Raw genomic sequence first — 72,089 nt, 5'->3', positions numbered from 1 at the left:
CGTCGAACCTCGGATAATCGTGAAAAATGGATTAATGCTCGTTATTAGAGGTCAGATCGAATAAGTTAACTCTGAAATGACCTCGGACGCGTGATAGAAAAACCGGGAGAAAAGAAAGCGGGTCCCATGCACGACCTCCCGAACGGCTCAAATTGAAGTGTATCATACACGGTTTTTCGGGATTAAAGGGTCCGGAACAAAATTCTCCGGAAATCATATAGAAAGTTCCTCGGGTAAGATAAAGCGGCCACCCAAAATTTGAGTAGCAACGGAAGACATTTGGAGGTGCCGGTATGCCATAAACCAAGATTCGTCGAACCTCGGATAATCGTGAAAAATGGATTAATGCTCGTTTAATGCTCGTTATTAGAGGCTGAATCGATTAGGTTAACTCCTGAAATGTTCTCGGACGCGTGATAGAAAAACCGGGTGAAAAAGAAATTGGGTCCGGTAGGACCTCCCGAACGGCTCAAATTGAAGTGTATAATACACGGTTTTTCGGGATTCCAGGGTCCCGGAACAAAATTCTCCGGATATCACATAGAAAGTTCCTCGGGTCAGATAAAGTGGCCACGCAAAATTTGAGTCGCAACGGAAGACATTTGGGGGTGCCGGTATGCCATAAACCAGCATTCGTCGAACCTCGGATAATCGTGAAAAATTGATTAATGCTTGTTATTAGAGGCCGAATCGAATAAGTTAACTCCTGAAATGACCTTGGACGCGTGATAGAAAAACCGGAGAAAAAGAAACGGGTCCGATCGACCTCCCAAACGGCTCAAATTGAAGTGTATAATACACGGTTTTTCGGGATTCGTGGTCCCGGAACAAAGTTCTCCGGAAATCACATAGAAAGTTCCTCGGGTCAAATAAAGCGGCCAAGCAAAATTTGAGTAGCAACGGAAGACATTTGAGGGTGTCGGTATGCCATAAACCAGCATTCGTCGAACCTCGGATAATCGTGAAAAATGGATTAATGTTTGTTTAATGCACGTTATTAGAGGCTGAATCGAATAGATTAACTCCTGAAATGACCTCGGACGCGTGATGGAAAAACAGAGAGAAAAAGAAACAGGGTCCGGTACGACCTCCCGAACGGCTCAAATTGAAGTGTATAATACACGGGTTTTCGGGATTCCAGGGTCCCGGAACAAAATTCTCCGGAAATCACATAGAAAGTTCCTCGGGTCAGATAAAGTGGCCACGCCAAATTTGAAACGCAACGGAAGACATTTGGGGGTGCCGGTATGCCATAAACCAGCATTCGTCGAACCTCGGATAATCGTGAAAAATGGATTAATGTTTGTTTAATGCACGTTATTAGAGGCTGAATCGAATAGGTTAACTCCTGAAATGACCTCGAACGCGTGATGGAAAAACTGAGAGAAAAAGAAACAGGGGCCCGTACGACTTCCCGAACGGCTCAAATTGAAGTGTATAATACACGGTTTTTCGGGATTCCAGGGTCCCGGAACAAAATTCTCCGGAAATCACATTGAAAGTTCCTCGGGTAAGATAAAGCGGCCACCCAAAATTTGAGTAGCAACGGAAGACATTTGGAGGTGCCGGTATGCCTTAAACCAGCATTCGTCGAACCTCGGATAATCATGAAAAATGGATTAATGCTCGTTATTAGAGGCTGAATCGATTAGGTTAACTCCTGAAATGACCTCGGACACGTGATAGAAAAACCGGGACAAAAAGAAATTGGGTCCGGTACGACCTCCCGAACGGCTCAAAGTGAATTGTATAATACACGGTTTATCGGGATTCCAGTGTCCTGGAACAAAGTTCTCCGGAAATCACATAGAAAGTTCCTCGGGTCAGATAAATTGGCCACGCAAAATTTGAGTAGCAACGGAAGACATTTGGGGGAGCCGGTATGCCATAAACCAGCATTCGTCGAACCTCGGATCATCGTGAAAAATGGATAAATGTTTGTTTAATGCACGTTATTAGAGGCTGAATCGAATAGGTTAACTCCTGAAATGACCTCGGACGCGTGCTGGAAAAACCGAGAGAAAACGAAACAGGGTCCGGTACGAAATCCCGAACGGCTCAAATTGAAGTGTATAATACACGGTTTTTCGGGATTCCAGGGTCCCGGAACAAAATTCTCCGGAAATCACATAGAACGTTACTCGGGTAAGATAAAGCGGCCACCCAAAATTTGAGTGGCAACGGTAGACATTTGGAGGTGCCGGTATGCCTTAAACCAGCATTCGTCAAACCTCGGATAATCGTGAAAAATGGATTAATGCTCGTTTAATGCTCGTTATTAGAGGTTGAATCGATTAGGTTAACTCCTGAAATAACCTCGGACACGTGATAGAAAAACCGGGAGAAAAAGAAACTGGGTCCAGTACGACCTCCCGAACGGCTCAAATTGAAGTGTATAATACACGGTTTTTCGGGATTCCAGGGTCCCGGAACAAAATTCTCCGAAAATCACATCGAAAGTTTATCGGGTCAGATAAAGCAGCCACGCAAAATTTGAGTAGCAACGGAAGACATTTGGGGGAGCCGGTATGCCATAAACCAGCATTCGTCGAACATCGGATAATCGTGAAAAATGGATAAATGTTTGTTTAATGCACGTTATTAGAGGCTGAATCGAATAGGTTAACTCCTGAAATGACCTCGGACGCGTGCTGGAAAAACCGAGAGAAAACGAAACAGGGTCCGGTACGAACTCCCGAACGGCTCAAATTGAAGTGTATAATACACGGTTTTTCGGGATTCCAGGGTCCCGGAACAAAATTCTCCGAAAATCACATAGAAAGTTCCTCGGGTCAGATAAAGTGGCCACGCAAAATTTGAGTAGCAACGGAAGACATTTGGGGGAGTCGGTATGCCATAAACCAGCATTCGTCGAACCTCGGATAATCGTGAAAAATGGATAAATGTTTGTTTAATGCACGTTATTAGAGGCTGAATCGAATAGGTTAACTCCTGAAATGACCTCGGACGCGTCTTTGGAAAACCGAGAGAAAACGAAACAGGGTCCGGTACGAAATCCCGAACGGCTCAAATTGAAGTGTATAATACACGGTTTTTCGGGATTCCAGGGCCCCGGAACAAAATTCTCCGGAAATCACATAGAACGTTACTCGGGTAAGATAAAGCGGCCACCCAAAATTTGAGTGGCAACGGTAGACATTTGGAGGTGCCGGTATGCCTTAAACCAGCATTCGTCAAACCTCGGATAATCGTGAAAAATGGATTAATGCTCGTTTAATGCTCGTTATTAGAGGTTGAATCGATTAGGTTAACTCCTGAAATAACCTCGGACACGTGATAGAAAAACCGGGAGAAAAAGAAACTGGGTCCAGTACGACCTCCCGAACGGCTCAAATTGAAGTGTATAATACACGGTTTTTCGGGATTCGTGGTCCGGAACAAAATTCTCCGAAAATCACATCGAAAGTTTATCGGGTCAGATAAAGCAGCCTCGCAAAATTTGAGTAGCAACGGAAGACATTTGGGGGAGCCGGTATGCCATAAACCAAAGATTCGTCGAACCTCGGATAACCGTGAAAAATGGATAAATGTTTGTTTAATGCACGTTATTAGAGGCTCAATCGAATAGGTTAACTCCTGAAATGACCTCGGACGCGTCTTTGGAAAAACCGAGAGAAAACGAAACAGGTCCGTCACGAACTCCCGAACGGCTCAAATTGAAGTGTATAATACACGGTTTTTCGGGATTCCAGGGTCCCGGAACAAAATTCTCCGAAAATCACATAGAAAGTTCCTCGGGTCGATAAAGCGGCCACGCAAAATTTGAGTCGCAATGAAGACATTTGGGGTGCGGTATGCCATAAACCAAAGATTCGTCGAACCTCGGATAATCGTGAAAAATGGATTAATGCTCGTTATTAGAGGTCAGATCGAATAAGTTAACTCTGAAATGACCTCGGACGCGTGATAGAAAAACCGGGAGAAAAAGAAACTGGGTCCGGTATGACCTCCCGAACGGCTCAAATTGAAGTGTATCATACACGGTTTTTCGGGATTCCGGGGTCCCGGAACAAAATTCTCCGGAAATCATATAGAAAGTTCCTCGGGTAAGATAAAGCGGCCACCCAAAATTTGAGTAGCAACGGAAGACATTTGGAGGTGCCGGTATGCCATAAACCAGCATTCGTCGAACCTCGGATAATCGTGAAAAATAGATTAATGCTTGTTATTAGAGGTTGAATCGAATAAGTTAACTCCTGAAATGACCACGGACGCGTGATAAAAAAACCGGGAGAAAAAGAAACTGGGTCCGGTACGACCTCCCGAACGGCTCAAATTGAAGTGTATAATACATGGTTTTTCGGGATTCGTGGTCCGGAACAAAATTCTCTGGAAATCACATAGAAAGTTCCTCGGGTAAGATAAAGCGGCCACCCAAAATTTGAGTAGCAACGGAAGACATTTGGGGGTGACGGTATGCCATAAACCAGCATTCGTCGAACCTCGGATAATCGTGAAAAATAGATTAATGCTCGTTATTAGAGGCTGAATCGATTAGGTTAACTCCTGAAATGACTTCGGACGCGTGATAGAAAAACCGGGAGAAAAAGAAATTGGGTCCGGTACGACCTCCCGAACGGCTCAAATTGAAGTGTATAATACACGGTTTTTTGGGATTCCAGGGTCCCGAACAAAGTTCCCCGGAAATCACATAGAAAGTTCCTCGGGTCAAATAAAGCGGCCACGCAAAATTTGAGTAGCAACGGAAGACATTTGGGGGTGCCGGTATGCCATAAACCAGCATTCGTCGAACCTCGGATAATCGTGAAAAATGGATTAATGTTTGTTTAATGCACGTTATTAGAGGCTGAATCGAATAGGTTAACTCCTGAAATGACCTCGGACCCGTGATGGAAAAACCGAGAGAAAAAGAAACAGGTTCCGGTACGACCTCCCGAACGGCTCAAATTGAAGTGTATAATACATGGGTTTTCGGAATTGCAGTGTCCCGGAACAAAATTCTCCGGAAATCCCATAGAAAGTTCCTCGGGTCAGATAAAGCGGCTACGCAAAATTTGAGTAGAACCGGAAGACATTTGGGGGTGCCGGTATGCCATAAACCAGCATTCGTCGAATCACGGATAATCGTGAAAAATAGATTAATGTTTGTTTAATGCACGTTATTAGAGGCTGAATCGAATAGATTAACTCCTAAAATGACCTCGGACGCGTGATGGAAAAACCGGGAGAAAAAGAAACAGGGTCCGGTACGACCTCCCAAACGGCTCAAATTGAAGTGTATAATACACGGTTTATCGGGATTCCAGGGTCCCGGAACAAAACTTTCCGGAAATCACATAGAAAGTTCCTCAGGTCAGATAAAGCGGCCATGCAAAACTTGAGTAGCAACGGAAGACATTTGGGGGTGCCGGTATGCCATAAACCAGCATACGTCGAACCTCGGATAATCGTGAAAAATGAATTAATGCTCGTTATTAGAGGTCGAATCGAATAGGTTAACTCCTGAAATGACCTCGGACGCGTGATAGAAAAACCGGGAGAAAAAAAAACTGGGTCCGGTGCCTCAAATTGAAGTGTATAATATACGGTTTTTCGGGATTCTAGGGTCCCGAAAAAAAAAATTTCGGAAATCACATAGAAAGTTCCTCCGGTTAGATAAAGCGGCCACGCAAAATTTGAGTAGAAACGTAAGACATTTGGGGTGCTGTATGCCATAAACCAAAGATTCGTCGAACCTCGGGTAATCTTGAAAAATGGATTAATGCTCGTTTAATGCTTGTTATTAGAGGTCGAATCGAATAGGTTAACTCCCTAAATGACCTCGGACGCGTAATAGAAAAACCGGGAGAAAAAGAAACTGGGTCTGGTACGACCTCCCGAACGGCTCAAATTAAAGTGTATAATACACGGTTTTTCGGGATTCCAGGGTCCTGGAACAAAATTCTCCGGAAATCACATAGAAAGTTTATTGGGTCAGATAAAGCGGCCACGCAAAATTTGAGTAGAAACGGAAGACATTTGGGGGTGCCGGTATGCAATAAACCAGCATTCGTCGAACCTCGGATAGTCGTGAAAAAAGGATTAATGTTTGTTTAATGCTCGTTATTAGAGGCTGAATCGAATAGGTTAATTCTTGAAATGACCTCGGACGCGTGATAGAAAAACCGGGAGAAAGAGAAACAGGGTCCGGTACGACCTACCGAACGACTCAAATTGAATTGTATAATACACGGTTTTTCGGGATTCCAGGATCCCGGAACTAAGTTCTCCAGAAATCACATAGAATGTTCGTCGGGTCAGATAAAGCAGTCATGCAAAATTTGAGTAGCAACGGAAGACATTTGGGGGTGCTGGTATGCCATAAACCAGCATTCGTCGAACCTCGGATAATCGTGAAAATGGATTAATGCTCTTTATTAGAGGTCGAATCGAATAGGTTAACTCCTGAAATGACCTTGGACGCGTGAGAGAAAAACCGGGAGAAAAAGAAACTGGGTCCGGTACGACCTCCCAAACGGCTCAAATTTAATTATATAATACACGATTTTTCGGGATTCCAGGATCCCGGAACAAAATTCTACGGAAATCACATAGAAAGTTCCTCGGGTCAGATAAAGCGGCCACGCAAAATTTGAGTAGAAACGGAAGACATTTGGGGGTGCCGGTATGCCATAAACCAGCATTCGTCGAACCTCGGATAATCGTGAAAAATGGATTAATGCTCGTTTAATGCTCGGTATTAGAGGTCGAATCGAATAGGTTAACTCCTGAAATGACCTCGGACGCGTGATAGAAAAACCGTGAGAAAAAGAAACTGGGTCCGGTACGACCTCCCGAACGGCACAAACTGAAGTGTATAATACACGGTTTTTCGGGATTCCAGGGTCCCGGAACAAAATTCTCCGGAAATCACATAGAAAGTTCCTCGTGTCAGATAAAGTGGCCACGCAAAATTTGAGTCGCAACAGAAGACATTTGGGGGTGCCGGTATGCCATAAACCAACATTCGTCGAACCTCGGATAATCGTGAAAAATGGATTATTGCTCGTTATTAGAGGCCGAATCGAATAAGTTAACTCCTTAAATGACCTCGGACGCGTGATAGAAAAACCGGGAGAAAAAGAAACTGGGTCCAGTACGACCTCCCGAACGGCTCAAATTGAAGTGTATCATACACGGTTTTTCGGGATTCCGGGGTCCCGGAACAAAATTCTCCGGAAATCACATAGAAAGTTCCTCGGGTAAGATAAAGCGGCCACTCAAAATTTGAGTAGCAACGGAAGGCATTTGGAGGTGTCGGTATGCCATAAACCAGCATTCGTCGAACCTCGGATAATCGTAACCAATGGATTAATGCTCGTTTAATGCTCGTTATTTGAGGCTGAATCGATTAGGTGAACTCCTGAAATGACCTCGGACGCGTGATAGAAAAACCAGGAGAAAAAGAAATTGGGTCCGGTACGACCTCCCGAACGGCTCAAATTGAAGTGTATAATACACGGTTTTTCGGGATTCCAGGGTCCCGAAACAAAATTCTCTGGAAATCGCATAAAAAGTTCCTCGGGTTAGATAAAGCGGCCACGCAAAATTTGAGTAGCAACGGAAGACATGTGGGGGTGTCGTGTATGCCATAAACCAGCATTCGTCGAACCTTGGATAATCCTGAAAGATGGATTGATGCTCGTTTAATGCTCGTTATTAGAGGCTGAATCGAATAGGTTAACTCCTGAAATGATCTTGGACGCGTGATAGAAAAACCGGGAGAAAAGGAAACTGGGTCCGGTACGACCTCTCGAACGACTCAAATTGAAATGTATATAATACACGGTTTTTGGGGATTCCAGGGTCCCGGAACAAAATTCTCCGAAAATCACATAGAAAGTTTCTCGGGTCAGATAAAGTGGCCACGCAAAATTTGAGTCGCAACGGAAGACATTTGGGGGTGCCGGTATGCCATAAACCAGCATTCGTCGAACCTCGGATAATCGTGAAAAATGGATTAATGCTTGTTATTAGAGGCTGAATCGAATAAGTTAACTCCTGAAATGACCTCGGACGCGTGATAGAAAAACCGGGAGAAAAAGAAACTGGGTCCGGTACGACCTCCCGAACGGCTCAAATTGAAGTGTATAATACATGGTTTTTCGGGATTCCAGGGTCCCGAAACAAAGTCTCCGGAAATCACATAGAAAGTTCCTCGGGTCAGATAAAGCGGCCACGCAAAATTTGAGTAGCAACGGAAGACATTTGGGGGTGGCGGTATGCCATAAACCAACATTCGTCGAACCTCGGATAATCGTGAAAAATGGATTAATGTTTGTTTAATGCACGTTATTAGAGGCTGAATCGAATAGGTTAACTCCTGAAATGACCTCGAACGCGTGATGGAAAAACTGAGAGAAAAAGAAACAGGGTCCGGTACGACTTCCCGAACGGCTCAAATTGAAGTGTATAATACACGGTTTTTCGGGATTCCAGGGTCCCGGAACAAAATTCTCCGGAAATCACATTGAAAGTTCCTCGGGTAAGATAAAGCGGCCACCCAAAATTTGAGTAGCAACGGAAGACATTTGGAGGTGCCGGTATGCCTTAAACCAGCATTCGTCGAACCTCGGATAATCATGAAAAATGGATTAATGCTCGTTTAATGCTCGTTATTAGAGGCTGAATCGATTAGGTTAACTCCTGAAATGACCTCGGACGCGTGATAGAAAAACCGGGACAAAAAGAAATTGGGTCCGGTACGACCTCCCGAACGGCTCAAAGTGAATTGTATAATACACGGTTTATCGGGATTCCAGGGTCCTGGAACAAAGTTCTCCGGAAATCACATAGAAAGTTCCTTGGGTCAGATAAAGCGGCCACGCAAAATTTGAGTAGCAACGGAAGACATTTGGGGGTGCTGGTATGCCATAAACCAACATTCGTCGAACCTCGGATAATCGTGAAAAATGGATTAATGCTCGTTTAATGCTCGATATTAGAGGCTGAATCGAATAGATTAACTCCTGAAATGACCTCGGACGCGTGATGGAAAAACCGAGAGAAAAAGAAACTGGGTTTGGTACGACTTCCCGAACGGCTCAAATTGAAGTGTATAATACACGGTTTTTCTGGATTCCAGGGTCCCGGAACAAAATTCTCCGGAAATCACATAGAACGTTACTCGGGTAAGATAAAGCGGCCACCCAAAATTTGAGTGGCAACGGTAGACATTTTGAGGTGCCGGTATGCCTTAAACCAGCATTCGTCAAACCTCGGATAATCGTGAAAAATGGATTAATGCTCGTTTAATGCTCGTTATTAGAGGCTGAATCGATTAGGTTAACTCCTGAAATAACCTCGGACACGTGATAGAAAAACCGGGAGAAAAAGAAACTGGGTCCAGTACGACCTCCCGAACGGCTCAAATTGAAGTGTATAATACACGGTTTTTCGGGATTCCAGGGTCCCGGAACAAAATTCTCCGAAAATCACATCGAAAGTTTATCGGGTCAGATAAAGCAGCCACGCAAAATTTGAGTAGCAACGGAAGACATTTGGGGGAGCCGGTATGCCATAAACCAGCATTCGTCGAACCTCGGATAATCGTGAAAAATGGATAAATGTTTGTTTAATGCACGTTATTAGAGGCTGAATCGAATAGGTTAACTCCTGAAATGACCTCGGACGCGTGCTGGAAAAACCGAGAGAAAACGAAACAGGGTCCGGTACGAACTTCCGAACGGCTCAAATTGAAGTGTATAATACACGGTTTTTCGGGATTCCAGGGTCCCGGAACAAAATTCTCCGAAAATCACATAGAAAGTTCCTCGGGTCAGATAAAGTGGTCACGCAAAATTTGAGTCGCAATGAAGACATTTGGGGTGCCGTATGCCATAAACCAAAGATTCGTCGAACCTCGGATAATCGTGAAAAATGGATTAATGCTCGTTATTAGAGGTCAGATCGAATAAGTTAACTCTGAAATGACCTCGGACGCGTGATAGAAAAACCGGAGAAAAAGAAACTGGGTCCGGTACGAACTCCCGAACGGCTCAAATTGAAGTGTATAATACACGGTTTTTCGGGATTCCAGGGTCCCGGAATAAAATTCTCCGAAAATCACATAGAAATTTCCTCGGGTAAGATAAAGCGGCCACTCAAAATTTGAGTAGCAACGGAAGGCATTTGGAGGTGTCGGTATGCCATAAACCAGCATTCGTCGAACCTCGGATAATCGTAACCAATGGATTAATGCTCGTTTAATGCTCGTTATTTGAGGCTGAATCGATTAGGTGAACTCCTGAAATGACCTCGGACGCGTGATAGAAAAACCAGGAGAAAAATAAATTGGGTCCGGTACGACCTCCCGAACGGCTCAAATTGAAGTGTATAATACACGGTTTTTCGGGATTCCAGGGTCCCGAAACAAAATTCTCTGGAAATCGCATAAAAAGTTCCTCGGGTTAGATAAAGCGGCCACGCAAAATTTGAGTAGCAACGGAAGACATGTGGGGGTGTCGTGTATGCCATAAACCAGCATTCGTCGAACCTTGGATAATCCTGAAAGATGGATTGATGCTCGTTTAATGCTCGTTATTAGAGGCTGAATCGAATAGGTTAACTCCTGAATTGATCTTGGACGCGTGATAGAAAAACCGGGAGAAAAGGAAACTGGGTCCGGTACGACCTCTCGAACGACTCAAATTGAAATGTATATAATACACGGTTTTTGGGGATTCCAGGGTCCCGGAACAAAATTCTCCGGAAATCACATAGAAAGTTTCTCGGGTCAGATAAAGTGGCCACGCAAAATTTGAGTCGCAACGGAAGACATTTGGGGGTGCCGGTATGCCATAAACCAGCATTCGTCGAACCTCGGATAATCGTGAAAAATGGATTAATGCTCGTTATTAGAGGCTGTATCGAATAAGTTAACTCCTGAAATGACCTCGGACGCGTGATAGAAAAATCGGGAGAAAAAGAAAGCGGGTCCGTACGAACTCCCGAACGGCTCAAATTGAAGTGTATAATACACGGTTTTTCGGGATTCCAGGGTCCCGGAACAAAATTCTCCGAAAATCACATAGAAAGTTCCTCGGGTCAGATAAAGTGGCCACGCAAAATTTGAGTCGCAATGAGAAGACATTTGGGGGTGCCGGTATGCCATAAACCAAAGATTCGTCGAACCTCGGATAATCGTGAAAAATGGATTAATGCTCGTTATTAGAGGCTGTATCGAATAAGTTAACTCCTGAAATGACCTCGGACGCGTGATAGAAAAATCGGGAGAAAAAGAAACTGGGTCCGGTACGAACTCCCGAACGGCTCAAATTGAAGTGTATAATACACGGTTTTTCGGGATTCCAGGGTCCCGAAACAAAGTCTCCGGAAATCACATAGAAAGTTCCTCGGGTCAGATAAAGCGGCCACGCAAAATTTGAGTAGCAACGGAAGACATTTGGGGGTGGCGGTATGCCATAAACCAACATTCGTCGAACCTCGGATAATCGTGAAAAATGGATTAATGTTTGTTTAATGCACGTTATTAGAGGCTGAATCGAATAGGTTAACTCCTGAAATGACCTCGAACGCGTGATGGAAAAACTGAGAGAAAAAGAAACAGGGTCCGGTACGACTTCCCGAACGGCTCAAATTGAAGTGTATAATACACGGTTTTTCGGGATTCCAGGGTCCCGGAACAAAATTCTCCGGAAATCACATTGAAAGTTCCTCGGGTAAGATAAAGCGGCCACCCAAAATTTGAGTAGCAACGGAAGACATTTGGAGGTGCCGGTATGCCTTAAACCAGCATTCGTCGAACCTCGGATAATCATGAAAAATGGATTAATGCTCGTTTAATGCTCGTTATTAGAGGCTGAATCGATTAGGTTAACTTCTGAAATGACCTCGGACGCGTGATAGAAAAACCGGGACAAAAAGAAATTGGGTCCCAGACGACCTCCCGAACGGCTCAAAGTGAATGTATAATACACGGTTTATCGGGATTCCAGGGTCCTGGAACAAAGTTCTCCGGAAATCACATAGAAAGTTCCTTGGGTCAGATAAAGCGGCCACGCAAAATTTGAGTAGCAACGGAAGACATTTGGGGGTGCTGGTATGCCATAAACCAACATTCGTCGAACCTCGGATAATCGTGAAAAATGGATTAATGCTCGTTTAATGCTCGATATTAGAGGCTGAATCGAATAGATTAACTCCTGAAATGACCTCGGACGCGTGATGGAAAAACCGAGAGAAAAAGAAACTGGGTTTGGTACGACTTCCCGAACGGCTCAAATTGAAGTGTATAATACACGGTTTTTCTGGATTCCAGGGTCCCGGAACAAAATTCTCCGGAAATCACATAGAACGTTACTCGGGTAAGATAAAGCGGCCACCCAAAATTTGAGTGGCAACGGTAGACATTTTGAGGTGCCGGTATGCCTTAAACCAGCATTCGTCAAACCTCGGATAATCGTGAAAAATGGATTAATGCTCGTTTAATGCTCGTTATTAGAGGCTGAATCGATTAGGTTAACTCCTGAAATAACCTCGGACACGTGATAGAAAAACCGGGAGAAAAAGAAACTGGGTCCAGTACGACCTCCCGAACGGCTCAAATTGAAGTGTATAATACACGGTTTTTCGGGATTCCGGGTCCGGAACAAAATTCTCGAAAATCACATCGAAAGTTTATCGGGTCAGATAAAGCAGCCACGCAAAATTTGAGTAGCAACGGAAGACATTTGGGGGAGCCGGTATGCCATAAACCAGCATTCGTCGAACCTCGGATAATCGTGAAAAATGGATAAATGTTTGTTTAATGCACGTTATTAGAGGCTGAATCGAATAGGTTAACTCCTGAAATGACCTCGGACGCGTGCTGGAAAAACCGAGAGAAAACGAAACAGGGTCCGGTACGAACTTCCGAACGGCTCAAATTGAAGTGTATAATACACGGTTTTTCGGGATTCCAGGGTCCCGGAACAAAATTCTCCGAAAATCACATAGAAAGTTCCTCGGGTCAGATAAAGTGGTCACGCAAAATTTGAGTCGCAACAGAAGACATTTGGGGGTGCCGGTATGCCATAAACTAGCATTCGTCGAACCTCGGATAATCGTGAAAAATGGATTAATGCTCGTTATTAGAGGCTGTATCGAATAAGTTAACTCCTGAAATGACCTCGGACGCGTGATAGAAAAACCGGGAGAAAAAGAAACTGGGTCCGGTACGAACTCCCGAACGGCTCAAATTGAAGTGTATAATACACGGTTTTTCGGGATTCCAGGGTCCCGGAACAAAATTCTCCGAAAATCACATAGAAAGTTCCTCGGGTAAGATAAAGCGGCCACTCAAAATTTGAGTAGCAACGGAAGGCATTTGGAGGTGTCGGTATGCCATAAACCAGCATTCGTCGAACCTCGGATAATCGTAACCAATGGATTAATGCTCGTTTAATGCTCGTTATTTGAGGCTGAATCGATTAGGTGAACTCCTGAAATGACCTCGGACGCGTGATAGAAAAACCAGGAGAAAAATAAATTGGGTCCGGTACGACCTCCCGAACGGCTCAAATTGAAGTGTATAATACACGGTTTTTCGGGATTCTAGGGTCCCGAAACAAAATTCTCTGGAAATCGCATAAAAAGTTCCTCGGGTTAGATAAAGCGGCCACGCAAAATTTGAGTAGCAACGGAAGACATGTGGGGGTGTCGTGTATGCCATAAACCAGCATTCGTCGAACCTTGGATAATCCTGAAAGATGGATTGATGCTCGTTTAATGCTCGTTATTAGAGGCTGAATCGAATAGGTTAACTCCTGAATTGATCTTGGACGCGTGATAGAAAAACCGGGAGAAAAGGAAACTGGGTCCGGTACGACCTCTCGAACGACTCAAATTGAAATGTATATAATACACGGTTTTTGGGGATTCCAGGGTCCCGGAACAAAATTCTCCGGAAATCACATAGAAAGTTTCTCGGGTCAGATAAAGTGGCCACGCAAAATTTGAGTCGCAACGGAAGACATTTGGGGGTGCCGGTATGCCATAAACCAGCATTCGTCGAACCTCGGATAATCGTGAAAAATGGATTAATGCTCGTTATTAGAGGTCAGATCGAATAAGTTAACTCTGAAATGACCTCGGACGCGTGATAGAAAAATCGGGAGAAAAAGAAACTGGGTCCGGTACGAACTCCCGAACGGCTCAAATTGAAGTGTATAATACACGGTTTTTCGGGACTCCAGGGTCCCGGAACAAAACTCTCCGAAAATCACATAGAAAGTTCCTCGGGTCAGATAAAGTGGCCACGCAAAATTTGAGTCGCAACAGAAGACATTTGGGGGTGCCGGTATGCCATAAACCAGCATTCGTCGAACCTCGGATAATCGTGAAAAATGGATTAATGCTCGTTATTAGAGGCTGTATCGAATAAGTTAACTCCTGAAATGACCTCGGACGCGTGATAGAAAAATCGGGAGAAAAAGAAACTGGGTCCGGTACGAACTCCCGAACGGCTCAAATTGAAGTGTATAATACACGGTTTTTCGGGATTCCAGGGTCCCGGAACAAAATTCTCCGAAAATCACATAGAAAGTTCCTCGGGTCAGATAAAGTGGCCACGCAAAATTTGAGTCGCAACAGAAGACATTTGGGGGTGCCGGTATGCCATAAACCAGCATTCGTCGAACCTCGGATAATCGTGAAAAATGGATTAATGCTCGTTATTAGAGGTCAGATCGAATAAGTTAACTCCTGAAATGACCTCGGACGCGTGATAGAAAAACCGGGAGAAAAAGAAACTGGGTCCGGTACGACCTCCCGAACGGCTCAAATTGAAGTGTATCATACACGGTTTTTCGGGATTCCGGGGTCCCGGAACAAAATTCTCCGGAAATCATATAGAAAGTTCCTCGGGTAAGATAAAGCGGCCACCCAAAATTTGAGTAGCAACGGAAGACATTTGGAGGTGCCGGTATGCCATAAACCAGCATTCGTCGAACCTCTCATAATCGTGAAAAATAGATTAATGCTTGTTATTAGAGGTTGAATCGAATAAGTTAACTCCTGAAATGACCACGGACGCGTGATAAAAAAACCGGGAGAAAAAGAAACTGGGTCCGGTACGACCTCCCGAACGGCTCAAATTGAAGTGTATAATACATGGTTTTTCGGGATTTCAGGGTCCCGGAACAAAATTCTCTGAAAATCACATAGAAAGTTCCTCGGGTAAGATAAAGCGGCCACCCAAAATTTGAGTAGCAACGGAAGACATTTGGGGGTGGCGGTATGCCATAAACCAGCATTCGTCGAACCTCGGATAATCGTGAAAAATAGATTAATGCTCGTTATTAGAGGCTGAATCGATTAGGTTAACTCCTGAAATGACTTCGGACGCGTGATAGAAAAACCGGGAGAAAAAGAAATTGGGTCCGGTACGACCTCCCGAACGGCTCAAATTGAAGTGTATAATACACGGTTTTTTGGGATTCCAGGGTCCCGAACAAAGTTCTCCGGAAATCACATAGAAAGTTCCTCGCGTCAAATAAAGCGGCCACGCAAAATTTGAGTAGCAACGGAAGACATTTAAGGGTGCCGGTATGCCATAAACCAGCATTCGTCGAACCTCGGATAATCGTGAAAAATGGATTAATGTTTGTTTAATGCACGTTATTAGAGGCTGAATCGAATAGGTTAACTCCTGAAATGACCTCGGACCCGTGATGGAAAAACCGAGAGAAAAAGAAACAGGTTCCGGTACGACCTCCCGAACGGCTCAAATTGAAGTGTATAATACATGGGTTTTCGGGATTCCAAAGTCCCGGAACAAAATTATCCGGAAATCACATAGAAAGTTCCTCGGGTCAGATAAAGTGGCCACGCAAAATTTGAGTCGCAACGGAAGACATTTGGGGGTGCCGGTATGCCATAAACTAGCATTCGTCGAACCTCGGATAATCGTGAAAAATGGATTAATGCACGTTATTAGAGGCTGAATCGAATAAGTTAACTCCTAAAATGACCTCGGATGCGTGATAGAAAAACCGGGAGAAAAAGAAACTGGGTCCGGTACGACCTCCCGAACGGCTCAAATTGAAGTGTATAATACACGGTTTTTCGGAATTGCAGTGTCTCGGAACAAAATTCTCCGGAAATCCCATAGAAAGTTCCTCGGGTCAGATAAAGCGGCTACGCAAAATTTGAGTAGAACCGGAAGACATTTGGGGGTGCCGGTATGCCATAAACCAGCATACGTCGAACCTCGGATAATCGTGAAAAATGAATTAATGCTCGTTATTAGAGGTCGAATCGAATAGGTTAACTCCTGAAATGACCTCGGACGCGTGATAGAAAAACCGGGAGAAAAAAAAACTGGGTCCGGTGGCTCAAATTGAAGTGTATAATATACGGTTTTTCGGGATTCTAGGGTCCCGAAAAAAAAATTTTCGGAAATCACATAGAAAGTTCCTCCGGTTAGATAAAGCGGCCACGCAAAATTTGAGTAGAAACGTAAGACATTTGGGGGTGCCTGTATGCCATAAACCAGCATTCGTCGAACCTCGGGTAATCTTGAAAAATGGATTAATGCTCGTTTAATGCTTGTTATTAGAGGTCGAATCGAATAGGTTAACTCCCTAAATGACCTCGGACGCGTGATAGAAAAACCGGGAGAAAAAGAAATTGGGTCTGGTACGACCTCCCGAACGGCTCAAATTAAAGTGTATAATACACGGTTTTTCGGGATTCCAGGGTCCTGGAACAAAATTCTCCGAAAATCACATAGAAAGTTTATTGGGTCAGATAAAGCGGCCACGCAAAATTTGAGTAGAAACGGAAGACATTTGGGGGTGCCGGTATGCAATAAACCAGCATTCGTCGAACCTCGGATAGTCGTGAAAAAAGGATTAATGTTTGTTTAATGCTCGTTATTAGAGGCTGAATCGAATAGGTTAATTCTTGAAATGACCTCGGACGCGTGCTAGAAAAACCGGGAGAAAAAGAAACTGGGTCCGGTACGACCTACCGAACGACTCAAATTGAATTGTATAATACACGGTTTTTCGGGATTCCAGGATCCCGGAACTAAATTCTCCAGAAATCACATAGAATGTTCGTCGGGTCAGATAAAGCAGTCTTTGAGTAGCAACGGAAGACATTTGGGGGTGCTGGTATGCCATAAACCAGCATTCGTCGAACCTCGGATAATCGTGAAAATGGATTAATGCTCGTTATTAGAGGTCGAATCGAATAGGTTAACTCCTGAAATGACCTTGGACGCGTGATAGAAAAACCGGGAGAAAAAGAAACTGGGTCCGGTACGACCTCCCAAACGGCTCAAATTTAATTATATAATACACGATTTTTCGGGATTCCAGGATCCCGGAACAAAATTCTACGGAAATCACATAGAAAGTTCCTCGGGTCGATAAAGCGCCACGCAAAATTTGAGTAGAAACGGAAGACATTTGGGGTGCCGGTATGCCATAAACCAAAGATTCGTCGAACTCGGATAATCGTGAAAAATGGATTAATGCTCGTTTAATGCTCGGTATTAGAGGTCGAATCGAATAGGTTAACTCCTGAAATGACCTCGGACGCGTGATAGAAAAACCGTGAGAAAAAGAAACTGGGTCCGGTACGACCTCCCGAACGGCACAAATTGAAGTGTATAATACACGGTTTTTCGGGATTCCAGGGTCCCGGAACAAAATTCTCCGGAAATCACATAGAAAGTTCCTCGTGTCAGATAAAGTGGCCACGCAAAATTTGAGTCGCAACAGAAGACATTTGGGGGTGCCGGTATGCCATAAAACAACATTCGTCGAACCTCGGATAATCGTGAAAAATGGATTATTGCTCGTTATTAGAGGCTGAATCGAATAAGTTAACTCCTTAAATGACCTCGGACGCATGATAGAAAAACCGGGAGAAAAAGAAACTGGGTCCGGTACGACCTCCCGAACGGCTCAAATTGAAGTGTATCATACACGGTTTTTCGGGATTCCGGGGTCCCGGAACAAAATTCTCCGGAAATCACATAGAAAGTTCCTCAGGTAAGATAAAGCGGCCACTCAAAATTTGAGTAGCAACGGAAGGCATTTGGAGGTGTCGGTATGCCATAAACCAGCATTCGTCGAACCTCGGATAATCGTGACCAATGGATTAATGCTCGTTTAATGCTCGTTATTTGAGGCTGAATCGATTAGGTGAACTCCTGAAATGACCTCGGACGCGTGATAGAAAAACCAGGAGAAAAAGAAATTGGGTCCGGTACGACCTCCCGAACGGCTCAAATTGAAGTGTATAATACACGGTTTTTCGGGATTCCAGGGTCCCGGAACAAAACTTTCCGGAAATCACATAGAAAGTTCCTCGGGTCTGATAAAGCGGCCACGCAAAACTTGAGTAGCAACGGAAGACTTTTGGGGGTGCCGGTATGCCATAAACCAGCAAACTTCGAACCTCGGATAATCGTGAAAAATGAATTAATGCTCGTTATTAGAGGTCGAATCGAATAGGTTAACTCCAGAAATGACCTCGGACGCGTGATAGAAAAACCGGGAGAAAAAAAACTGGGTCCGGTGGCTCAAATTGAAGTGTATAATATACGGTTTTTCGGGATTCTAGGATCCCGAAAAAAAAAATTTCGGAAATCACATAGAAAGTTCCTCCAGTTAGATAAAGCGGCCACGCAAAATTTGAGTAGAAACGAAAGACATTTGGGGGTGCCTGTATGCCATAAACCAGCATTCGTCGAACCTCGGGTAATCGTGAAAAATGGATTAATGCTCGTTTAATGCTCGTTATTAGAGGTCGAATCGAATAGGTTAACTCCTGAAATGACCTCGGACGCGTGATAGAAAAACCGGGAGAAAAAGAAACTGGGTCTGGTACGACCTCCCGAACGGCTCACATTAAAGTGTATAATACACGGTTTTTCGGGATTCCAGGGTCCTGGAACAAAATTCTCCGGAAATCACATAGAAAGTTTATCGGGTCAGATAAAGTGGCCACGCAAAATTTGAGTTGAAACGGAAGACATTTGGGGGGGCCGGTATGCAATAAACCAGAATTCGTCGAACCTCGGATAATCGTGAAAAAAGGATTAATGTTTGGTTAATGCTCGTTATTAGAGGCTGAATCGAATAGGTTAACTCTTGAAATGACCTCGGACGCGTGATAGAAAAACCGGGAGAAAAAGAAATTGGGTCCGGTACGACCTACCGAACGATTCAAATTGAATTGTATAATACACAGTTTTTCGGGATTCCAGGATCCCGGAACAAAATTCTCCAGAAATCACATAGAATGTTCTTCGGGTCAGATAAAGCAGTCACGCAAAATTTGAGTAGCAACGGAAGACATTTGGGAGTGCTGATATGCCATAAACCAGCATTCGTCGAACCTCGTATAATCGTGAAAATGGATTAATGCTCATTTAATGCTCGTTATTAGAGGTCGAATCGAATAGGTTAACTCCTGAAATGACTTCGAACGCGTGATAGAAAAACCGGGAGAAAAAGAAACTGGGTCCGGTACGACCTCCCGAACGGCTCAAATTTAATTGTATAATACACGATTTTTCGGGATCCTGGAATCCCGGAACAAAATTCTATGGAAATCACATCGAAAGTTCCTCGGGTCAGATAAAGCGGCCACGCAAAATTTGAGTAGAAACGGAAGACATTTGAGGATGCCGGTATGCCATAAACCAGCATTCGTCGAACCTCGGATAATCGTGAAAAATGGATTAATGCTCGTTTAATGCTCGTTATTAGAGGTCGAATCGAAGAGGTTAACTCCTGAAATGATCTCGGACGCGTGATAGAAAAACCGTGAGAAAAAGAAACTGGGTCAGGTACGACCTCCCGAACGGCACAAATTGAAGTGTATAATACACGGTTTTTCGGGATTCCAGGGTCCCGGAACAAAATTCTCCGGAAATCACATAGAAAATTCCTCTGGTTAGATAAAGCGGCCACGCAAAATTTGAGTAGCAACAGAAGACATTTGGGAGTGCCGTTATGCCATAAACCAGCATTCGTCGAACCTCGGATAATCCTGAAAAATGGATTAATGTTCGTTTAATGCTCGTTATTAGAGGCTGAATCGAATAGGTTAACTCCTGAAATGACCTCGGACGCGTGATAGAAAAACCGGGAGAAAAAGAAACTTGGTCCGGTACGACCTCCTGAACGGCTCAAATTGAAGTGTATATAATACACGGTTTTTCGGGATTCCAGAGGGCGCCGGAACAAAATTCTCCGGAAATCACATAGAAACTTCCTCGGGTCAGATAAAGTGGCCACGCAAAATTTGAGTAGAAACGGAAGACATTTGGGTGTGCCGGTATGTCATAAACCAGCATTCGTCGAACCTCGGGTAATCGTGAAAAATGGATTAATGCTCGTTTAATGCTCGTTATTAGAGGTCGAATCGAATAGGCTAACTCCTGAAATGACCTCGGACGCGTGATAGAAAAACCGGGATAAAAAGAAACTGGGTCCAGTACGACCTCCCGAACGGCTCAAATTAAAGTGTATAATACACGGTTTTTTTGGATTCCAGGGTCCCGGAACAAAATTCTGCGGAAATCAAAAAAGAAAGTTCCTCGGGTCAGATAAAGCGGCCACGCAAAATTTGAGTCGAAACGGAAGACATTTGGGGGTGCCGGTATGCCATAAACCAGCATTCGTCGAACCTCGGATAATCGTGAAAAATGGATTAATGCTCGTTTAATGCTCGTTATTAGAGGTCGAATCGAATAGGTTAACTCCTGAAATGACCTCGGACGCGTGATAGAAAAACCGGGAGAAAAAAAAACGGGGTCCAGTACGACCTTCCGAACGGCACAAATTGAAGTGTATAATACACGGTTTTTCGGGATTCCAGGGTCCCGGAACAAAATTCTCCGAAAATCTCATAAAACGTTCCTCGGGTCAGATAAAGCGGCCACACAAAATTTGAGTAGAAACGGAAGACATTTGGGGGTGCCGGTATGCCATAAACCAGCATTCGTCGAACCTCGGGTAATCGTGAAAAATGGATTAATGCTCGTTAATAGAGGCTGAATCGAATTGGTTAACTCCTGAAATGACCTCGGATGCGTGATAGAAAAACCGGGAGAAAAATAAACTGGGTCCGGTACGACCTCCCGAACGGCTCAAATTGAAGTGTATACACTTCAGTTTGTTCCATTCTGGAGGTCGTACCGGACCACGTTTCTTTTTCTCCTGGTTTTTCCACAACGTGGCCGAGATCATGTCAGAAGTTAACTACTCCCGAATGTTCTCTTTTGCTCCTCCAATTTTGTGTGGCCGTTTTACCTGATCCGAGAAACTTTCTGTGTGAGTTCCAGATAATTTTTTTCCGGGACCCTCGAATCTTTATAACTGTGTACTATACACTTCATTTTGAGTCGTTCCGGAGGTCGCACTGGACCACACTTTTTTTTCTCCCGGTTTGACACCACGTCTCCGAGGTCATTTAAGGAGTTAAGCTATACGATTTCAGCCTCAAAGAACGAGTATTAATTAATTTTTCACGATTATCCGAGATTCGACGAATGCTGGTTTATCGCATACCGGTACTCCCAAATGTTCTTATTTGCTCCTCAAATTTTGTGTGGCCGCTTTGACTAATCTAAGGAAAATGTTGTGTGATTTCTGGAGAATTTTGTTCCAGAACCATGGAATCTCGAAAACCGTGCATTATACACTTCATTTTCAGCTGTTTGGGATGTTGTACCGGACCACGTTTCTTTTTCTCACGATTTTTGAACCACGTGTTCCAGGTCATTTCAGGAGTTAACCTATACGCTTTCAGCCTCAAATAACGAGTATTAATTTATTTTTAGCAATTATCCGAGGTTCGACGAATGTTGGTGTTTCGCATACTGGTACTCCCGAATGTTCTCTTTTGCTCCTCCAATTTTGTGTGGCCATTTTACCTGATCCGAGAAACTTTCTGTGTGAGTTTCAGAGAATTTTTTTCCGGGTCCTGGAATCTAGATAACTGTTTTCTATACACTTCATTTTGAGTCGTTCCGGTGGTCGCACTGGACCACGTTTCTTTTTCTCCCGGTTTTGCTACCACGTCTCCGAGGTCATTTCAGGAGTTAATCTATACGATTTCAGCCTCAAAGAACGAGTATTAATTAATTTTTCACGATTATCCGATGTTCGATGAATGCTGGTTTATCGCATACCGGTACTCCCAAATGTTCTACTTTGCTCCTCAAATTTTGTGTGGCCTCTTTAGCCGATCTAAGGAACCTTCGTGTGATTTTCGGAGAATTTTGTTCCGAGTAATCATGGAATCTCGAGAACCGTGTATTATACACTTCATTTTCAGCTGTTTGGGATGTTGTACCGGACCATGTTTCTTTTTCGCATGGTTTTTGAACCACGTGTCCGAGGTCATTTCAGGAGTTAACCTATGCGATTTCAGCCTCAAATAACGAGTATTAATTCATTTTTAACAATTATCTGAGGTTTCATGAATGCTGGTTTATCGCATACCGGTACTCCCAAATGTTCTACTTTGCTCCTCAAATTTTGTGTGGCCGTTTTACCTGATACGAGGACCTTTCTGTGTGAGTTATAGAGACTTTTGTTCCAGGACCCAGGAATCTCGAAAACCGTGTGTTGTAATACACTTCATTTTGTTCCGCTCCGGTGGTAAATCTGACGACCACGTTTTTTTTCTCGATTTTTCTACCACGTGTCCGACGTCATTTCACGAGTGAAGCTATACGATTTAATAGTCAAGTAACGAGTATTTATACATTTTTCGCGATTATCTAAGGTTTGATGCATGCTGGTTTATCGCATAGGCACCCCTATATGTCCTCCGTTACTCCTCAAATTTTGTGTGGCCGCTTTGGCTGATCTAAGGAACCTTGTGTTTGATTTCTGGAGGATTTTGTTCCAGACCCATGGAATCTCGAAAACCGTGCATTATACACTTCAATTTCAGCTGTTCGGGATGTGGTACCGGTCCACGTTTCTTTTTCTCACGATTTTTCAACCACGTGTCCGAGGTCATTTCAGGAGTTAACCTATACGATTTGAGCCTCAAATAACGAGTATTAATTCATTTTTTACGATTATCCGAGGTTCGACGAATGCTGGTTTTTCGCATACCGGTACTCCCAAATGTTCTACATTGCTTCTCAAACTTTTGTGTGGCCGTTTTACCAGATCCGAGAAACTTTCCGTGTAAGTTTCAGAGAATTTTGTTTCGGGACCCTCGAATCTCGAAAACCGTGTATTATACACTTCATTTTGAGCTGTTCCGGAAATCGTACGGAACCACGTTTCTCTTTCTACCACGTGTCCGAGGTCATTTCAGGAGTTACCTATAATATTTCATCGTCAAATATAAAGTATAATTTCATTTTTAACGATAATCCGAGGTTCGACGAAAGCTGGTTTATCGCATACCGGCACTCCTAAATGTCCTCTTTTGCTCCTCAAATTTGTGTGGTCGTTTCACGTGATCCGAGTAATTTCTGTGTGAGTTCCAGATAATTTTGTTCCGGAACCCTGGAATCTCGAAAACAGTGTATCATACACTTCATTTTGAGCCGTTCTGGAAGTCGTATCGGACCACGTTTCTTTTTCTCCCGATTTCACTACCACGTGTCTGAGGTCATTTCAGGAGTTACCCTATACGATTTCAACCTCAAATAACGAGTATTAATACATTTTTCACGATTTTCAAAAGTTGGACGTCTGCTGGTTTATCACATAGTCACCCCCATATGTCCTCCGTTACTCCTCATATTTTGTGTAGCCGCTTTGCCTGATCAAAGGAACCTTCTGTGTGATTTCTGGAAAATTTTGTTTCGGGACTCTGAAATCTCGAAAACCGTGTATTATACACTTCAGTTTGTTCCGTTCCGGAGGTCGTACCGGACCACGTTTCTTTTTCTCCTGGTTTTTCCACCACGTGTCCGAGACCATGTCAGGAGTTAACCTATACGATTTCAGTCTCAAATAACGATTATTAATTTATTTTTAACGATTATCCGAGGTTCGGCGAATTTTGGTTTATCGCAAACCGGCATTCCCAAATATCCTCCTTTGCTCCTCAAATTTTGCGTGGTCGTTTTACTTGACTCGAGGAACGTTTTGTGTGATTTCCGGATACTTTTTTTCCGGGACACTGGAATCTCGAAAACAGTGTATTACACACTTCATTTGAGCGTTCGGAGGTCATGTCGGACCATAGTTCTTTTTATCCCAGTTTTTCTACCACGTGTCTGAGGTCATTTCAGGACTTAACTTATACGATTTCATCGTCAAGTAACAAGTATTATCCATTTTTAATGATTATCCGAGGTTTGACGAATGTTGGTTTATCGCAAACCGGGACTTCCAAATGTCCTCCTTTGCTCCTCAAATTTTCGTGAGCCGCATTGGCCGATCCGAGGAACTTTTGTGTGATTTCCAGAGAATTTTATTCTCGGGACCCTCGAATCTCGAAAACCATGTATTATACACTTTATTTTGAGCCGTTCCGGAGGTCGTACCAGACCACGTTTCTTTTTCTCCCCGTTTTTCTACCACGTGTCCAAGGTCATTCCTGAAGTTAACCTATACGATATCAGCGTAAAATAACGAGTATTAATTCTTTTTTAACGATTATTTGAGGTTCGACGAATGCTGGTTTATCGCATACCGGCACTCATAAATGTCCTCCTTTGCTCGTTAAATTTTGTGTGGCCGTTTTAAATGATTCGAGCAACTTTATGTGTTATTTCCATAGAATTTTGTTCTGGGACCCTGGAATCTCGAAAATCGAAAATCGTGTATTATAGACTTCATTTTGAGTCGTTCCGGAGGTCGTACCGGACCACGTTTCTTTTGCTCCCGCTTTTTCTACCACGTGTCCGAGGTCATTCAGAAGTTAACCTATACGATTTCAGTGTCAAATAACGAGTGTCAATACATTTTTCACGATTATCCGTCGTTCGATGAATGCTGGTTTATCACATACCGGCACTCCCAAATGTCCTACTTTGCTCCTCAAATTTTAAATAACCGTTTTACCCGATCCGAGGAACTTTATGTGTGATTATAGGAAATAGACACGACCCAGAACAACCTCTCAAACGGCTCAAATTAAAGTGTATAATACACGTTTTTCGAGATTCTAAGTTCCCGGAACAAAAATGTCCATAAATCACACAAATGATTTCTCGAATCTGACAAAGCGGCCTAACAAAATTTGAGTAGCAACAGAGGACATTTGAAGCCGCCGAGGTGCGATAAACCAGTATGGGACTTAAATCGGATATTCGTTGAAATTGGTTTAATACTTGTTATTTGGTGCTCAAATTAAATAGGGTAACTCCAGAAACGACCTTAGACACATGGTAGAAAAACCGACAAAAATATAAACGCGACCAGGAACGGCCTCTCGAATGGCTCAAATTGAAAGATATAATAAACATTTTTCGGAATTCTAAAGTCCTAGAACAAAAATTCCGTAACTCACAATGATGATTTGTAAGGTAAGACAAAGGGGCCACACAAAATTTGAGGAGCAACAGAGGACATTTGAGGCTGCCAGTGTGCGATAAACAAGTCTCGGGCTTAATTAGGATACTCGTGGAAATTTGTTTTATTCTTCTTATTTGGTGCTGAAATTGAATAGGGTAACTCCTGAATCGACCCTAGACACGCGGTAGATAAACCAGGAGAAAATTAATACGACCCGGAAGTCCGGAATGACCTCTCGAACGACTAAAATTGAAGTGTATACACGTTTTTCGGGAATCTAAGGTCCCGGGAAAAAAAATCTCCTTAAATAACACGGATGATTTCTCGGGTCAGAAAAAGCGGCCTCACAAAATTTGAGGAAGAACCGAGGACATTTAAGGCTGCTGGTGTGTGATTAACCAATTTTATTCTTTAATAGCATACTTGATGAAATTGTTTTAATACTTGTTATTTGGTGCTGAAAATGAATACGGTAACTCCCGAAGCGACTCTAGACACGAGGTAGAAAATCGGGAGAAAAATAAACATGACCCGGAACGGACTCTCGAACGGCTCAAATTAAAGTGTATAATACTAGTTTTTCGGGATTCTAAGTTGCCAGAACAAAAATGTCCATAAATCACACAGATGATTTCTCGGATCAAACAAAGCGGCCAAACAAAATTTGAGTAGCAACAGAAGACATTTGAGGCTCCGGGGTGCGACAAACCAGTCTCGGACTTAAATCGGGTATTCGTTGAAATTGGTTTAATACTTGTTATTTTGTGCTGAAATTAAATAGGGTAACTCCTGAAACGACCCTAGACACATGGTAGAAAAAACGGCAGAAAAATAAACACAACGAGGAAGGCCTCTCGAACGGCTCAAATTGAAATATATAATACACGTTTTTCGGGATTCTAAGCTCCTAGAACAAAAATATCTGTAAATCACACGGATGATTTCTAAGATCAGACAAAGGGGCCTCACAGAATTTGAGCAGCAACAGAGGACAATTGAGGCTGCCAGTGTGCGATAAACTAGTCCCGAGCTTAAATAAGATACTCGTTGAAATTGGTTTTATTTTTTTATTCGGTCGAGTGCCAGTGATACTCGGTCGACTACCACGTACTCGGTCGAGTACTCACTCAACTCGGTTGAGTACCTGCGAAATTCTCAGCAGCGTCCAGGTTTTGTAAAACAGTCATATCTCACTCATTTCTTAGACATTTTGGGCGTGTGACCCATCGTTAGAATCTTAAGAGAACAAACTATCACCTCCAATTTGAATCACATCAATATCATTCCTAGAACTCGACTTATGACCATTAAAAGACAAACCTTCCATAATCGGACTTCATACAAATCAAATTTTCTTAAGCACATGTATGACAAAAAGACGTCTCTCACATACTACAATAACTCTTAAAGCAATCCTAGACACGGGGTACAAAAACCGGGAGAAAAATAAACACGATTCGGAACGGCCTCTCGAACGGCTCAAATTGAAGTGTATACTACACGTTTTTCGGGATTTTAAATCCCTGGAACCAAAATGTCCTTAAATCACATGGATGATTCACAGAATTTGAGGAAGAACAGAGGACAGACATTTGAGGCTGCCGGTGTGCGATAAACTAGTCTCGGGCTTAAATCGTATACTCGTTGAAATTGGTTTAATACTTGTTATTTGGTGCTGAAATTAAATAGGTTAACTCTTGAAGCGACCCTAGACACGTGGTAAAAAAAATTGATAGAAAAATAAACACGGCCCGAAACGGCCTCTCAAACGGCCCAAATTTAAGTATATATAATACATGTTTTTCGGGATTCTAAGGTCCCGGAGAAAAACTATTCGTAAATCACACGAATTATTTCTCAGGTCATACAAAGTGGCGACAAGCTCCCTTATTACTAATTTGTCGATAAGTGAATGAAATGTACTATATTATGAATCAATCTCGTTATAATTCAATCTCAAATAATCCTATCATTAGATCACTTGCATAAGAATGTGTGAACGTTTCAAAATTAAGATTTAAATGAGGTTGTAAGTAATGTGAATTTGTGGACATGGGCCACCCGCGCGTTTTGGTGAAATGTTTAAGGCGGCGGCACTTCTCCCACGGAACCTTGGATAGCCAAAGCACGTCATGGGCCGTTACCGATTTGTGAGGCATTGAAACCGGTGAAAGGTTGAATAAGCCTGCATTTGTGGAGTCGCCACCAATTTTTATGGGAAATTAGAATCGTTCGAATACCTCATGCCATGTCAAGACACAAAGTAGTGACATGAACACTAAGAACTCGTTACCCTTAGCATCCTATGTCTAGAATGACTCTCGTGGATGCCATGAACACGGATGTTCACAGAGATCTGGAGTAAGGGGTGAGGGTATTAGGAAGTCCTTTTACTGAACACCTAATCCCGCCCGCTCCGATAGCGGCCTCTACTAATGATTAGGTAAATCGTTCGTATTTGATATGTTGTCGATTATATGCATACAATGCAACAAACAATGTTTTAATCCTAGCATGTGAGATTAAACTATGTCGGTGAGCACGTAATTTAGCAATTATTAATGTCGAATCGGGATTTAGGATTAATTACATGTGAAAAACAAATAAATAAACCATACATAATAAATACGATAAATAAATAACGATAATTGAAATTACAATGGATTACAACGGATTAATTGATTTACGTCAAAAATACGCTTAAGACGGACAATTTGGAGAAAAGAAAGGAAAATAAATAAGGTTAGAAAATATGGGCAGATTAAGGGTGATATTATAATTAATAGTTAATTAATTACGTAATTAAAGACTGGGTCAAAGCGAGAACGGAAGTTCAGGGACGGAGCTCATCTCAGAATAGGCGTTGCACCTGCTGCGTCCCTTGGAAGAGGCGCATTTATTACTGCGTCTGTTCCTGAGGTGAGCTTTAGCTGTGAAGTCAGAACCGCGGGTTTATTAATGTTCGTTGGTATGTTTTACGATTAATTATCGATATTTGACTCAAGTGAAGGTAATTTAACATATTAATTACATATGAAACCGTCATAAAAGCAATGAACACGAATTAAAACGAATCAAAACGAGTTAAGAACGAATTAAAACGAATTAGGTTTAACTATGAAGACGGAAACGAATTTTGAAAGAACTTGATAAACTGGAAATAAGCAACGGAAACATGTACAAAGGATGAATTCCAGAAACTTGATATAAGCAAATCGAGTTTCTAAAATCTGGGTTTGATTTAATGATGAAAACACGCAAATATTGATTACAAGGATTTAAGTCGTAAATAAAACATGATAATTAAAAGGAATATATTAAAATTTATTTTATGTACAAAGAAAAGAAAGAAAATAAGAAGGTAAAACAAAAGGAACAAAAACAACAGAAAAACCGAGGAAGAAGAAGAAGAGTAGGTGCAGCGGCAGCCTCTGGAAGAGGCGCAGCAGCTGCTGCGTTTCTTCTCGACGTCTGGTTGCTGATGTTCCGTAAAAACAGTTTGATAAAAGGGTTTTGAAAGTCTGTTTTAAACATACTTTTGACGTAAATCTTACAATAATGAGTACAAAAAAATAAACTACAATAAAAAGATGGGATTTACACCCTCAGACTTACATGATTGACGAAACGAGATTGACTAAGTTAACGTTAGTGATTGCTCGACTCGAATGTATGTAGAAAGTGCCCTCATTAGAAGATTTAGATTAAATTGATTGATGTGTAGTGGTCAAATTGGTCGGTCATGGAACGTGACTGGAACTCAGAATGATATGAGCTTACGTGGTCGATTCATCAAGCACGTAGGTGTCGAAAGCTTAGAGCATGGTCTTAGAATGCAAAGAGAGAAGATGTGAAGAGGTATCATAACATGAACAACAATGGCGGCATTAATCTGAAGTGACGCCATTGATGCACTCACAAGCTCACAAACAAGAGCAGAAACAATTGTATGAATTATAGAGAAAACAAATGTAAATAAACTTTGTGAATTGTATTCAATCAACTTAAATGTTTGTACAGGTATGAATGTATATATATACAAGTATTGAAGCTCTAACTAACTATCCTAGTCATGTCCTAGTCAGCTTAGTCAAATCAGTTACAAGTAGTCAAAGCAGTTACAATTCTGTAACAAACTCTGTAACAAACTATGGAAGCTTCTACATAAATATCTAGGGAGGATGATGGATGCAGGGACTGATGTCAATGCGTGAATGAGGAGCTGTTGGTGAAGTATTCTTATACTGCTGCTGCTGCAGGCTTGCTTCAGATGCTATAGAAGTACCTGATTCACAGCCCCCCTTCAAGTTGGAATTGCCTGTTGAAGGATGTAAAAGCAATCCCAACTTGGCAGAAAGAAACTCATGCTGCTGCTGTCCTAGAGGCTTGGTCATGAGATTAGCTAATTGTAGATGAGTTCTTACATGTACTGTATTAAGAAAACCAGCTTCTATTTTTTCTCGAATATGATGGCAATCAACATTAATGTGCTTTGTTCTCTCATGAAACACGGGGTTAGCTGCTATATGTATGGCTGCCTTACTGTCACAATGTAATTGAATAGGTAAAGGAACAGTGACTTGAAAATCTTGTAGCAAAGCATGAATCCAAACAATTTCAGAAGTAGTATAAGACATGGCTCTATATTCTGATTCTGCAGAACTCTTAGAGACAGTTTTCTGTTTTTTTGTTTTCCAAGAAATGAGAGAATTGCCTAGAAATACACAATGGCCAGTGACAGACCTGCAACTAAATGCACAGGTTCCCCAGTCTGCATCACAGAAAGCTCTGAGATGCAGATCAATATTAGCAGGATAAAAAATAGCTGCATCAGTAGTCCCATGAAGATATCTGACTACATGAAGAGCCGCCTGCATATGTGGGTCTCTTGGACAACTTAGGAATTGACTTAAATGCTGAACAGCATAAGAAAGATCAGGTCTAGTAAGATTTAAGTATAATAATCTTCCAACAAGACGTCTATATATCTCTGGATCAGGAAGAGCAGTGCCTGCATCAGTAGATAAATGTAATCCCTTTGGTAAAGGAAAAGAAGCAGATTTACAGTCTTGCATCCCTGTGTCTTTAAGAATGTCTAAGACATATTTTCTTTGATTAACAAGGATCCCCTCAGCAGACTGCATGACCTCCAGTCCCAGAAAATATCTGATAAGACCCAAGTCCTTAATAGTAAAAGCTTTATCAAGTGCTTGCTTTAAAATAGGAATAAAGGATGTATGATTTCCAGTGATCAAGAGATCATCAACATAAACCAGAACAATAGTCACCATGCCATCTACTGTTCTGATGAACAAAGAATAGTCACTTCTTGACTGAACAAAATTGTGTCCAAGGAGTAATTTAGTTAACTCCTTGTTCCACTGCCTAGAGGCTTGTTTCAAGCCATACAAAGATCTCTTCAAACAACACACTTGCCCTGGCTGTGCTTTAGTGTAACCTTCAGGTGGTTGCATATAAACAACCTCATCCAAAGAACCATGAAGGAAGGCGTTATTGATGTCTAACTGATGAATAGACCATTGCTTAGCAGCTGCTACTGCTAATAAGATCCTTACTGTAACAAACTTAGCCACTGGGGAAAAAGTATGCTTATAATCCTTTCCCTCTATTTGACTGTAACCCTTTGCTACTAACCGTGCTTTATGCCTTTCAACAGTACCATCCGGCCTAAACTTGATTTTATAGACCCACTTAGAGCCTATGGCTCTAGCTCCTGGGGGCAACTTGACCAATTCCCAAGTCCCATTAGCCTCAAGAGCTCCAATCTCCTTAGCCATTGCTTCAACCCAATTTGGGTCATCCTTGGCATGCTTATAAGAAGAGGGTTCAGGAGTATGGATGACATTATTAAGAGATGCTGACCAAAGAGGAGAGTGAGTGTCAGTATTGAAGACTGAAAAAGAGACAGAATTTGGTGCATTGGGTATAGAAGGAAGTATAGCTTGGATTTTATCAGGAACAACAAAATCTTTGAGTTTAGAGGACATGAACCTAGATCTGGTAGACTGTCTAGGTTCAGTAGGTCCAGGAACTTCTGAGGTCGTATTGGTGACCCCAGAGGGAGAAACATTGGGAGAGAAGTCATTGTGATGATTGAAAAATATAGAGGGAATGTCAGCATTAGTTAAAGAACTGTCTGAACCAGAAGGAGGCTCAGAAGAGGTCAAAGTATGAGGTGAACTGACACTGGTACTGGGAATAGAAAACTCAGTAGTAAATTCATCATCATCATTAAGCAATGGAATGGAAGATGGGGATTCAGTGAAAGAAATAAGTTGTGAGGATTGTTTTTGAAATGGAAAAACATTTTCTTGAAAGACCACATCTCTACTAACAAATATAGAATGAGTATCCAAATCATAGAGCTTGAAAGCTTTTTGCCCAAAAGGATAGCCTAGGAATAAACATCTCTTGCCTTTGGGTGCAAATTTATCCTTTTTAGGGGTAAATTTCAGAGCATAACATTGACATCCAAAAACCCTCAACTCACTGTAATCTGGTTTCTTGCCCATTAACACTTCATAAGGAGACTTCCAACCAAGAACAAAGGTAGGAAGTTTATTGATGATGTGAGTAGCGGCCAACAGACTGTCCCCCCAAAACTTCTTTGGTAAATTGGCATGGAGTAGCATAGCCCTAGCTGTCTCTACTAGGTGTCTATGCTTTCTTTCCACCCTTCCATTCTGCTGAGGAGTGCCAGGAATGGATTTCTGATGCATAATGCCTTTGCTAAGCATCATTTTAAGACAATACTCTTGAATAACTTCAGTACCATTATCACTCCGGACTGTCTTAACAGTAGAATGATATATATTGGTTACTTGAGCAAGAAACCCCTCAAATATAGAAGCCACTTGAGTTTTAAATTTTAATAAAAACGTCCAAGTGAGCCTAGAGTGATCATCAACAATAGTGAAAAAATAATGTGCACCAGTAAGTGAGGCTACTTTATAAGGACCCCACAAATCTACATGAATTAAATCAAAACAATGTGCTGCCCTGCTATCACTGCGTTCAAAATGTGTTTTATGCAATTTAGCCTGAATACAAGTATCACATTCATAAGACTTCAAGCCTTTACATTCTGATTGATCTATACATTGCATTTTTGCCAAGGAAGTGTGACCTAATCTGGCATGAAGTAATGCTACACTAGCATGTGTCTTACAGTCCAAGGTATTAGTACAAGTACATTGATCATTAACAGACTTATTAGCAACATGATTGACCTTATTTTGAGGAAAAACAAAAACATTCTGAAAACCAGAAGAATTAGACACTGCTGCAGCAGAAGTTCTTAGCTTGTACAGACCCCTTTCATGTAAGCCAACTGCCACTGGACAGCTAGAAACAGGGTCCTGTATAACACATTGAGTAACAGAAAAATGAATGAGTAATCCAGTGGTAGCAAGCAATTTTCCCACGGACAACAAATTATGTTTGAATGTAGGAACATAGAGAGCATGGTGTAAGATAATAGCTCCTTTGAATAAGGATATTCTACCAGACTGAGTAACATAGGTGATGGAACCATCAGGCAACCCAATCTTAATAGGATTCTTAAGAGAAGTAAGATGATCAAACAAAGCACTATTACCACACATGTGATCAGTAGCACCTGAATCTATGATCCAGTCAACATTACAAGCACTATTCACAGAATGATGTGACAAAGATGTACCTGCAAAGTTGACTGAGACATCAGAATAATCAAGTGGTGACTCCTCCCTTGCTTGTGCCATTTGCATCATTTGATTGTAAAAAGTAGTCAATAAGACTGGATCAAACTGCACAGGTGCTCCAGAAGCTCCAACAGACGCTTTAGATCCAGAAGAAACACTGAAAGCTTTGGAGTTTGAAGTCATATTGTACTCAGGTGCACCAGTTTGTGCTGGTGATGCTGTAGGCTCAGCAGACATGCCAGATGCATTAGCAGAGAATCTGGATAAGAACTTTTCCTTCAGTTCAGGATGCTTGATGAAACAAGTATCAACTGTATGTCCTTTCTTCTGACAGGCTGAACACCAGCGATCATCAGGCTTAGGCTTCTTTGTATCTCTCTTCCATACATTCCAAGGCTGCTTTCCCGTTGATTTGTTGGAAGAGTTCATTGCACTAGCATTCTGACTGAGATTAATCATGTTTGAGATCATTTTCTGGCTCTCAACTTGTTGCACAATAGAGTAGGCCTTGTTGATTGGAGGAATAGGATCCATAGCCAAAATATTAGACCTCAAAGTCTCATAAGTGTCACTTAATCCCATGAGAAAAGTGATAACTTTCTCACGAGAAGCAATATCAAGGAGCTTCTTGTACAGACAACAAGAACACTTCTCCATAGCACCACAGCTACACTCTGGAATCTCCTCGAGCTCCTCAATGTCGTCCCAATGTCTCTTGAGCTTGTTGAAGTACTCAACAACAGATGCATCTCCCTGTGAGATGTTCTTCAATTCTTTCTTTAGCTGGAAAAGCAATGGAGCATTGGACTGTCCATACCTCTCACAGAGATCAGTCCAAAGCAATTTGGCAGACTTGCAAGATGTGAAACCTTCCTTGATTGAAGGAGCAATGGAGTACAACAACCAGCATCTGACCATAGTGTCACACCGCAGCCATTGAAGATACTTAGGTGATGTGATTGCTGGCATAGGAACAGTACCATTGATAAATCCTTGTTTATTCTTAGTCCCTAGAGTAAGAATAACTCCTCTACTCCAGGACAAGAAATTAGCACCATTAAACGGAGTATTCGTCAAAGACATATTCGCAATTTCCGAATTAGAAAGAAAAAGCGGATCATCATAAGGATTGCTGTAAGAAGCTTCACCATCAGGCATCTCAGTAGAATTTGTCATTTTTGTTTTGATATTGTGAAAAGAAATGAAGAAAAATGAAGGAGAGAACAGAAAAGTAAAAGATAATTGCGCAGGAAAGAAATAAAAGCGGAAGAATGATAGACGATATGCAGAGACAGGCTCTAAACCTGCTCTGATACCATGTGAAGAGGTATCATAACATGAACAACAATGGCGGCATTAATCTGAAGTGACGCCATTGATGCACTCACAAGCTCACAAACAAGAGCAGAAACAATTGTATGAATTATAGAGAAAACAAATGTAAATAAACTTTGTGAATTGTATTCAATCAACTTAAATGTTTGTACAGGTATGAATGTATATATATACAAGTATTGAAGCTCTAACTAACTATCCTAGTCATGTCCTAGTCAGCTTAGTCAAATCAGTTACAAGTAGTCAAAGCAGTTACAATTCTGTAACAAACTCTGTAACAAACTATGGAAGCTTCTACATAAATATCTAGGGAGGATGATGGATGCAGGGACTGATGTCAATGCGTGAATGAGGAGCTGTTGGTGAAGTATTCTTATACTGCTGCTGCTGCAGGCTTGCTTCAGATGCTATAGAAGTACCTGATTCACAGAAGAGAAGGGCGGACACTCTCATGAAAAATATGGAGACCGGAGGTCTCTATTTATACTGTGAAAAGTTATGGAATGACTCAAACTTTGGAAACAAATCACGGAAAAATTCTGAAAACAGCGAAAACAAGCTAGAGAAAGGGCGCAGCAGCTGCTGCGATCCTTCCAAGAAGTGCAGCATCTGCTGCGTCATTTCCCCAGAGGGTTCCTCCTGCGGAAGAAAGATTTCCGCGTTTCTTTTATGAAATTGCGGTGGATCTATACTTTCTTATTCCGTAAAATATGATTTATGGGATATATTTTACCAAAAGATATTACATTAAATTATGGAATAAATATCTGGAATAATCTAGGACATTCCTACTCGGTATTTTTAAAAGGTTTCTTAGAAAATGAAGCGGTTTTTTTACCCGGGCTCCAAATGAACTCTAATTACTGTCAAAACGACCGTATTGGCACGTAGATGACGACCAAGGGGTAGACACAAGTGTTTGAGCTATCACTTGACGATAAACTTACGGACTGTCATAAATCGTTCCGTATACCAAACATGCGGCCCAATCATCACTGGGTGGTTGGCGGAAGGTGTAGAAATGAGGTATCTACATAATTATTAATAATAATACACAAACTTTATTAACATGATATCCACCAAGATTGCCTTAAAAGTTATTAATACCATACCTGGTCTATAATATTGTTATTAATTAATAAACTATTAAACGTATATCTTTCAAGGTTGAGTTAAATACCTAAATGTAACACGTCTAGAATAAAGGAATTGGTTGAGAATTGAGATTATCTTACCATCATTACAATATCAAAGCACTCAAGAAACGATAATATGTTCAACTTGAAGACGATTACAAACATATCTTATTAACTATTTTTACATTTGATATGAGCTTAATTATAAATTATAAATAAAATATCCTAAGAATAATAAATACCCGGTTACGGTTAGTAAATAACTTAATGAAGTAAATGAACGATAGAAAAAACTTTGGTTATGTATTTTAAAACCGCGAAGATACAAAACAACCGAACTCCCACTAATCCGACCCGAAAATGACATGACTCGAAATAACCCGACCCGCTTTATCATTGACCCGAAAATGACCGACAAAGATACATGAAACAACCCGAAAAGCCCGAACTAACCCAATTATGTGACAAACCCAAGTAGACCCGACCCGGATTGTTGACCATACCCGAATCCGACCCGTCAACCTGTTTTGCCACGTCTACTAACATACCCGTTTTCTCGAAAATCACTAAAATCATTTCCTATGAGTGATGAGTCTATGACAAAGGCATATATAATGTCACCGTTCGAGCTACATTGAGCCCAAGAAAATACTCCGTACTTTTAACACATGCAAATTCTTAATATGAAAACAAGCAACCGAAAAAACATCTAGTATACGTGGACCCATTTTGTAAAAATAATTTGCCAAAGAACCCTATATGCAATCTTCTTAAGTACTAAAAAGGACGTTCTAAATTAAAAGTGCGGTTTTTAATTAATTGGGAGGATTGGGCAAGAGAGTAATGCTTTTCTGAGGTTATGAAAACAAATAATTAAATAAATTAATGTTGGAAACTAATAAGTAATGTCTAATTCATTTAAAGTCGGTGGTCGTAATCTTTACTTTTCTCGCCGGAGCAGGACAAATGAAATTACTTAACATAAAAATGCATATAAAAGAGTTAATAATGTTTTACAAATGTTTGTATAAGCACAAAAACTTTGGACAGACGTCAGACATTCTCTCACTAAGTTATTAAAAGAACACTTTATCGTACCCCTTTATGTGTGTTTTATACCCTTTTTATTATTGATTTTGAGTTAAAATGTCTAATAATGTTACAAATTTTCCTACAGATATTATAATCCATATATCAACGATTTTTTGGGATGCATCCATATATCAAAAATAAAAGGTCATTTTCGATAAACCAGATGCATTGTTAACATTTAACAAGGTTCACGCGTTTGTCTTAAAATCCACACAACCTATCAATACTTCTTATATATGAAATAATAAGAAACATCTCAAATCATATAATAATAATAATAACTAAATTCCATCACTTTTCTACAGAAAAACGATTCTCAATATTAGAATAATAATTTGTGCACGTACGAGTTGTAAAGAAGAACTTAGGAGTTACCGAGTTAGGAGTACGTAATTATCGGTCAAATAAATAAATAAATAAAGTAATCATTTTGCGTAACTATAGATATATTTCGACATATATGTAACTAGCAAAAATAACTTCTTAATATATTAGGCTAACAAATGAATTTCCGCCACGTAATCGTTATTCATCTCCAAAAGTCTCCAAATAAAAGGACATGGAAAGGACTAGTAGTACCCACTAATAACAATTCAACCCAAACAGGATATACCCTACTTTAATCATAAACTAGTTTATAAAATAATACACCGTAGAAATATATATTAATAATTTAATAATATTATTAGGTATTCAACATTTTAAGGTATCTCAGTCAATTATTTTATTTTTTATTTTGGAAATATCGTTGATAAGCAATTTGACAAAGGTAAACAAATGATCAGGTCCTCCTCTTTCCGTGGTCTTTATGCTAAAACTAAAGATAATCAAATGACTGAGACGGAAAAAGTAGTAAATAGACCAAAACGTTGCTATCACACATTACTTAAATTCAATAAAAATTGCTTATAAAACACTTAACACTTAATATTATTAGGTATTCAACATTTTAAGGTATCTCAGTCAATTGTTTAATTTTTTATTTTGGAAATATCGTTGATAGGCAATTTGACAAAGGTAAACAAATAATCGGGCTCCTCTTCTTTCCGTTGTCCTTAGACTAAAACTAAAGATAATAATCAAATGACCGAGGCGGAGAGTAATAAATAGACCAAAACGTTGCTATCACACATTACTTAAATTCAATAAAAATTGCTTATAAAACACTTAATACACACATAGCTTGTTTTACTACATGATTGACCCGAAAAACATGGCCTTCGTCAAGGCAAAAGAATTTGGTGGAAAAATAATCGGAAGATCAAATAGTAAGGAATTTCTACCACGTCCACCAAGTTACGTTCGATTATCGAACAAAAATAAAGATATTGACGATGGAAAATACGACGATCAAGGTGGTGTGACCCCGAAAGGTCACGTACCGGTTATGGTAGGTAATGAAGAAGGGAAATGGAAGAAATTTGTCGTTCCGACTTGGTTTATGAAGGATCCTTCAATAGTCGCTTTGCTTCAATTATCGGCCGATGAATTTGGGTATAATCATCAAGGTGTATTACAAATCCCTTGTGATATTCAAGTTTTTCAAAGTATTATTGCTAAGTTATCTAAAAAGGGTAGATCATTGTCTCTATAATGTTGCTTGTATTGATAAGCTACTCATAAAATAATATTGATTGTTTGAGAAATATTCTATGAAATTTTAATTATTCAAGCTACTATTATATACAGTACTTCCTTTATTTCATTGAATTGTTTATATTTTTTAAAATATGAGGAGAATTTGAAAAATGTAAATAATTCAATGAAATAGAGAAAGTATGTAATACTTGAGTTTTTAGCTAATTATGTAAAGATCGATCAATACTATTTGAACTAGCCGACATTCCTGGTAATAATTGTCGTTACAAAAGTGAGATTTTTTGACGATTTGAATTATTTAGCTACTACTTCTTGTATAATTATGTCAAACTCATTGTATAATATGGTGTAGGAAATGTGTAATATATTGCATGGCTTGTTTTAATTTGCTCACATGGAGATTTATGTTGTTATTAATATAATTTGCTGCTTTTCAATCTTTCTTTTTGGTAAGGGAGCTATATAAGTGATTTTGATGCTGACGAGGTTTAAACCAAGGACATGAATACCATGTCTCAAAACTTTATCAACTAAGCTAGTTGACATCTGATCTGCTTTCCTGCTAAAACAATGTGTTACAACTTACAAGTAGTATGTTATTATGTTATATTAAAATGATAAGTTTCGAAACATAAATTCATCATTAGCTAACAAATCTATATATATTTATAAAAGAGGCTTTTTTCGAGTGATTCTAAGCTGTCCACATCATCAAAAATCAATTTAGGAAAGTACCATTAATAATAATTTTTGATATAAAAAATAAAGTAAAAAATCTTTTAATTAATATAACATATATTTCCTAAATTATATTCAAGTGATATTTCTAATTTTTATATAAAAACTTTTACATTTCATTTGACAAAAAAAAGTATCGTTAAAAAAATAATGAAAATAGTATAATTAGATTTGTGGTAAAAAAATGCTATCATTAGAGTATAAATTTCATATAATTTGCACATATTAAAAATGGTGTACTTAGCTTCTTAATATGTTATATTTCACATATTGAAAATTGTCCCACATCGAAAGATTAGCATAAGGTGGGGTGATTCCATGAGTATAAATAGGAGGCATCATTGAAATTTAGGTATCAACCAAAAATCTTTTGAGTCTCTTAAGTATTGTCTTAAAGAGCTCTTAAGAGTTGTATCATATCTCCACAATATGATATAAAAAATAAAGTGGATATATTTCCTACATTATATATCCAAGTCATGTTTATTTATATAAAAACATTTACATTTCATTTGACAAAAAATTAGCGAGGAAAAAATTGTGAAAATTATATAATTAGATTTGGGATAAATCATTAGAGTATAGATTTCGTATCATTTGAACAAAAATATAAAAAAAAAAGGTACGATTATTAATAGACTGTATTGTATTTGCTTATTATTAAATCGGAGTTAGATATCGAACTAACTACGAAAAAGCACTTCTTAATATGTTATGACATACATTGAAAAATAATGTAGTTGTGGTGAACATACTACGTATAAATAATACAATTGTCTCACATCGAAAGATTATTATAAGGTGGGGTCATCCTATTATAAATAGTATCGAAAGATTAACAAAAGGTAGAATGATCCTATAATTATAAATATAAGTCATCCTTAAAACTTAAATATCAATCCAAAATATTTTGAGTCTCTCAAATATTATCCCACATCAAAAAAATTACATGGGAAATAAAAACATGAAGGACATTTTTGCCATAAAAGTGCAAAAATATGGGTTAAGGAGCAATTTTTAAATTTTTGTAATGTTTTGGGTGTAATTTTTAAACATTTTTTTTAAAAGGGGGTAAATTTTAAAAAGTTTATTTTAAAGGAGAGCTATTGATAATTTACTCTATAAATAATAGAATTGTTCCACATAGAAAGATTAACATAAGTTGGGGAGGTCTTTTTTTTTTTTGGCAAACACAACATTTAAAAAAAAAGTTTTACAAAAAAACTCTTAGTTAGTAAATTAAAATGGTTAATGATTAATGTTAATGGAAACTCTTACTTATTCTAATGATATAATTAAAGATGGTGTACTTAGCTTCTTAATATGTTATATTTCACATATTCAAAATTGACTCACATCGAAAGATTAGCATAGGGTAGGGTGATTCTATGAGTATAAATATGAGGCATTATTGAAATTTAGGTATCGACCCAAATTTTTTTGAGTCTCTTAAGTATTGTCTTAAAGAACTCTTAAGAGTTGTATCATATCTCCACAATATGATATAAAAAATAAAGTGGATATATTTCCTACATTATATATCTAAGTCATATTTATAATTTTTATATAAAAACATTTACATTTCATTTGATAAATAGTATTTGTTCATTATTAAATCGAGTTGTTAAAAGATTCTACACTTTATTTTTTTTACATCCAAAAATATTATTTATCATACTTTCCTAAAGTAATCTTTAGGAAACTTCGCCATGATAATCACCTGATGTGGGACAACTCAACTATTTATATGTAGTATATTTACCACACCTACTTTATTTTTCAATGTGGGACAAATTACATACTTAGAAAAACATCATCATATATGCATATAAGTATAGAAAAATATTACGAATATAGTATAGTATATTTTCTCATTAGTAATCGGGTTGGATGTCGAGCTAGGTGCGAAAAAGATAGTGTACTTCTTACAATGTTATTTGTCCAACATTGAATAATAATGTATAAATAGTCAAATTGTCCCACATCGAAAAATTAACATAAAGTGGGGTGAACCTATGATTATAAATAGGAGTTATTTTTGGAACTTATATATCAACCCAAAATCTTTCGAGTCTCTTAATAAGTATATGATCACTAAACAAATTCAATGTTAAGTATCAACAAAATTAGTCTACCATATTTATCACACGTATTATCTTTTATTTTTCTTTAAAAGAGATATTTTAATCATACGTAAACAAATGATTAGACATGTAAACATTGAATTTGTTTAGTGATCATTACTATTTGAAAGGTGGGTATATGGCTCAAATAAAATATACTCCGTATATTGATTTGTTGAATGTGGCACGAGTTGGCGTTTTAATTTCACACCTATCATTATAATAATCATAACACCTTATTAATAATGTTTTATCACTTGGTTTTAATATAATCAAAGTCATTAACCCGTACGAAGTACGGGTTTTCAAACTAGTTAAACTAATAAATTAAAACGACAAACTTTACTCACATGCATACGTATTACCATAAAATTTACTTCAACGGAAGTTAGTTGTCAATATTATTGTGGTTGCATAATTAGATCAAGAACTTGATATGTCAACAGGGAATCTTACTTATTTAGACGTCACATTACATTTTCTTTTTTTGAGTAATAAGGTCACATTACTTAAATTACCATCTTTTAGCCAAATATATACAGAATGCTGGACACTTTGTACATGAACGATTTCTTTAGCGTGTGTTCTTAAGCCACATTAAAAAGGTATATTCTCTTTGTCTATACTGATTCGGGATAAGTTTTTAGATTTACACATGAAAAAGTAAAATGTGAACTCATTATTTATTTTACCAAACTTAATTAATTAATCTTGTAAATCTTTTGCCATATAAAATTTTAGTGTATTGTGTACCTAAGCAGTAAGGATACATGTTAAAGATCAATATTGGGAGTATATCTTATAAATGTATTGCTTAAATCTAAATTTACTCGCTTTATGTCTCGCGATTTACAGGTAAGGATCTGAAATTGTTGAATAATGCCTTAAATTTGTTTGTCTATTTTGCTTGTTTGTTCACCATTACGTTTTCTACTATCTTTCTTGCACTTAGGCCCTGTTCTTTTGGACTAAAACTTATCTGATCTGAACTGAACTGAACTTATAGGATCTGAACTGAACTTAACTTATAGGATTCGAATCGAATCGAACTTATAGGATTCGAATCAACTTATAGGATTCGAATCGAATCGAATCGAACTTATAGGATTCGAATCAACTTATAGTGATTCGAATCGAATCAATCAACTTATAGGATTCGAATCAACTTATAGGATTCGAATCGAATCAATCGAACTTATATGATTCGAATCGAACTTATAAGATCGAATCAAATGAACTTATAGGATTCGAATCGAATCGAACTTATGTAATCGAATCGAACTTATAGGATTCGAATCAACCAAATCGAACTTATAGGATTCAAGAAACTTATATTAACTAACTTTAAGTTCAAAAGAACAAGACCTTATTAGGACAAAAATTAATCGAAATTTTCTTTATTTATGTTGACTCGAGATAAGTTTCTAGAGGTTCAAAGAAAGACCAAGATGGTCCAACAACTAAAAGTTAAGTGAAAAAAACATCTTCACCCCAAAAAGTAATGAGAGACCATGCTTTAATTTGTCTGTTTGAAAATGTCTCATCATTTCAATTTAGAGGATAAAATAGACGAAGTAAGTCGTTGGCCGATCAATAAAAAAAGAAATTACGACCACCTTAGTGGTGTAAAACATTGACCTTCATTGTCATTGAAAATTGACCAGTCTTTGGTCGTACACTCGTACGTAATTGTACCTATGTAACCACCAAGTACATTACAAGTTAATTGGCTAATGAGTCAAATGATCATCGCGTATTGAATGAGACATAAGAAACGTTGAATAATAGAACAAACAATTACGAAATTTGTGAGTTTAAGTAATATTTCAGTTTATAGACTAAACATCTGAGATAATATTTTTTATTATTTATTTTCTAAGTTTTATTTTAAAGTTTTTGAGTTCTGTTTTAGTACAAAATTTTTGAGCACATTTACTAAAACATTAAACTAAAAAATATAATATTGCTAAAAAATTATATTTATAAATGGTAATATGCTCAGAAAAAATGTGTATACGCTCAAAAACTATAAGGTCTGAGGTACTACCTCAGATGCGTAATCCTTTTTCTCGTAATATTCCCTATCCCCGATTATTTATTTATCTTTTTTTTAGCGTCTCTGTTAAATGTTTATCTTTTTATTTTGGAAATGTTTTTTATAGACAATTTGATCTTTCATACTCAATTTGTTCTATTTGTCCATTTGTCATCCAATAATTGGCTATCTCCTCTTTTCTTGGTTTTTTTGCAAAAATTCAAGGTAAAAAAATGAGCGAGACGGAAGGATTACTTTGTAAATGTTATTCGTAATACTTCATCTGTTCATTTATTTGTTTACCTTTTATATACCTTATGAGTGATATATTTTAATCAACATAAAACAAATAAATGGGACAAGAAAATATTTACTAATTTCATATAGTATAAACAAATAAATGGTGTGCGTTCACCCATAAACAGTTTTAAAGGATGATTCATATCAGCTGACCCTAAATCATTTTGGGATTAAGGCTCTGATGTTGTTGTTGTTGTGTAAAGAAAATTCTAAATACTTTTTCTGTCTAAGCACAATTGAAGATATGTACAACTATACAAAAGATCACGTGTCTCATTTTTATATCTCATCTTGTATCCCATTACTTTAATATCTTGACACATCACATTTCAAATAATAAAAATAGTAATAATATATATCAAAATGTTGATGTGTCATTCGGAGAAGTATGTGACACAAAATAGAACAAGAGATTTGCTCCGAGGACAGATGAATTTCTTATGGACATTCATATAAAGGACTGACTACATTTGTGATATCCAACTAGCTTAGTTGGACTCCTAAAATCCTTGTGTTCCAAATATTGGGAATTTCAGACTTTTGGGCTTATACAAAACTAGTCATCTTGTAAGAGGCCCAAATGTTTATCAATCAAAATACATATGGGTTGTATAAAAATGTACAAACTAGCCCGTTGGTAATCGGTCCAAAATATATTCCTATCCCTAGGGTCGGGGATAAAAAGTAACAAAAATTCTTATTTAAAATGAAGATATTAGTTTATATTTAAGCTGGTCAAGTATTACTATTTGCATAGAGATGTAGACAAAAAAATCATACCTAGAGAATAATAAAACTTTGTCTCGTCTATCTAAAGAGTGTAGTATTTGACCCGTTTAAACGGACACCTCTATTTTCAGGAAGATTATCTGAGAGAGTAATGTTGCAGTACTCTCATTTAACTATTTATTGCGAACACATTCATGTAAATTATATATGGTGCATATTAAGAGGATTTGCGTGAATTAACAACTGCATATAAGATGCTTCTCGGTCTTAATTATCGGTTTTATCCCAGGCAATAAGAAAAAATAGTTTACGGGTAAAGTGAAAAAAGAATATGTCGTGTAAAGTATATCGTGGTAAAATTGTTGCTTAGAACTACGATTTATGTGTTCAAGCCTTCAAGGTAAAATTTCCTTAATCGACTAACTTGCACTTCTCGGTTACGAAAAAACAATTTCTAAACTCATATAAGCTCATTTATTTCAAATAATTTAAAATCAGCCGCTGAACTTTAATTAATACTAGGTAGCATCCCGCGCTTCGCGCGGCCTGTTTAAATATTTTTATTATTATAATCGAATAAAAATATTAGAACTGGATATATGACATTTTATATTTTTAGTTTTAAATAGAAATAGATTAAGTTTTTTTCAAATATTAATTTTTCAGGCTTAACTTCAAAAAATTTAAATAAAATACACACTCCGTATAAATGTATTATAAGTAATAAGCTTAATTTGTTCTGTGTGATCAATGTTTTATAAATAAGTATACAATGATTATTTGACGATAATAATTAGAAAAAGAATCATCTTATCTCTCTCTTTCTCATGTATTTTATCACTTAAATGTCTAATATCATTAATTTTGTAGTGAATATTCATATGGATATGATGCCACATGGCACATACATTCTCGTTAATATTATTAGAATTCGAGAGGGGGAAAAGTATAAAGGTAATCTTAGTATTATTGATAATCGTTCGTTCGTGTCTCCAACCATTACAATAACTCCGTATTTATAGTACTCTAATATATCTAAACATAATCATAATATCTTCTAATAATGTTAACATAATAACTTATTCCATAATCCGGATATTATTCTGATTATGATATGTCACAATATCATAATCTTCTCTAACATCCCCCCTCAAACCCATGGTAATTTATCAAAATCTCCATGGGTTTGCGAAATAAGGAAAGAAGAAAAACCAATTCTTCAGCCCTTCGATCTTCAATCTTCAATAGGAAGGTCGATCATTCCTTTCGAACTCGTCAAAAAAAAAATAAAGATCCATTTCTTCGATCTCCGATCTTCAACACTTTGACAATATCATAATCTTGTCTAACAAATATATTATCTATGCCCACTTGAGCTCGTGATATATTCTTCTGTTTAATGTGTACATACATAAACTTTTGCGATAAATTTTGTTATTGTTAAAAACATACATGTCACATAAAGTTTTTTTCTATATTTTTCTTTATGTCGAATTTATTCTAGTATTTGCCATATACATCGTATAGATTTTAATAATATTTAATATCATATTAATGAAAATAAATGTACTCGAATAATACAACAATCAACATTATGTTCTTAAATTAGATCATTTCACCATACGTTATTTTTCCGAATCAGTTAATAGTTGTTAAAAAGGATTTGAATATATTTTTATGCTTCTTTTTTTTTTCATTTTTTGTATGTATAATATGTATGCCGTTTATGTATCAAATATAAAGGGTCCATCATATTTATAAGAAAATTACAAATTTTGTTTTTCTGACAAAACTATGTATAATGGTGTTTAAGATTTTACTTATAAATAAAATAGATTGAACTTTTTCTCAAGTATAATTTTTTGAGGTTTAACATCAAAGTATTTTAAAATAAAACATATAAAATATTTAATAAAAATGCACTCGTTATCACTATGTAAATACATGATCGTTTTCACAATTTTTAAGCCCTCATAAAATCATATACATATTTACATTTTAGGTTTTTTATTAAATTTGTTTTTTACTAAATTTAGAATCAAATAATCGTACTTATAATACTCTCTCTGTTCTTTTTAAATTGTTCTTACTTTTCGATACACTGAATTCTCTTTTCAATATCTCTCAAAATATATAACGAAATATATTGAAATATATATACTCATATTAAAGCTCTATTCGTAAAGAAATTTATGGTGTAACTTTTATAATTTTCGAACAAATGTATTTGTGTGAAATTGAATTCAAAGGCTCGCCTCGTAAAATGAAAATGTCAATTATTTAGAAATAAGGGAGTATAATTTATTAAAAACCGTAACATTTATTGAACTACAATTAAAACTTTGTTGAGATTTATGCAGTATTTATTATGTTCATATATAATAATTAGTTGTAATTAATGATGGTAATTAAGGTTGAAATGCCACGTGGCGCATCCACAGCGTTTCAACCCAGTTTCATATATATATATATAAGATTTTAATCAACAACAACAACCATTTTTGCAAAAAAGAGTACCTAACTTGTAACAAAATCAGCGTAGTAGTTAGTTGTCACATGGTTGCGATGTGATGTTACCAGGCATTGGCTCATACAAACAACCTACCTATTGATCAGTTTACCTCCAACATTTTATGTTTAACGAATAACGATAGAACTCACAACCACCACGTTGATAGGCCATATCTACTACCAACAGATGAGTAGCTATTCAAAAAAATTGTATTTATGCAACTATAATAACTACGTCAATAACGCTACATTTTATGTTTAACGATAGAACTCACAATAATAACTACGTTGATAGAATAATAGGCCATATATTTTTTCAATAGATGGGTAGCTATTCGAAAACATGCAATTCTGCATGTAACGGTAATAATTACGTCAATAGGCTACCCTTTATGTTTGACAATATAACTCATAACAAGTTAACAACTACGTTAGCATGCCATATCGACTATACCAATAAATGGGAAGCTATTCAAAAACTTGTATGGAGTAATTACTAATAACTACGTCAATAGTCTTCAAACTATGTGTACTAATTAAGTCGGCCACTTTAGTTGTCGGACTTCAGTTTAGAAAAGTACAATTTCATAACAAATTGCTTTCAAACATGTATACCAATTATAAGAGTCTAAATTTGAGATGCATGAACCAACTCATTCGAGTACATCATTGGTTATATGGTTTCTTACTTTCTTCTTTATTTTTTCACCAAGAGTTATAATTTATTCAACGTATTTTTTAGATATCATTGAAAAATTATTTTTTATGAATATTTAATGATGATTGTCTAGTTACATTTACAAACGGTATACTCTTTCAATTGTCTATAGTGTAAGTTGAATAATACTAACTTTACAAAACCTTGTGACTTGTGAGAGAGCATCTCTTACTAAGCTATTGAGATATTACCTTTTCGTACTTTTTTTATGTATTTCCATAATACTTAATTAAAGACAGGGGCACAACATGATTCTTTCATTATTTGTTGACATATTTTCATAATTGTCAACAGCAATTATTTCTATTAGTAAATTATTTTTATATTAAAAGTGTTGGGAAATTAGCGTCAGTTTCCCACGCGTAACGGAAACAACCAACCGACAAGTAAACCGTAAAAGTAAATAAATGTAAGCAATACTACGATGAGACGATATTTTAGGGTCAAACCCAGGGCAAAATTTTCCAAACTCGAAGTAAAACCCACTAGCCAAATCGACTAGAATCCACTATAATAATATAGCACCAGCACAACGTAACCGTCCCGAATTAAATACCAATTCGAAATCCACAATAATACTCAATAAGATAACAAGATCTAGCCCTCCAGTAATATTAGTCAATGCCACTAATATCACCCTTAGAGTAACCTCCTAAATTATTGTATAAAAACACCCGTTGTACTCCACCTCACCCTCAAACCCCGACTTTTTAGTCACTTTGTTTGATTACATTTTGTGAGATACTTTTCAAAAGGATTTGTCATCCTTTATATAGCTATGTGAAAGTGACGTTACATTTTACTACATAAAGTCATCTCACGTTACCAACACATGAATTAACACAATTCATATGTTTTTCTCACATTCTTACGCAAATGAATTCACATTCATTTAACTCCAACCTGTTACAAGTGCATTGTAACATTTTTCATTAAACTTTATTGTGTAACTTGTGTTGAATTAATTTACCTCTATCTTTTTATTATTATTATTACTATATTTTTCATTTCAAATTATAGAATGATATCTTAATAATCACTCAAAAGACTCCGTAATTGTAAACATATTTTCACCTCTCGAAAATCCCTCATTCTCAAAACTGCACAAAAAGCGTCAAACGATATCATGATTATAGACTTCACTAGCGACTACTGTCACAAACGTAAGCTTGACGATTACTCTAGATCCGAGGTGGATACACCAAATTTGCATTCATAGCTCATCCACGTGTGTAGTTGGTTGAATCTTACATTACCGAACAATTTTTTTAATGGTATTCTACACCCTCCCATCCAAAATAAAGATAAAGATAATATCGCCTTTTATTTAGTCGAATTTCAAAAAATTTGACCAGAAATATTGTTACAAGTATAAGACAACGAAACTTATATATTTGGATTTGTTGTGAAAAAGTCTTTCATAAAATTAATTTTTTTAAAAGAAAGTTACGTATAAATGACGAAAAATACGGTCAAAATACCGCCTCAAAAACCACCCAAAAGCAAGTGTTACCTTTAATTTGAATGAGAGGGAGTATTAACCTTCTTCCAACCTTTTCCGACCCTACCCTCTAACATCGGCTTATAATATTAACTACTCCCTCTATCCCGGTTAATTATTAACTATTTCCGTTTTAGGGTGTATATCACTCAATTATCATCTATTTTTATTTATGGTAAGTTTTACACAGATGGTTAAGTGGACATGTGAATTAGGCAAGTTACATGTGAGAGAACACTTTAATTTATCATTATTTTTCTGTCTTTTTTGTCATTTCCTTGATATTTGTACTAAAACGAATAAATAACAAATGACCGGAAGTCCGGGACGTAGGCTGGAGGGAGTATTTTTTATACAAAGGTAAAAAAAAAAGTGAGTAAAATTAATTATTTTATCCGTGTATTAGATGAGAAGATTGGAAAGAAGACCCAAAATACAAGATAGATAAGGAGTAATATTTTTTTTATAATGAGCGAGCTTGCAATTGCTTAGCTACGTAGGCACTAGGTAGATCCCGAGTTTACATAATAATCTACACGATTTTTCTAATCTATGCCCACTAGGCATAGGATAAGAAATTACAAAAAGGAAAGCATTAAATGTGTTTCTTGTAAATAGAAGTAAAAGTGATGAGATATTGCAATTTTCCATAAAAATAGCATTTAATTCTTTCTTATTTTGGTTTCTTATCCTATGCCTAGTGAGTATAAGTTAGAAAAACTCTAATCTACAAATCACGTATATAGGTTAATATCATCTCTTTTTAAAAAAGTGCGTGACAAGCTCAGTCTAAAAAGCATAAATTCAGATGTAAATAACCTTAAAATTGCTATGGAGTATTTGAAAAAAGTAAACCTAAATCCCTAAAAATTACACCAAATTTTAACCAACTATGTTTCATCCTGAAAAGCATTACCGAACAATATTAGTTACACAATTTCACCATTTACACTACCTAACATTAGCTACACGATTTCATCAACAAAGTCATTTTAAAGTAACATGGGAATTATATTGGAAATCCCAAGCACATGCATGCACACTTGAGCTTGTGACATGCTTGATACTTGATAGTTGATAGTTCTAGGAAGGTTCACCAAATTATTAGGTCCGAATCCCCACTGCCCATAACCTTAAGTCCTTGACAACCTAATTCTCCTTTGCCGACACTCAAATTTTATTCCAACTTGTCACCTTAAGGTGAGTTTATTTAAATCAAATTAAGGGGTTACCCCTCGACTGATTGTTTACGTTTTATTCAGACACTTATTACAAAAGATTAAAAACGTGAATAACTAATTGAATGAGTAAAATAATGTCCGATTAAATTAGCATTAGACTACGCAATTCATCATTCATAAGTTATAACGTGTTAATAATTATTTAATTGGTTAAAAATGTGAGTAAATTCATTTTAAGCTAAGCAGGGATAAATAACATACATAAAAAGTGATTCGATGAATGGTTTACGTATATGTTGTACTTTATCCAATTCTTATAGCCTTTGTTAATTTCCATTTCCTCTTTTTCAAGGAAATTTTAATTAACTTAATTCTGATTTTGGTGGTTGGTTTACGTATATTCGATACGGGTCGATATCGTCCTTGTAGTTTCGTTCTTTGTTGGACATTAGGCACATTGTCCTTTTTCTACATACCTCGTCGGCTATATTGGAAATAGAACTAATCCAAATCTATACCTCACAAAATTCTTTGGATATGACACAAAGTTCACAAACTTTATCTCTTCCTCATCATATAGTACACCCAACTTTCAATTCTCCCACAATTCAACAAAAATTAATAAATTTATAGGACCAAAATAATACCAATAATTAAACGTAAATGCGCGGTCCACATTTCACATTGAAAACAAACGTAATTCCACCGCAACATGATAGCAACCACTCATCTACTAATCGAATTGAAATGAGAGCAACTTTTTTTTTATTATAAAACATTATAATAAAAAAAAAGTATTACACCATAATCCGAAATATACAAAGTAATACTATTCAATTGTGTAATTAACTTGATAATAACATACATGTAACTACGTAAGGCCGTAACCATTAATCAACTTTATCAATTTCTTTACTTCCAGCTTGTTCTTGTAGCCGGCTAAAATTATACTGTAATAGGTCTTTTATAAGACAATTTTACAATAAATTATTATAAAACCATCAGCAGAATAATACGGAGTACTTATTATAGTAAAATGTAACACGAGTTTACTGATCTGAAATGAGAGGAACTTTTTATTAGAAAACATTATAATAAAAAAAAGTATTACATTTATAATCCAAAATGTACAAAGTATATACTATTCAATTGTGTAATTAACTTGGTAATAACATACACGTAATCACTATCAACTTTACCAATTTCTTTACTTCCAGCTCGCTCTAATCGCCAGCTAGAATTATACTGTAGGCCTCTATAAAACGGTTTTACAATAAATTATTATAAAACCATCAGCATGCAGAATAATGTAAGACAGGTTCCCAGATAAGAACGTCTTACATAAGAATTTGTGATGTACCTTTCAGACATCAACATGACAGCTACTAGAAAGCTGATACTTAATAACAGCACCAAAATTAACCCCGGGAATATTACCACCACCAATATTATTATTATTATTATTGTTTTTATTATTATAATTATTATTATTATTGTTATTCCCGAAAGTAATATAAGCAGGACAATTAACATTCATATGATATTTACCAGAAATCCAAGTACCAACTTTCCATCTAACCCTAGCATTAATCTTAATATTCATAAGAAGTAATCCAGCATTTTGATCTTGTTGTAATGACATGCCTAAATACGGTGCAATCGGAATCGAAACACCGTACAAAAACGGTGACCATATAACAATATCCTTATGACCTTGGTACGTAGGAGGTAGACGTGTAACAAGCGTAATCTGTTGGTTATGGTACGACGAGTATACGTCAGCTCGGTCGTAGTATACGCCGATTTTATCATTAGGGTTTCGGGTTTGGAGGGTGACTTGGAAGGTGGCGGATAAGAGATTAGGTTGCGTGAGGTTGAAGGAATATATTGTTGCGTCTTGGAGAGTAAAATGAGGTTTGGTTGGACGTAGGATTAGCCATATTAGGAAGATTGTGAAGAGGATTAGGAAGATTAGGAAGAGTATACCGCCTATTACGCGGTGGTGTAGCGGGGCGGGTTCGTGGTCGTCGTCGCAACAGTCTTTTGAGGTCATTTTGGTGAGGAAAGGGAAGGGGAGTGTATGTATTGAGTGAGGGAGAAGAGAGTGAGAGTATGGGAAGTAAGGGAAGGGTGTTGTGGAGTGGGTGGATAGCTATTTATAAAGATTGATGGGGAGATATTAGAAAAAGAGGTTGTTATTTATGGACGATAATTTATCTGGTTTCAGATTATGTCGAATTTGATTTAAAATAACCCGTATAAAATATGTCTGGTTTTTATATCATTTTTTTATTAAAACCAGCTATTTTTTCTACTAGTGAATTTTCAGATTATCAATGATTGTTTTATATACACACTTTATAATATATGGCTACACATAAATTCTTAATTCAATATATTCATTAATTAACCTTATGCATACAATAAAATGTAAATAACTTCATTTTCTAAGTAGTCTAATAAGCAAACACATTTACGTAATTAACTTCATTTTCTTTTCCAGCAAGTCTCCCTAAAGAGAGGTTTTTTCCGTCTGAACAATTTTATAATAAAATGTGAACAATTTTAGCTGTAAAAAAGTTTAGCGTCAATATTTTGCCATGATCAGATGGTGCAGTTTTAATTAGGAAACGACGATATTTTCTAGTTTAATTTCAGACAGAGAAAACCCATTTGAAATGAGAATTTTCTTTGTTTTTTTTTTCATGATTATAGGTGGCTAATATTCGTAATTATGAAGGTATCATGATGATAGTAGTAGTGAAAATGAGCTTAACATTATTTGTTTGTTCTTATATGTAATCATGTGAGTGGAGAAAGATATTGCATATGGGTGATGACCTTACATATATCCTGGAAGGTTCACTTGGCCAATTCTCTTTTGTAAACCTACGTTTGAGACAAGAATGTACCAAGTGGGTATAATGAGTCATATAATAATATGTCTAAAGTCTAAACACGACACAAGGATATTATTGTAGGCGTAAAATATTCCTAATTTACACGACTCAGACCTGCCGTTTTTTTACAGGACTTGGACCTTTTATTTAGGCTCAAACATATGGGCCGTTCAAAATGGCCCAAGTAACTTCTATGTATCTTTCAAATTCCAATTATTGGCCACTTGTGTCAACTTTTATGTATGCAATTGATGTTTTTTTTTTTTTGTCAGACTGAAAGATTACCATCTATGCTATAGACTTAGCTATAATATAGGTAATTCAATTAAGGTTTTGAGGACAGTGACTAAGAGAAAAACAATGACAAGATAAAACTAGCGAAGAAAGGGAGTGAATGATTGATTTAGCATCCTGGTTGATATGCAATTGATGTTTGGAGTCGCATACTTTCACATTCGGAGATTATTATCGTACAAACTTTTACATATCACAAAAAATGATCGCTTCAACAGAATAATGGTCATTTTTGGAACTCGGAAACACGAGTTATGTATGCTCAATTAAAGTTTTTGTTTCTGGAGTATTATGTGAAAACTGACAAAATTCAAGAATACCATATAAACTTTGGGAAACAAATATAGCAAATGATACATAATCATTTTCTTAATATAAACAAACACAAACTCGCAAATCCCGTTTCATTACACATCAACTACTACATCTAATTCAAACTACTCATATGACTATTCACGGAATCTTAGGCAACACCACGATCTAATCTCATTATTATTCATTTACTTAGTTTTGAAAAGTCATTTTATTACAAATCTAAATATCTTAGTATCATATTCTATTTTTTTCATATTCTTTCCCGAAAATCAAAGTGAAAATTTTACAACTTTGACTTTAACTAGCGAATGCGTATGTTAGCTAGTAAATATTGTGTAAATATTTTAGCCATTATTCTCTCCTAATTTAGTGTGATTGTATTTACTAACTTAGGTAAACATATCCCATAATTGTAGCTACAATTAGTTGTACCTGACATTATATATTTGTGAATAATATCAAACCCTAATCAAGGGATTCAATCCTTAACATGGTATCGAGCTAAGGACGAGAATTTCGATCTCCTCCCTCGATTTCCGTGCCTGCCGTCGTCATCAAGCTATTTTTTCGAAAATAGCGAGCCACCATGTCTAAAGATGCCGACGCCTCTTAATCAAATTCCTCAAAATCTCCTCTACTTCCCGTTTTTACGGTTACCAATATCCAAAACAAGGTTCGTGTTCTTGACGGCACGAAAGTTACATATGCATCTTGGGTTCGCCTCTTCAAGTTACATGCTCGTGGTCATGACGTTCTATCCCACATCGATGGGACGCCTGCTCCACCAAAGACCTACGAGTCCTATGCTGCTTGGATCAAAATCGATGCACATGTCTTGCAATGGATTTATGGTACCATGAGTGACGAGCTTCTCCCTCGGATTTTGGAAGATAAGTCCACTGCCCGTGAAGCATGGGTACGGGTAGAGAACATTTTCACAAATAATAAGGGTGCTCGTGCTGCCGCTCTTGAGGCCGAATTTCATTCGCTCCGTCTCGAAGGCATGCCATCACTTGAGGCATATTGTCAACGCCTCCGTGAATTGGCCGGGATGCTTAAAGATGTCGACGCCACCGTCTCCGACCGCCGCCTTGTCATACAACTGGTACGTGGCCTACCCAATGAGTATGACACTATCGCATCGTATATTAATCAAACTATGCCTAGTTTCGAAATTGCTCGTAGTATGCTTGAATTAGAACTCCACCGTAAATCTGGCCGTGATGAGCCTGCCACGGCCTTGGCTGCTCCTGCCGCCCCTTCCTCGACTCGTGGATCGACCGTAACCCTAAGGCCACCCCTGCTCCTCCACGACACAATAATAATAGTAATAGTTCTCATAATAATAATCGGTATCGTCGCAACAATAATAATTCAAATAATAATTATCGTCAAAATAATAGCAACTCCACCTCTGCCCCTCGTTTTCCCTCTGCCACACCCCAAACAACCACGCCTTACCCGTCTCCGTGGGGACAACCACCCTCCTGGCCTACCCCCTGGACCCCACCCTCCTGCCCTTACCAAACCTACCCTGGCTGGACCCCCTGGCCAACCTCAACCCCTTGGCCTCTACCCAATTAAACTCGGAACCAGTCCCGTCGCAATCAAGGCCAAGCTTTTATGCTGGAATCCGAGGCTCCTCGGCCCACGGATTTAAGTCAGGTATTTCAGGCTCTCTCTGTGCAACATCAAGCTGACCCGTGGTACATGGATACGGGTGCGTCATCCCATCTCACGGCCGACCCAGGTATGATTGCTACTCCTATTAATACGAGTAAAATTCGTTCGATTTATGTCGGTAATGGGAATAGCATTCCAGTTTTAGGATCGGGTACCTCTACGTTACCTACAACTTCTGGAACCTTACACTTACATCATGTTTTACATGCTCCCAACATTATTAAAAATTTAATATCGGTCCGACAATTCACCAAGGATAACAATGTTAGTGTCGAATTTGACCCGTTTGGCTTTTCTGTGAAGGAAATTCCGACTGGGAAACTGATCCTGCGGAGTGACAGTAACGGCGAGCTCTATCCCGTGTCAACCAACCCATCCTCAAATCCGTCCAATCCTCCTCAAGTGCTCATTACTCACGGTCAAGACAATTGGCATTCCCGTCTTGGTCATCCAGGGTCATCTATTTTAAGTCTCTTACATTCTCAGCGTCGTATTTTATGTAATAAGACTCATGTTTCTAGTTTATGTCCGTCGTGTCAAATAAGCAAACACAAACGTCTATCTTTTTTTTTATTCTACTTCGCGAACTTTAGCCCCATTTGATATAGTTCATTGTGACTTGTGGACGTCACCAATATTAAGTAAAACTGGTTTCAAATACTACATGGTCTTAATTGATAATTTTTCTCAATTTTTATGGGTTTATCCGCTCAAATTTAAATCCCAAGATTTCGATAAATTCACACAATTTGCCAATTTTGTATTAACCCAATTTCACACAAAAATCAAGTCTTTTCAATGTGATATGGGTCGTGAGTTCGACAATCAATCCTTCACCAATTTTGCCCACAAAAATGGTCTTGTATTTCGCTTCTCATGTCCACAAATTTCCCCACAAAATGGTAAGTCGGAACGAATGATCCGTCGTCTCAATGACATAGTTCTTGTGCTCCTTCAAAATGCTTCTCTACCACCAAATTTATGGGTCGATGCCCTTCACACTGCCACTCACCTACACAACATTCTCCCCACATCCACCCTCAAATTCCATACTCCCACGTCCGTCCTCTATCTAAAGCACCCCTCATATGATCACCTTCGCGTTTTCGGGTGCGCTTGTTACCCCAACATCACCGCCACTCGTCCACATAAACTTGCCCCTCGCTCTCTCAAATGTGTCTTCCTTGGGTACCCTCCCAATCAACGTGGGTACCGTTGTCTTGATATGTCCTCTGGTCGTGTCTATATCTCCCGTCACGTCACTTTTGTAGAAGATGTATTTCCATTTGCGGACGTCCCAAACCCAGCCAATCATTCTTACAAATTCCTTGACCCAACCTCTGATTACCTAAACCCACTCCTTTTCCCCGACCTCCTCCAATCCGGCCCAACTGCTACACCAACCCAACCCGCCAACCCGGACCCTAACCAACAACACCAACCCAATACCCCACCCGCAACCCATGAACCCAACCCTTCCACTCCCAACCCAACCCGCACACCCCCTGTTCAAAATGAACAGACCCCTACTTCCCCACCAACACCACCCTCACCTCCAACCCCCACCTTCCGCCACTCCTTCCCCACCACCACCACCTCCACCACCCCCGCCACAACGACCCGTTATACCCACCCATACCATGTCGACCCACGCCATGTATGGGATCTTTAAGCCCAAAGCCCTTACAGCTACACACTCCATTTCCCCTATTCCTAAATCACCCAAGGCTGCCCTAGACGACCCTAACTGGAAACGTGCTATGACCGACGAATTTACCGCATTAAAGGACAATCATACATGGGACTTGGTCCCTAAACCTAATGATGCATCTATTATTCGCTGTCTTTGGTTGTATCGTCACAAATTTCATGCAGATGGCACATTACAACGCTACAAAGCGCGCCTCGTTGTTAATTGTAAGACACAACAGGTCGGAATTGATTGTGATGAAACTTTTAGCCCGGTTGTCAAACCAACAACGATTCGCACTGTTCTTAGTTTAGCTATATCCAGGTCATGGCCAATCAATCAACTTGATGTTAAAAATGCCTTTTTACATGGTGACTTGGAAGAAATAGTGTATATGCATCAACCACCCGGTTTCGTTGATCCATCTGCCCCTCATTATGTGTGTAAGCTTCGCAAATCTTTATACGGTCTAAAACAGGCACCAAGGGCATGATATCATCGTTTTGCCACGTTCATTTTATCTCAAGGCTTTATTAGTAGTCGCTGTGATCCGTCTCTATTCATCTACAAAACTGCTACTGCTACTGCCTACTTACTTCTTTACGTGGATGACATTATTCTCACTGCCTCTAGTAATGCACTCATTCGGTCCATTATCAACGTGTTGTCTCGCGAATTTGCAATGACTGATCTTGGTAGCCTTCATCATTTTCTTGGAATTAAAGTTACTCGCTCCAAAGATGGTCTTTTTCTCTCGCAAGAACACTATGCTCGTGATATTATCAGTCGAGCTAAAATGAGCTCATGCAAACCGAGCAATACCCCAGTGGAGAAGTCCGTGTTCTTCACGTGCCAGCCGAGTACCAATACGCTGATATTTTCACGAAAGGTCTACCCCAGCATCTCTTTCAACGGTTCTACTCTAGTTTGAGTGTTTGGTCCCCTACCGCTCCAACTGCGGGGGCGTGTTAGCTAGTAAATATTGTGTAAATATTTTAGCCATTATTCTCTCCTAATTTAGTGTGATTGTATTTACTAACTTAGGTAAACATATCCCATAATTGTAGCTACAATTAGTTGTACCTGACATTATATATTTGTGAATAATATCAAACCCTAATCAAGGGATTCAAGCCTTAACAGCGTAGTTTGTATTAGATTGAAGCATGTTATCAGAGGAAGTATGTAATGGCGCGTTAAGTTCGCGCATGGGTATGGGTTTGGAATCAGGAATCATACCATGGTGATATAGATTTGGAATTTGAATCCTCATATCTTGTGTTTGTTTCAATTTTGAGTGGAATGGGTTGAATATAATTAAAATTAAAAAAAATCTAAAATACAACATTAAAAATAATTATTTTTTATATTAAAAAATCATGAAAATGAATATTTGATCAAATAAATATAAAAAAATCCATTTAAAATGTTCCACATAAGGTTTTTTCATGATTTTTGATTTTATTATTTGATATCCATGGGTACCCATAGGTATCAAATAATTAAAGGCCTAATAATGATAAGAGAAGGTAACAAACGAACAACAGTTCAAACTCAGCCAAGAAATACTTTGGTGGTTGGCACTCTTGGCAGTTTGGCACCCCCACACGGCCACACGCTCAAAAAAATAAAACAAAAGTTATCTCTTTGAGAGTCAAACGCGGGTCTACTCTGTGGATCATTCTTGTACATAGCCGATTTTTTTTTCTCTCAAAGCATTTAATTGTCAAAATATCGAAAATCAGAATGAATTTACTCTGTATGTACTTGACTCATAGACGCCAGGATTATTCGAAGAACCCAGCACAACAAATATGTGGCATGCCAGCCCAGTGTGTTCTTATTTCACAAAATCTCATTTGTGACGGCACGTATTCGTCACTTTGGAGTGACGGAGATCATTTTCCCTCACAAATGACCCAAATAGAGGAGAGAGAGAAGCACATGGGGTGCCCCCACCTTGTCCCCCTATCCGTTCCGTTTTGTGAGTGACATTATCCGTCATTGCTCCGACCCGTCTTCAGCAAGACTAATTGTATTTCTTATTTTAGTTACACGTCAAAACTAACCCACCACTAATCTAGTTATCTGCCCTACCAAGGCTTCCTGCCATGACTGTGTTAAAAGGGAGCTAAAATTTCGGCTCTTTTACGGTTACGATATTCCAAACATGTTTGCTGGTTTCAATACTTCAAACATGATAACACTGGTAGTCTACTAATTCCTATATAATACATGCAACAATCAACCTAAAAAACATCATATTCCAAAAACACAAACATAAACATTAAAAGCATTGCATTATTATTATTATTATTATTATTATTATTATTATTATTATTATTATTATTATTGTCTCTGAATACGTACCTTAATAGCGGAAAATAAATCTTTTATATACTATTTAGCCCTACATTATTGACATGCAACCCGGATTATCCGACCCATGGCCCAAATAATCGCACCTACGGTTATTAAACCGTGCCAAGTGTTTATCAACCATAGAGGGATCGACACGAAAAGAACCATAGCCGGGTTACTCTACCAACATCTTTTGAGTATCGGGTTAAACCCGTTTTTGGATAGTAAGAGTATGAGACCCGGTGACAGGTTATTCGACAAAATTGACCGGGCTATCGATAAAAGTCGGGTCGGGGTAGCGGTTTTTTCGCAACGTTATTGTGAATCATATTTTTGTTTGCATGAACTTGCATTAATGATGGAAACTAAAAAGAAAATAGTTCCAATTTTTTGTGACGTAAAACCGTCTGAACTTAAGGTTAAGAATGATGGGACTTGTTCTAATAAAGAACTTAAGAGATTTCAATGGGCTCTTGATGAGGCTAAGTATACCGTTGGATTAACCTTTGATACTTCTTCAGGGTAAGTTTAATATTTTGTTAATGTTACGTAAATTATTACTTCCTTCGTCCTGATCATTAAAGTAAACAAATGATTGGGATGGAGGACTGAAGGAGGGATTATCCCTCATCACATTTCTTAAAAAAATACATTTATTAGTAGAAACTATGGCATGTAGCATGATTGCATTTTTTTTTTCTAATTTTAGATACATATTATTCAATCATTAACATGTCCATTTCATCTTGTGTCATCTAATACCTTATGGCTTATGAACCAATTTGGATCATCTCCAATTAATCATAAATTTTTTAAATGATAAATTATGTCAGCCGACCCCAAATTATTTTAGATTAAGGTTCTGATATTGTTGCTGCTGCATAGTAAAATACTTTTAAAATGTTAAATAAATAATTCGTACAATATGAAAGAGCAAATCAATCTATATCTCTTGCATCTTCATAAATTGCCAAATGTAATTTTCATAAAGTACATTTATATATTATGAACAAATATAATTTTGACATTTATACGTTTGTTTTATTCCATAGGGATTGGTCACAGTTTCTTACAAGTGCAACGGATGCAATACTACAAAGCTTGCTTGAAGTTCAAGAAAACCAACAATACCTTGATAATAATATCAACAACAATAATAATGATCGTATTACAAAATATTTTGATGGTGATTCCACCTAGCTTTCAGAAGTATTTATGCGGAATAAAACTTAACATATACGGAGTATAATTTATGATGAGTTCGATCATAATTATAATTATTTAATTGATTCTTTCATTCAATGTAATATTATTTGATTTCAATTTTTTTTAAACAAAGAATTTAAATTATGCATGTATGTATATTTTGATTCACCGGAATTTAATATTATAAATTCTTTGTTATATTTTGATTTTGTTCTGAAAAAAATCCAGAGCTTGTATGGTTGATAACTTGTATGTAACTGGCCAACTGCGCAGATGTAGTAACTTATGCATGTATGTATCATCGAGTTATTCGAGTATGAATTTGGATCCTCTCCATTACTTTCTCTCCATTACCTCTCTAATACACTCTTATTTTAATATATTTTCTCTTTCCACTCATTTAAACATTACTTTTATGAAATAATTACAACCATTAGATCGTCCCAATATTTAATCCGGACCGTTTAAAAGTAATGGAGGTCCATTTCTTTTTAGGTAATGGAGAGAATCCGGACCGTTCGAGTATACACTACTATATATATGTTACCAGTTTACCTTTGTAGTCTTTTACGTAAATGACTATTTTTAATAAAATATTTATTGAATTAATCATTATCGACTTTTAATTCTCATTCTAGCCATTTTTAATACTTTAGGAGCATAATTAATCTTGACAGTGATAGTTTGGGAATTAACTAAGGTGAAATGGACACTTCGGAAAAAACGGAGTACAAGTAAAAACACTCAATGGTGTGATGAAACGAAGATGTAAGAGAGAGAATATTCTAGAGAAATAAAGTTAGGCATGAGAGAAACCAAAAAAAAACTTTGAACCACCTGAACCTTAAACACACTGAACCACCGTCCTCCCCTGGTTTGGTGACTCCCGTCTCCCACCCACCTTCTGCCCACCCCTCTGGCTCCCTCCTCCACCCCCTCCTTTGATTCTAAGGGCGCACCGCATGATGGTCTCCTCCCTCCACCTACCCCGGTTGGTACCAGACCGACATCAAAAACCCCCTCCCCTTCTCCGATCAACCCACAGCTGCCGGAAACTTCAATCCCACCACCGATCTCTTACAAATCGGCCCTCACTAACTCCCTTCTCAATCAAACCCCCAAAACCCCATCCACCGCCTTCCCCATTTTTACCCATAAACCACCAATCTGCCAAAAACTCCCTGGTCCTTCAATTGATCTACCCCAAAACGTGATTAATTCTATTAATGCTAAATGGGAAAGCACCCTGGTCATCAAACTAACTGGGAAGTCTATTGATTCCGGCCATCTTGCTTCGAGCATCAAGATTCTTTGGAATTGCAAAAGTAAAATCCACCTGATCGGGTTAGGTAAAGGGTTCTACTCATGTAAAATCGGTTCTAATTCTGATCTTACCCATGTTAAAGAGAATGGGCCCTGGTTCCTCTAAGGTCGATCACTATCTCCATGTCCAAGCTTGGGTTCCAAACTTCCAACCGTCGACGACATCGATCACTTCCATCCCAACATGGATTATTTTACTGGAACTCCCAATCGAGTATCACAGGCCCGACATCCTCAAAGCTATCAGTAATTCTATTGGGCATTTCATTAAATTTGATCCTAATGGAATTAATAGAAACAATGCCAGATTCGCCAGGATATCCGTCCATCTTGATCAATCAAAACCGGGCCCTTCAAAAATCAGGTTGGGATCTTTTTGCCAGGAAATTAAGCTGGCTGACAAACAATTGTTCTGTGTCTTGTGTCACGGGTTCTGCAATGGAGTGTGCAATTCTTCCAATGTATCTGTGGCCCCGAACAAGCCTGATGTCACCTTTCAACAATCCACAACAATACAACATCCCCCTGCTGACATTTCTGCTAAGGTTAACAAAAAGAAAGTTGACTCGTCTCTGTCAAACTCTGACTCTTGGACCATGGTTCCTTTAAAGGTTTCCTGTAAGCACACTTTACCCTCCTCCTCTTTTTCTGGTTCGTCCCCAATACCCCATTTTATCCCTTCTAGTGACTGTCTAGTCTCTGACTCTTGCCCCACCACCTTTTCAAAATTTAAATTAAACCTTGATCATCTTTTTAGTTTACCTCCCCTTATTTCCTTTCTCCCCCAACCTGTTCCCTTCTCTTCCCTTTCCTCTCTCCTCACAAAAACAAAACCACTTTCCCAAATCACCTTTACCCACTTTAATGACGACTCCCAAAACACAAACACAATCACCCACAGATCCGTCCTCCCTTCAGAATATGATACTCCTAAAACTACTCATCTCGTCCTTCTACCTCCCACCATCAATCCTCTTCCACCCTCGGCTCCTGACCCGAGATCCGCTAACCCTGATCTTGTACCACCAAGATGCAACCCCCGAGGTTTATTACCAACCCCCACCTCTCACTCTCCCAGAAGCCCCCATAAACGAAATAACTTTCACACTAGAACGTCGCCTCGTCTCGCCTCAAGTAACCGTCCCCAGCCTCCGAGCCATCCCTGCAAACCCGTACAAGCCCCCTCTATTCTGCCCAAACATCTGTCGCATCAACACCCGCCTCCTCTCTGGCTGTCTGGAGCCTGCTCACCTGTCGGACCTATCCGACCTCCCAACCCTTTCGCCGGTACTCTTGTGCTTCCTGAAGTGGTTCCTCAAAGAATGGCACACCTTTCACCCATCCCTAACCATTCCACCCGAGCTCCAGTTTCTAATTGACCCTACTCCCATCTTGCCTCGATTAAGGAGGGTCTTTCTATTGAGCTCAACCTCCAAAAAAGTGATTGCAGCAAGCTTCTCCAATTCGATAGTGAATTTCAGAACCTTATCTTTGATGGCGGAGCTGGATGTAAAAGTCAGCTGGGAGCGAGTCCCGGCTCTGGACCACAGGAAAATCTCCCTGACCCTATGCGGGATCAACCACCAACCCAGTTGTGCTTGCCCAAACCGTGGGCCAGACGGGGCAGAGGAAGAGGTTTGTCCGAGAGCTCCAGACGAGCTAACTAATGCGCCCCTCATGCCTGCAAGTATGAATATTCTTTATTGGAATTGTCGAGGTATCGCAAGACCTTCCTTTCGCACTCATTTATCTTACCTTATCAATGCCCACAATCCCTCCATTGTGATCCTTTCTGAAACTAGAGTGAGTTCTCCTAATTGCTTGTCCATCGTGCGCAAGCTCCCCTTTGATTCAGTTGAGTTGTTGGACCCGGTGGGATTTACGGGTGGTATCATTATTCTCTGGAATGGTGTGAAGACTGCGGTTCCTCTCATCAAAAAAGGCGAGCAGTCCATCAATGTGGTGGTTCAGGTACCCTCGACTAACTTCAATTTTTTACTTACTGTTGTTTATGGTAGCCCTAAATTCAGACTTAGACGCAACCTCTGGACTGATCTTTTAAACCTCTCTGCCACTATCCATCTCCCCTGGGTGTGCATTGGGGATTTCAATGAAGTTTGTAGTAGTACTGAAAAGCTTGGGGGTCGCGGTATAAAACAAAATAGAGTTAACCTCTTTAACCCTACTATGGATTTGTGCAACCTTACTGACATTGGGTTCTCTGGACCGAATTTTACCTGGACCAATAAACGCCGTGTTAATCCCATCCTTGAGCGTCTTGACCGGGTTTGGGTCAATCAGTCATGGCTAGACCAGTACCCCAATTCCCATAACCTCCACCTGACTAGACTGTCCTCTGATCATTGTCCCATCATCCTCAATACTTCCCTCACTACTCCTCCCGTGACTAGAACTTTTAAGTTTGAAAATTTCTGGATGTCTGACCCATCTTTTCTCCCTCTGGTCTCTCATATTTGGCCCTCCTTAACTGAGTGTGTCCCCTCTAAACACTATAATCTCAGCCTCACCTTGACTGACTGGGCGGCCTTGACTTTTGGTACCCTTCCTAAGTTGAAACGGACCCTTAACTCTCGTCTTTTAGGGGTCCAGAGAGAACTTTGCAACCATCCAAATTCCGAATTTTTTCTTAATCTCAATTACTCCCTCACCCGTGACCTTGACCGCGTCCTCGACTTTGAGCACCTTTACTGGAAGGACCGAGCTCACTTATACTGGCTCACTAATGGAGACCGCAATACTTCCTTTTTCCAGAAATCTTTCGTCCTCCGTAGGAGCTTTAACCGTATTCTTTCTTTAACTAATGACGTCGGTATGGTCATCACGGGTCATGAGGCCCTTAACTCCCACATCACCAACTTCTTCAAAAATCTCTATAACACAAGTAAAGACACTGTTCATCTTCTCCCCCCTCCCTCGTACCCACACATGGGATCCTCCCCTATCACTACCTATACGATCCCCTGCGTTGATGAGATCCGTCTTGCCCTCTTCTCTTTGGGCTCCAACAAAGCCCCGGGCCCTGACGGATATCACGCTGGCTTCTACAAAAGATGTTGGTATGTCATCAAATCCGACATCGCCTCATTCATCCAACAAATCTTCATTTCCAAATCTATCCCTGCTTCCATAAACAAGACCGCCATCTCTCTCATTCCCAAAATTACTTCACCCCAAGCCATTTCTAACTTTCGACCCATTAGCCTCTGCAACACTTCTTATAAGATTGTCACAAAAATCATTGTCAACCGTCTCAAGCCCCATATGCATAATATTATCTCCCCTAACCAGGGTAGCTTTATCCCCGGAAGAGGTACCGATACCAACTACATCATTGCTTTTGAGATTCTCCATTCAATGCATTTCTCCAAGAGTAAGCTGGGCTGGTTTGCTCTCAAGCTCGATCTTGAAAAAGCCTTTGATAGACTTGAGTGGGACTTTATCAGAACCTGCCTCTTTTCTGTCAATATCGATCCCGAAACCATTGATCTCATTATGAGCCGCATCTCCTCTACTTCAGCCCATGTTAACCTTAATGGCTCCCCTCTTGAAAGTTTCCTCCCCTCACGGGGAATCAGACAGGGAGACCCCCTTTCTCCCTACCTCTTCACCATTTGCATGGAGGCCCTCTCTAACCTCATTCATCAATCTTGCTGCGATAACGAGTGGTCCCCCTTCCCTCTTAGGAAAGGTGGCGCCTCCTTCTCCCACCTTCTCTTCGCTGATGACATTCTTGTCTTTGGGAGAACCTCAGACAAGAATCTATGTGCCCTTCAGGACACCATCATCTCCTTCTTCTCTAACTCTGGTCAGAAGATCAATTGCCTTAAGAGTAAAATCATATTTTCCAAGAATACCCCTCTCTCTGAGATTACTCTTTTCGAAAATGCTCTTGGCATCAAAAGAGATAGCAACCTCGGTACCTACTTAGGGTTCCCGCTCATGGGAAAAAAGCCTAAGAGATCCGACCTCACCTTTATTGTTAATAACTTACATGCTAAACTTGCTAGCTGGAATCTGCCTTATCAAATCCACCCTCAATGCCATCCCTGCCTATACTATGCAATGCATCCGACTTCCCTCCTCTATCCTTCATGACACTGATAGGGTCACTAGGAACTTCCTTTGGTCCAGTGAGTCTGCTAATTAACAAACTTCATCTTGCCAACTGGGACGTTGTCACACTTCCCCTCACTTTGGGAGGCCTCGGCCTCAAGGCTTCTAAACCACTCAATGACGCCCTCTCCATGAAGCTAAGTTGGAAACTCCTTCTTGATAGATCGTCTTTTTGTTCCAAAGCTATGCACAGTAAATACTTTTCACCCCCCCCCCCCCGGTCCTTCTCTTTTGGTTCTCACATCTGGAGAAATGTTGGAATCGGGTGGGCCACCCTCAAAAACCACCTCTCCTGGTCAATTGGGGATGGCTCTTCCATCCGTCTTTGGGATGATAATTGGCTCGGCCTGGGCACCCTGAGAAGCGCCATTTCAGGCCCGATTTCCCTCCCTTCTTCTGTGGCCATGGTGAGCTCTATTATCTCTGATGGAGGGTGGCCCCTTGATTCCCTTGACTTTGTCCTTTCGGATAATATCACGCTCCTTATCTCTGCCATCCCCTCTTATCCTCGACCTGACATTCTCACCACCTCTCTTGCCCCTAAAGGTAAGTTCTCTATCAGTGAAGCCTATCACTCCCTCTCGGTCCCCGCCCACTCTCTGTCCCCCTTTGCCACATATATGATGTGGCTTTGGAATCTTCATTCTTCTCCCCGTATCAAAGTTTTTCTTTGGCTGGTTGGTGGGACAAAATCCCTCATAAAGCCTCCCTTTTCTCTAGAAATATCCTCCACTGCCAATCTTGGACCCTCTGCCTTAATCCCTCTCTTTCTGAGTCCTCTTTTCACGCTCTCCGTGATTGTAGTTTTGCCTCTAGTGTCTGGGCTCGCCTAGACCCTAACTTTGATTTCACCACCACTGACCTTAAGCGCTGGATCTTTGATAATTGTACTTCTAGCCGCCCCCATTGGAACACTCTCTTCTCCTTTTTTATCTGGCGCATCTGTCTTAAACAATGTGACCTTATTTTTTCTCCGCTCACCCCCTTGCCCCTGACCACCTTCTGTAACTCCGTCTTTTCTCAGGCCTTTGCCTGGATCTCTGCTTATGACCGCTCCCTTGCTGCCCCTTTGTCTACCACCTCACCCGATGCCTGTTGCTATCCTGTTAGCTGGGCCCTTCCACGTCGTCACTGGCTAAAAACCAATGTTGACGCGGCCTTATCTCCCTCCTCCTCCTCTGCTAGCTTAGGGTGTGTCACTAGAGATTGGACTGGTACGTGGGTCTTGGGTTGGTCTTCCCGCCTGTTTTCCCCCAACCCGTTTCTTTGCGAGTTCCTGGCCATTCGTGATGGGATTAGACGGTCTAGTGATCTTGGGCTTGATGTTTTGATTGCATCTGATTGTTTGGACGCCGTTTCCTCTATTTTACGGAATGATGCCCCTTGTGGCCCCTTTGCTAACATTATCCTTGAGTGTAGGGTACTTTTGCAGGATTCACCCCGGTTGAAGCTGGGTTTTGAGAGAAGATCGGCCAACCGTGTTACAGACTCCATCGCCCGATTTTCTCTTCTCGATACTAGCCCTTCCATGGGATGTTTTGAGTGAGACTGCGCTCCCTACTTTTTATCCGAACTTTGTATTTCTGACATTGTTTTGGCATTTACGCCACTCCCCCCCCCCCCCCCCCCCTCCCCCCCGTGTAACATGGACACTTCGGTAAAATCTAGACAATATCAAACTTAGCTTTCCATGCTGCATAATATTTATCATTAATTCGATTTTTTTTAAGGGGAATTCGTGGATATTTAAATACGTATACTTTTTTCTTATATATTTATATTTACTTCTCTTACTTTAATAACTTTTTATAATTTTTTCCTTAAAATATAAGTTACTGTGAATGTGAAAAAAGCAAAAAAACTGTCATTTTATGCGGAAATAAAAAAATAAATGTGGTTGTACTTTTGTGTTCCAATTGTCGTTTTATTTACAATTCTTATACCATGCACCCAAGAGTATGGTGCATGGTACTCCCATAAGTTTTTTTTAGTTGTAATGTAATTAGTGGGGTAGTTATTAAAAGGTGCATATATATTTAAAATGACTTTATTTTTAATCTAACTATCAATTTTAAAAAACAAAAAATCACTAATGTTCATGATATTTTTACTCAATAAAAAAAGATCATATTTGCTATATTTTGAAACTCGTTTATAATATTTAAATATATATTCACAAAATTTAAGTGACATATTCACATGTTAAATTGTGTGAATATGTATATTTTGTTAAATGAATATCTGTGAGTAACTCAATAAAATGTTTGTTGTTCTTATGAACAAGTAATTTGTGAACATGTCTGTTATATTGTTTGAATATCTATATTAGTTGTGTGAGTATGTGAGTTTTACTTTGTGAATATAATTTTTAATCTATGTGAATATGCTAGTTATGTAATATGAATATCTGATGAGTACATTAATTACGTGATGTGAATATCTCATTGTTATGAATATGTCAATTATTTGATGTGAATATGTGAGTAAAATCAAAATAAACACCAAAATATATCAAAGGTGATCTCTATTTATAGAGGAACGAAAATTATAAATTGTAGTACAAATTTTTATATTTTTCAAATGTATCAAATTTAAATTTTAAAGGTTTTAAGTTTTGATTTTATGGTTTTCCAATAACTAAATGGTGAGAGTATCCTACTCCCTACTCATGGGAGTAGGATATAATTTACCTTTTATTTAAACATCTCAATATTTGATCGTAACAATTTCATCACGTTGCTTATAATTTATTTATTTATTTATTTTCCCTTTTGAATTTGGAAAAAAAAAATACGATATTGTTGAAAAAAAAATTGAGATCAAAGATTTCATATAGTTATTTTCAAGAAATCATCTCAATCAAAAGCTTAAACTGATGGCTGAAGTATTAAAATCGATTTAGTGTGGATGCAATAACTATAGGGAGGTTGTGAGATTTGAACCCGTGACCTTTTAATCACATGCTCTGATATCATGTCAAAAAACCATCTCAACCAAAATTTTAAGTTGATGGTTGGTGTCTCAAGATCGATTTTATACCCTATTTATAAGCAAAGACGAAGCTTGGTACAAATTCTACCGGGGCCGAATAAACATCAATCTTACATATATTTCGAATTATAGTTATTTCTTTATTTTTTTTAAAATAGTGTGTATTATATTTTTTTTCAGAAAAATTTGCTCGGATCATCAAGGTCTAGTCGGCTTGTACTTTAAGTCTTTAACTTCATCTCTGGTTATAAGCCTTTACCTTTGAGGATTGCGTTTGTAATATCTAAACATTTTGTGTTGCACACTTGCACATTATTGGGTTGTTAGATGATCAATTAACCATGCATAGAAATGTATATAATAAATAATTATAAAAGATATCAGTTCAATTAATTTAAAAAATTATTGGACATAGTCATATATAAGTGTGAGATTTATAACAAGAGAAGTAAATTGAAAAGAAAAGATATAGCTATTTCAATATCAATGTGATGATGAGTAATATATACATACTAATTATCATCATAAGAAATTATAATGGTATTTTCTAGAGTTTTTATACCAAATTAGCCACTTTATACAAAGTATTTCGCGAAATAAGCTAAAATTTTGAGAATCAAAATTTGAAAATGGTTAGTTAATGAAAACATTAATAAAAAATGCTCATTTTAATAAAATACTCTACAAAAGACGACAATCTATTTATGTTATTTTGCATGCAAAAATTCGTATGTTCTTCATTTAGTTATAGAACTATAAACTCGGCTTATAATTATAGTTTTTTCAATATAATTTTTGATTATTTGTGTGATACCCTCCTGTTATTTTGAATTTTACATGGTACCCTGTGATATTGTATACAGAAAAGTCACTATCTCTCCTAAACTTAGTAAACAGTTCTTAAAATACTCGAAGTACCACTACTAGAAAACAACTCATGTACGAATGTACGATTAATTTTGTTAATTGATCTAAATATGATTATCGTCAAAAAAATAAACTAAAATGTATATAAACTAAACTTTAAAATAGGAACCAAAGTTGGCTGGTGTGAGCAGTGGCGTATCCAGGATTTGAGTAAAGGGGGGGCACAGTAAGAAAAAAAAAATTTACGGACAACATTTATACATTAAAATTCAAATATCGTCTTTTTTTTTCTTTTTTTTTTTTGTCACGTGAGGGCACGTGCCCTCACTTCCCCCCCCCAAATCCGCCCCTGGGTGTGAGTGGTAAGGGCTCACATCTCTTAAACAAGCGGTCAGGGGTTCGATTAAATTGTCTTCAGTACCACGAAGGAGATTGTCCCAGCTGTCGGTAGGGGATACTCCTGGTCAATACTTTAAAATAGGTGGAATATAACATTTTGAATAATTTAACATTATTCAATAAGTTTAGGAATATTAAGATCGAACAATACCCTACTCCCTTCATTCAACTCCACTTTGCAACTTTCTATTTTACGCACTATTCACAAGCGGACATTCAACTTCAATTTTCTCTCGATACATAAGTGAAAATATATTAATGTGAGATCTTATTTGATTCGTCTTTAAGAGTACATTAAAAATATCTAACTTTTATAATTTTTGCAAATACGCAACTAATGATATTTATCGTGTAAAAGCTGCGTTGGCAAACGTGATAAAAGAAACTTGTAAAGTGGAGTTGAATGGAGGGAGTATAATATTTAGTCAACATACATTAATTACTCCCTTCGATCCAGACAAATGGTAACATAGGGAAAAAATGGTTATTTAAGAAAAGGTGGAAAAGTGAGGGGTAAAGTTGGAAAGTTTGACTGGGGCCACATGGGTTTAGGTGGATTAAATAAGTAGTTGGTGAGTGGGTGAATGGATAGTAAAGTTGTAAATAGGTAGTGGATGTAAGGGTAATTTAGACATTTTTCATGCTAAATATGGTATGTTACCATTGGTATGGTTCATCCATTTTAGGTAAGTGTTACCATCTGTCTGGATCGGAGGGAGTAAGATTTAAGATCATGAGAAAATGGAATGAATTTATGGCAATGAACCTAAATTTGTACTTATAAATCGAACTTTATGCTCTCCAACGACAGACGGAATTTTCGACTGAATATGATCCGTAGCTAAAAGCCTTGTAGCTAAATTTGCTACAGAATTGGCTACTACTTATTAGCTACCAAATGTGAAATAGCTACTTTTGCGACAATAATAGAGACAAAGTTAAAGTAGCTACATTAGAGTCCACAAAATGTATAGTAGCTAAACTACTGACCGGATTAGAGACCAATTTAGCTGTTTCTAAGAGGAATCGAACTAATGACCTCCAATTCTGTAATTCACATTCTAACCATTGAGGCAAAGGAGGATTACAATAGGTCTTGGTATAGACGGGTGGGGCGAACAGACGGGTAAAAACCTCTAATAAAATGGGTAGGGGGGACAAGGTGGGGCACCCCCATGTGCTTCCCACTTTATGGCAAATGGGTATTTTGTGAGGGAAAATGGTATCCGTCTATACGTATAGACGAATAGTGTCCGTCTATAATGAGAATTTGTGGGAGGATTAATGACTCTTTGAGTGATGAATATTTACTTAAAGTAAAAGTCATTGTTACGTATGTGAGTTATAAGTTACTTTTTTCAAAATAGTCATATTAATATAAATAGATTATAATAATAATAATTCAAAAATATATTTCACATTGGCATACATTTTATATGAAATATAAAAAATACATGGTAATAAAAATTAACTTTAACTATCAACGTATTTCCGTAGCTGTAAACTTAAATTAGATAGGAATACTAAATTTGCTACTCACTTTGTTTTGTCTCTATAACTCTAGCTACCAACGTAATTTCGTAGCTGCAAGCTTAAATTAGATACTAAATTTGCTACTCGCTTTATTTTGTCAATATAATAACTACGTACTTAGCTACTGACAAATTTCCGTATTTAAAAACATAAATTAGATACTTAATTTCCTACCTACTTTATTTAGTCTCCACAATAGAGACATAATTATCCA

General features: G+C 38.4%; 4 protein-coding genes across 6 annotated transcripts; 3 read left to right on the top strand and 1 right to left on the bottom strand.

Moving 5' to 3' along the window:
• Positions 1 to 37,957: 37,957 nt before the first annotated feature.
• LOC141589677 (auxin-induced protein X15-like) lies at positions 37,958 to 38,338 on the top strand. The gene has a single exon (XM_074410309.1). It carries the CDS (start codon positions 37,958 to 37,960, stop codon positions 38,336 to 38,338), a length of 381 nt encoding a protein of 126 aa, XP_074266410.1.
• Positions 38,339 to 51,227: 12,889 nt separating this feature from the next.
• Positions 51,228 to 52,333, bottom strand: LOC141591624 (NDR1/HIN1-like protein 1). The gene has a single exon (XM_074412016.1). It carries the CDS (start codon positions 52,230 to 52,232, stop codon positions 51,543 to 51,545), a length of 690 nt encoding a protein of 229 aa, XP_074268117.1. The 5' UTR covers positions 52,233 to 52,333; the 3' UTR covers positions 51,228 to 51,542.
• Positions 52,334 to 54,544: 2,211 nt separating this feature from the next.
• On the top strand, positions 54,545 to 55,709 carry LOC141589676 (uncharacterized). Its single transcript, XM_074410308.1, has 2 exons — positions 54,545 to 54,959; positions 55,675 to 55,709. The coding sequence occupies exons 1-2, from the start codon at positions 54,545 to 54,547 to the stop codon at positions 55,707 to 55,709; spliced, it is 450 nt and encodes a 149-aa protein (XP_074266409.1).
• A 5,659-nt stretch (positions 55,710 to 61,368) lies between these two features.
• LOC141591623 (uncharacterized) lies at positions 61,369 to 69,418 on the top strand. 3 transcript variants are annotated; one of them, XM_074412015.1, is made up of 3 exons: positions 61,372 to 63,922; positions 67,518 to 67,627; positions 69,257 to 69,418. In XM_074412015.1, the coding sequence occupies exons 1-3, from the start codon at positions 62,816 to 62,818 to the stop codon at positions 69,339 to 69,341; spliced, it is 1,302 nt and encodes a 433-aa protein (XP_074268116.1). In that variant the 5' UTR covers positions 61,372 to 62,815; the 3' UTR covers positions 69,342 to 69,418. The 3 variants fall into 3 exon arrangements, 1 of the variants encoding a protein (XP_074268116.1); XR_012520942.1 differs by having other exon boundaries at positions 61,373 to 63,922; positions 67,505 to 67,627; XR_012520941.1 differs by lacking the exon at positions 69,257 to 69,418 and having other exon boundaries at positions 61,369 to 63,922; positions 67,505 to 67,627.
• Positions 69,419 to 72,089: the final 2,671 nt, after the last annotated feature.

The sequence above is a fragment of the Silene latifolia genome, chromosome 7 (genome assembly GCF_048544455.1).
Source record: "Silene latifolia isolate original U9 population chromosome 7, ASM4854445v1, whole genome shotgun sequence".
NCBI classification, from domain to species: Eukaryota; Viridiplantae; Streptophyta; class Magnoliopsida; order Caryophyllales; family Caryophyllaceae; genus Silene; species Silene latifolia.
This window is presented reverse-complemented; position numbering and strand designations above follow the sequence as displayed.

Excerpts from the sequence above, each read along its gene's own strand:
- LOC141589677 (XM_074410309.1), top strand. The coding sequence starts at position 37,958 with ATGGCCTTCGTCAAGGCAAAAGAATTTGGTGGAAAAATAATCGGAAGA.
- LOC141591624 (XM_074412016.1), bottom strand. The coding sequence starts at position 52,232 with ATGACCTCAAAAGACTGTTGCGACGACGACCACGAACCCGCCCCGCTA.
- LOC141589676 (XM_074410308.1), top strand. The coding sequence starts at position 54,545 with ATGAGTGACGAGCTTCTCCCTCGGATTTTGGAAGATAAGTCCACTGCC. Across the intron at positions 54,960-55,674 it reads TGCCGCCCCTTCCTCGACTC|GAAATTCCGACTGGGAAACT; the intron begins GTGGATCGACCG and ends TTTTCTGTGAAG.
- LOC141591623 (XM_074412015.1), top strand. The coding sequence starts at position 62,816 with ATGACGACTCCCAAAACACAAACACAATCACCCACAGATCCGTCCTCC. Across the intron at positions 63,923-67,517 it reads CCATCAATGTGGTGGTTCAG|GATTCACCCCGGTTGAAGCT; the intron begins GTACCCTCGACT and ends GTACTTTTGCAG. Across the intron at positions 67,628-69,256 it reads CCTTCCATGGGATGTTTTGA|AAAAATTTGCTCGGATCATC; the intron begins GTGAGACTGCGC and ends ATTTTTTTTCAG.